The following is a 72,089-nucleotide window of genomic DNA, read 5'->3' as shown; positions in this document are numbered from 1 at the left end:
ACTAAATAAGTGACTCACCTACTGAGTGTTCTACTGTCAAGAGCTGCTCGCAAAATATATGGGTATAAATATTTTTTAGATCTGAGATCATCATAGTGACTTACAAGAAACTCACTGCACTTTGGTGCCGAACTACCTGAATTTTTAATGCAGTAACGGAAGGCTACTTAGTACAGTCAAGTACTTACGAAGTCTGTGTGTGGATCAAGATGAGATTGACCCCTCTGAAATATTGGAGTTGATGTATCATTGTATTTTAATTTAGTAAAACTTTGGTCAAGATAATCTATGAGATACATTTGAAAGATTGAAATATAATGTGGATGAAGCAATTTCGATTGATGGTTAACTTGAGACCATCCTAGAGCATTCAGGGTCAAAAGGATGAATTATATGATAACCATGAGTATGAATTTTGAAATATTTTTTTATGATAATTTGATCTATCTGGACATTGAGAACCATTACTAGATGGTATCTCAATTAGTGTAGAAATTGATTCCTATGCTACCGACTTAGTGTTTGAACCTATGGAGTCATGTACACAAGTCAGATAAAGTAGGAAGGAATTGACCTATGTTTATATGTCTAATCTGGAAGTACTTGACTTGATTGAATATATAAGCTAACTTGATTAAGAATTGAGTTATGGGTCAAACGGGATTAAAGAGTTGACTATGTCTGGCTAGCACTACACATGAGGTTCAGGTTTAATTCCGGGCATGAACAATTTTTATCTATGATCTATGAAACATATGAAAGATTGGATTTAAGTACTAATTAATTTTAGATTAGATCTAAATTAATTAGACTTAAATAGGTCCAAAATCTAAGTTAAACTTGGTACAAAAGTCTTAAAGAGTTTAGGATTGACAGTCTTTCAAAATTATTTCAAACCGACTTCGAATCGGATTCGAATCGAACTTGCTTTGAATGAGATATGAGTATTCCTACTTGCACTGAGAATATCCACTCATGAAGTATGATCAAAAATTAGTTTGGTGCTTATTTGGGGCATCTCAAGTGGGTGTGGGAGTGGGTGCAAAGTGGATGTCATAAGTGATGGCAATTATATCTCATATAGGAGTCCTTTCATGAGTATTAGATCAATTCAAATTAGATTTGAATAAAGAGTCTTTCTCTCATTGGGTCATAAGAATTATCTATAAATAGAGAGGGTCTCTACCTATGGATGAGAGAAGAGAATAGAATAGCAAACAAATCAAATTGAGAGAAGAGAAAAAGAGAGAGAGACAGGCATGTGAAGAGAGAGGTCCTTCATCTTCTACATCTCTCCCTTTGTTGCCGCCTCCTCTCCTTAGGTGTGGATCCTTCTTGGGCATTCTACCTACTAATGTGAGATGTCACATTATCACATCTCATACCTCGATTGATTGAGTTGCAAAGCCAATTGGATTAGAGTTTATCCTGCTTTCTTGCGGCGTCTGACGTGCATGCGAAGTAGAGGATTTGCATATCCAGGCCTCTGTGAAAGTTTATATTAGATAATTTGAGATTTAATTCTTGGTTCTACTATGATTCAAGTAAATATTTGATCCATAAATAAGTGGAATATTAGAAAAAAAATTTAGATGCAACCCAGGCATTCTGGAGGGAAACTGTTTCCTTCCCTTCAACTAGTATCAGAGCAAGCCTAAAATATATGCATGTAAAATAGAATTTTTTATAATTATTTATATAATATATAATTGATATTTTTTTTATGATATTAAATTTCATTTAAATCTATTTATATAAAATTTTTGATCTAATTTTGATTGGATTAGAGGTGCCTAATCAATGGTTGATTGAGGTTGTTATAAATCTGTTATAACAGAATTCTGCTTTTGCTGAATTTTTGATGAAAAATAATATGAATTAAAAATATATTTTAAATATATTTTAATATATTTTAATTTTTTAATTTTTTTATTTTTTTTATAAAGTGAAGATTATTTTAGATTTAAATTAGATACATTTCGATGGATATTTAGATCTGAATCCTATCGTAATTCAGCACTGTGTGAAAATAGATTTTATCAAAAATTAATTCTTTATGCATTCATATTTGTATCTAATTATTTTTCTATTTGATATCAAATTTAAAATTAATATTTTATAATTAGTATAAGATAAGTTTTAGATTTGATATGATGTATATGATACATCAAATCTCATTAGATTAAATGAGGAACATAATTGATGAGATCAAGGATATGTTCATGATATAAAATAGTTTTATCAATAATTACATATATATGTAATTATATATGAAATTAGATTTTAGATCTTAGTAGCCTAGTACTCAGATTGATGAGATCACTAGACCATCCGATACTAAGAGATTGAAGAGATTAATTTTTCTTTTGCCTATTCGATGGGTTCTCTTGTGACATGTAAGGGTGTCGTTGTGATCCAGTTTCATGAAGCAAAAAAGTAAATAGACTTTTATATATTATTTTGATCATAAATATATTTAGATTAGATCTAAAATGATTTATGATTCATTATAATAAGATAAAATTCAAATATAAAATTATTTTAGATCTGAATTACATGTTATATATGATGTAATTGGTATTGATCTAAAAGTTGTCATGATACATGAGATGTATGAATGAAGTTTAGATCATACCTATGTATGTTTAATTGTTAAATATATTATAAAAATTTATTTTCATATGTTGAAATATATGGTATGCTTTACTTGAAATCCTTGTAAAATAGTTCTACAAACTGAAACACACGTTTCACACACTTAATTTTGAATTAAGTTTGAATGATCTATAATTGAGAATTGAAGATCATTAAGACACCACATAATATGATGAGCAAAGGGTTAGCATGAATTAGGTCCTTTTAATGGGTTAGACCTAGGGTTAGGAACACATATGAACCAAGTAGAGAAATTAATTAAATCTAATCAAGTGTTAAATTAGATTAGGTCAGTATTTCTCTAAATCAATCTCAATAGTTGAAGTTTGATCAAGTCTATGTGTTTGACCCTAATAAATGGACCATAATCATGGCTCCGTGGTTGAGCCTGAATCTCCTGATGTGCCAAATCGAAACTAATTAACCAGTCGGTGTCTAAGGTAAGTTTGGCAGATTCGATCAAGTGATTTTTAATTAGAAGCTATTCATCTGGATACCTCTACGGTGAGTTAAGGGCAGATCCCTCCTGCTGATCTCACTTACCTGACCAACATAGTAGATTATGTTTTGATTAGGTACTAGTCGATTCGTGCAGACCCATGCCATTAAGGTGAATCAATGTGATTGATTAAGGTATCTTTAGATTAGTTTGTGTTTAATCCTTCACATGACTTGGTGAAGTCAGTGGAAGGATTTGCAGCTTGCAGGTCAACTTCTTCTCTTATTCTCAGATTAATAAAATCAAATTTTTTAAATTATTAGGACCATAAAGTGATAAAATTATGAGATAACTTGGTCATTGCCTCCCATTAAGGTGTGTGATAATGAGTCCAATATTTTAAATAGGCATTGGAAGCACCACGCGCCTGGTGTCTATTACATATTGGAATTATCATTCATCTTATGACCATCATGATGTACCTTCATATCAATGCTCAGATTGGTCGAGCCATACTCAGACCTAGACAACCGTTTGTTGGATGCACTTGATTTGTCATGTTAATGGTTGGACCTAACCAAGATTTTTAGTGGAGGCACCACACGCCTACTAAAGGAATGTCTGGGGCAAAATCCAATGCTAGAAGTTGTTTGGATAAATAATTGGTTATGAACCTATCCATGGATGCACTAGGGTTAGCTGAGCCACACTCGGGCCCGAATGCAGTCTGTGTGGATTCTAGTACCCACTAAGGAATTAATGTAATTTCTCAAGTTGGAGGTAGAGGCTACCAATTCATAAAAAATAATGGGAGGACCTTTAGACTAAAGTCCATGTCTTCAAGATTAAAAAAATAATTCATATACTAATAGGCTAATATTTTCTTCTTTTAGTTATGGCCAACACACTATCCCTCCATTCGTTGTTGGATAGCGATAAGCTCACAGGACCTAACTTCGATAGCTGATATCGAAAGTTGAAGATCATGTTAGAGCATGAGAGAATTTTGTAGGTTTTTATGGATCAGACACCTGAAGAACCTGCAGTCAATACTCCTCGTGCTGCGAGAGACACTTACATGAAGTGGCTCAATGATCGCATGACTGTTAGTTGCATGATGAGAGCAACTATGAACGATGAACTTTGTCATAAGTTTGAGAATGCATAGCCTGAGGAGATGATTCAAATATTGAATGAGTCCTTCGACACTCTTGAGGATGTGGAGAAATATAAAACCTCCTACGCAGTGTTCAATGCCCGTATGCGAGAGGAAGCTTCAGTCACTGATCATGTATTATACATGATTGAGCAGATTGAACGCCTTAGCAAACTTAGTTTTCCATTGCATGAACAGTTAGGTAAGGATGCTATCCTTAAATCGCTACCGAAATCTTACCTACCCTTTCTCAATCATTATAGAATGATGAAGCCTACAGTAAACTACCATGGTTTGTTAGGGTTACTACAACTTTTGAGAAGGATCATCAGCTCCAAAAGGAGCCAGTGAATTTAGTGGGAGGTTCATCTGCAAGACGTCGATCCTCTAAAAGAGAAAAGAAGAAAAATTACAAAAATCCCATGCCATCGATCCCTAGCAGAGCAAATCGTCAAAAGTTGACAAGAGCCAGGCAGAGTGCTTCTTCTGTAAGAAGCTGGGTCATTGGAAAAGGAATTGTCCTGCTTATATAGCCACCCTTAACCCAAACAGGCCTAAGAACAATAGAAAGAGGCAAGTGGTTGATTCACAAGGTATTTATATGATAGCACCTTGTAATTTCTCTATTTGTGATACTACTACCTGGGTATTGGATATCGAAAGTCTTATTAATATATGTAATTTATTGCAGAGATTGCAGGTAAGTAAAAAATTTTGAGAGGACGAGCGGTTCCTTAATGTTGGAGATGGAAGCCTTATTCCAGTTCTATCCTTGAAAACTTTGTAGCTTCTCTTCGAATCCAATAGTATCATGTTAGATGATTGTCATTATTGTCCCTCCTTTATGATGAATGTCATCTCTGTAGGCCTTTTGGCCAAACTTGGTTACAAATTTATAATAAAAGATGATTTTTGTGATATTATTATGAATGATACTACAATTATGCATGGATAATTAAAATATGACATATACATAATATCACGGTCTGTTAGTATAATGTACACACCTAGTAAATGCTCCAAAATAGATAATGTCAACGAATCCTACCTTTGGCATTGTAGGCTTGGTCATATGAATAAGAATAGGATTGATAGGTTAATCAAGAAATGTGTCCTTGAGATAGATGATTGTGAATCATTGTCTACCTGTAAATCTTGTCTACTTGGTAAGATGACTAAGTCACCTTTTAAAAAAAATGGTGAAAGAGTCAGTGATGTCCTAGGTCTAATACATACTGATGTATATGGGCCTATAAACATAAGTGCCAGAGGAGGATACTACTACTTCATATGTTCACAGATGACCTATCGATGTATGGGTATGTCTATCTTATAAAGCATAAGTCAGAATCATTTGAAATGTTCAAATGATTCTGTACTGAAGTAGAGAAACAAACTGAAAAGAGTATTAAGATCCTTCAGTCAGATCAAGGAGGTGAATACCTCACCAGTGAGTTTCTGACATATCTGGAAGAGAATGTGATTCTCTCACAATAGACCCCTCCTAGAACACCACAACATAATGGTGTGTCCGAGAGGAGGAATCGAACCTTGTTAGACATGGTCTGATCCATGATGGACTTTTCTAGTCTGCCAATATTCTTTTGGGGATATGCTCTAGAGACTGCCTGCTATATTTTGAATAAGATGCTCAGCAAGTCTATCGATAAAACTCCATATAAGATATGAACTGGGCGTAAGCCGATGCTCTCACATCTTAGGGTCTGGAGGTGTCCAGCCTATGTCAAGTGTTTAAAGATAGATAAGCTTGGATGAAGTCTGATAGATGCTTGCTTGTAGGGTACTTAAAAGAAACTAAAGAATACTACTTCTATCTCGCTGCAGAATAAAAGGTGTTTGTCAGCAGTCGGGCAGTCTTTTTGGAAAAGAAGTTTCTTAGTGAAGGAGCTAATACCTATAAAATTGAACTTGATGAAGTTCATGAGGTGGAAGGACTGAGACATACAGAATTGGGTTCGATTGGTGAATCGAATTCGAAGCCAGTAGAGGCACCACTAAGGAGATCCGGTAGAGTACCGCGTCAGTCGGACAGATACTATAATTTTTTGATCTGGAATGGTGATCCTATTGAACTTGATGAGAACAATGAAGATCCGATCACCTATATGGAGGCCATGCAAAGGCTCGACTCCCAAAAATGACTTGAGGCCATGAAGTCCGAGATGGAGTCCATGGAGATCAATAGTGTCTGGACACTAGTTGATCTGCCCGAAGGGATAAAACCCATAGGGTGTAAATAGATTTTCAAGAGAAAAAGAGGAGCAGACGGAAAGGTAGAGACCTATAAAGCCTGTCTAATTGCTAAGGGTTACCGTCACAATTATGGTATTGACTATGACGAGATGTTCTCTCTTGTGGTAATGCTTAAGTCCATCCGGATTATGCTTGCTATCACTGCACACTTAGATTATGAGATTTGACAGATGGATGTCAAAATCGCTTTTCTTAATGGAGAGCTGGAAGAAGAGATGTATATGATACAACCTGAAGGGTTCACATCCACAGACGAGTCAAAAGTGTGCAAGCTAAAAAGATCAATTTATGGACTTAAGCAGACATCGAGGAGTTGGAATATACATTTTGATAAAGTAATCAAAACATATGGCTTCATTAGGAATGAAGAAGAGCTTTGTCTCTACAAATAGGCCTGCGATTCTGTGGTCATTTTTCTTATAGTTATCATCACAGTTCTTCATGAAGAACTTGGGAGAAGCATCCTACATCCTAGGGATGAAGATCTATAGGGATAGATCTAGAAGGTTGCTTGGATTGTCCAAATCTATGTACATTGACACCTTGTTAAAGCAGTTCAACATGGATAATTTCAAGAAAGACTATCTTCTGATAGGCCATAGAATTATTCTTTCCAAGAAGGATTGTCCGACAACTCCTGAGGTGAGAGAGTGCATGAGTAGAATACCATATGCTTCGACAGTGGGATCTATCATGTACGATATGACATGTATGAGGCCTGATGTGGCCTATTCACTATGGGTAGTGAGTAGGTATCAGTCAGATTCGGATGAGAAGTATTGAAAGATTGCAAAAGTAATTCTTAAGTATTTGAGAAATACTAAAGACTAATGGCTTATCTATGGAGACTCTGATCTGAAACTTGTGGGATATACTGATTTCAATTTTCAGTCAGATTGTGATGATAGCAGAAGCATATCGGGCTATGTATTTATCTTGAATGGAGGAGCTATTTGCTGAAAAAATTTCAAGCAACATACTATGGCCGATTCTGTATATGAAGCGAAATACATTGCTGCATCGGATGCTACAAAGGAGGCAGCGTGATTGCGAAAGTTTATTATCGAGCTGAGAGTTGTACCTTCCATTGATGGTCTTATCCTTCTGTATTGTGATAGCTCTAGTGCCATAGCTCAGGCGAAAGAACCTAAGTCACACCATTGCACTAAATATATTCTGCATCGCTATCACCTAGTGCGAGAGATCGTGAATCGAGGTGACATCGAGCTTCAGAAGATCGACGGAAAGGAGAACCTAGCCGATCTCTTCACTAAAGCTCTCGAGATCAAAGAGTTCGATGACTTCAAATGGAAGATGGGTATAAGATACTACCTTGATTGGCTTTAATCTAAGTGGGAGTTGTTGGAAATTGTGTTCTAAAATCAATTGTGTGATGATTGAGTTCATCCTTGTATATGAATTATTGATTATTGAATAATAGTTATTCTGATATTTTTCATCACAAGGTGACATCTTCCTTGAACTCTTATACTGTGATGAAGTCTCTAGAACTATGCTAGTGTACGATAAAGAGAGGATTTATCATATAGTTCTTAAACAAGTTCACGACCAAATGATACGTCATTATGGGATGATGATATTTATCGAGTGAAGATTGTTGTGTGCCATATAGGTTGGTTGTCTTCTTAATCAAGGAGTGTGGTGACACTGGTATGGCATACAGATGAGATATAAGGGTACATCATCACTAAATAAGTGACTCACCTGCTAAACATTCTACTGTCAAGAGCTACTCGTGAAACATATGGGTATAAATATCTTTCAGACCTGAGATCACCATAGTGACTTACAAGCAACTCACTGTGCTTTGGTGCCGAACTACCTAGATTTTTAATGTAGTAACAGAAAGCTACTAGGTACAGTCAAGTACTTATGAAGTCTGTATGTGGATCAAGATAGAATTGACCCCTCCAGATTATTGGAGTTGATGTATCACTGTATTTCAATTTAGTAAAGCCTTGGCTAGCATAATCCATGAGATAGATTTGAAAGGTTAAAATACAATGTGGATGAATCAATCTTGATTGACAGTTAACTTGAGACCATCTTAGAGCATCCAGGGTCAAAAGGATGAATTATGTAGTAACCATGAGTATAGGTTCTGAAATATTTTTTTATAATAATTTGATCTATCTAAACATCAAAAACCATTGCTAGATAGTATCTTGATTAGTATAGAAATTAGTTCCTGTGCTACCAGCTTAGTGTTTGAACTTATGGAGTCACTCACATAAGTCAGACAAAGTAGGAAGGAATTGACCTATGTTTATATATCCAATATAGTAGTACATGACTTGATTGAACATATAAGCTAACTTAATTGAGAATTGAGTTATGGGTCAAACGAGATTGAAGAGTTGACTATGTCTAGCTAACACTACATATGAGGTTCAGGTTCAATCCCGGAGATGAACAATTTCTATCTATGATTCATGGAATATATGAAAGATTGGATTTAAGTACTATTTAATTTCAGATTAGATCTAAATTAATTAGACTTAAATAGATTCAAATTTAAGTTAGACTTGGTACAAAAATCCTAAAGAGTTTAGGATTGACAACCTTTCAAAATTATTTCGAACCGACTTCGAATCATATTCGAATCAGACCTATTTTGAATGAGATATGAGTATTCCTACTTGCATTGAGAATATCTACTCATGAAGTATGACCAAAAATTAGTTTGGTACTTATTTGCGGCATCCCAAGTAGGTGTGGGAGTGGGTGCAAAGTGGATGTCATAAGTGATGGCAATTATATCTTATGTAGGAGTCCTTCTTTTATGAGTATTGGACCAATTCAAATCAGATTTGAATAAAGAGTCCTCCTCTCATTGAGTCATGAGAATCATCTATAAATAGAGAGGATTTTTATCTATGGATGAGAGAAGAGAATAGAATAGCAAACAAATCAAATTGAGAGAAGAGAAAAAGAGAGAGAGATAGGCGTGTGAAGAGAGAGGTCCTTCATCTTCTACATCTCTCCCTTTGTTGCCACCTCCTCTCCTTGGGCATGGATCCTTCTTGGGTATCCTACCTACTATTGTGAGGTATTATATCATCATATCTCATCCCTCGATTGATTGAGTTGCGAAGCCAATTGGATTGGAGTTCATCCTGCTTTCCTGCGATGTCTGACGTGCATGCGAAGTAGAGGGTCTGCATATCCAGACCTCTGTGAAGATTTATATCAGATAATTTAAGATTTGATTTCTAGTTCTACTGCAATTTAGGTAAGCATTTGATCCATTAATAAGTAGAACATTAGAAAAAATTTTAGATGCAATCTGGGCATTCTGGAGGGAAACTATTTCCTTCCCTTCATTGGTAGCCTCTACCTCCAATCTGAGGAATTACTTTAGTTCCTTAGTGAGTGCTAGAATCCACAAAGACTACATTTAGGCCCAAGTGTGGCTCGACCAATTCTAGTACATCCATGGGTAGGTTAATAACCAATTGTTTCTCCAAACAATTTCTAGCAATCAGATTTTGCCCCAGACATCCTTTCAGCATGCATGTGGTGCCTCCACTGAAAATCCTGATTAGGTCCGACTATTAACATGACAACATCAAGTGCATCCAATAAAATAGATGTCTAGGTCTAAGTGTAGCTCAGCCAACCTGAGCGTTGGTCTGAAGGTACAATAAGATGGTCATATAATGAATGATAATTTCAATACGTAATAGACACCAGGTGTGTGGTGCCTTCAATGCCTATTTGGGATATTGGACTCATTATCACATACCTTAATAGGAGGCTATAATCTAGTTATCCCCATAACTAGCTCATTTTATAGACCAAATAATTTAGAAGATTTGGTTAATATATTTTAGAGGACACCAGTCAACTTATAAGTCATAATCCTCCCACTGACTTCATCAAGTTATGAGAAAGATTAATGACTAGTGGGTCCAACCAGCATGTCGTAGATCCTCCCACTGACTTTACCAAGTCATGAGAAGGATTAAAGACAAGTCAGTTTAGGATACCTAAATCAGTCATACTATTTAATCTTAACAACATGGGTCAACTCGAGTCACCTAGCGATCTAATCAGCCTAATGACTTAGGCTCAACCTTTAAGCCTAAATCAAGGTCTATTTGGTTTGATCAAAGATATGGACTCGATCAACTATAACTATTATTTTTGATCTAGAGTATCCTTGATCTAATCTAAATCAACTATTCGTTAAATTGGATCAACTACTCTTTTTAGTCCATTAATTCTTTGATTCTAACCTTAGGTCTAAACCAATTAAAAGGACCTGATTTGAGTTATCTCATGCCCCATATTTTATGCAATGTCATTAGATCTTTAATCACAATTCTAGATCTAAAATATATTTCTTAATTCTTAATTAAGTATAGCATCAATGTGGGGTAAGGTTATAAAATAATTTCTTATGTAAACCTTTTACATTAAATCATAAAATCTTTTAGATCAAATCTAAATTTTCATGATTTTCAATCAAAGCAATTTTGATGAATCAAGATTAGATGTAACTACTTTTTTCGCAACTTGTATCACATACAACAACACCTAAGGTTTCAAGATCTAGGGTTTTGCAAGAAAGTAAGTTTTCTGTTTTCACTTTCTTCTTCATGGGACCTCACAGTGGCACCCTTACACGCCTTGAAGAGCACCCCATTGAGTGAAAAGAGAGGGTCATGTAACCCTACTTGCTCCTACGATCGGACAGTCTGGTGATTACCCGATCCGAGTACTTTACTACTCAGAACATGTAATCTTATTCACATATCATCTATGCAAAAATTTTGATCAAATCTAAATTGTATTAGATCTGATTTTAAATTAGATCATACCTAAAATCAGATCATAACACATCTCATGCATTGCTAAATCTAGATTTCAACTCTACATGCATATATGTTTATGTCATAATGAACCTTCGCTCTGATACCATTTGAAGGGAAGCGTGGTTAGTGATATGCATGCATTTTTAAAAATTTTACAGTAGAATATACATAGATTAAATAATTTAATCTATAATGCATGCATAGATCAAATCTAAATCACCATACAGAATCTATGACATAAACTAATATGCATGTATACACATCTGAAATCTAAAATTCAGTAAATATAGGATATATCTGTTGGGAATAGTGCCCCAAAGCCAATCGTCAGCCTGTTGACAGTTGTGCTCCTTTTGTATTAGAACATGAATTATAAATAAATAAAAATTCTTTTAGTATTTTTTCATCACAAATATTTTATCTTCTAATGAACTCCTGTGTTGTGGTGAAGTCCTTAGGACTATTTAGACTCGACAAAGGAGGATTTGTCGCTTAGTCCTTAAACATGTTCGCGACCAAATGATACGTTGTTACCAAGGACGATAATGTTTATCGAGCATAGGTCGTTGTGTGCCATATGGGTTGTTGTCCTCATAATCAAAGAGTGTGGAGACACTGGTATGGCATACAGGTGAGATGTAATGGTACATCTGCACTGAACGTGACCAACTCCAGAGCTATTTCTGCTGTCAAGATTTGCTCCGATGGGATATGGGTATAAATGTCCCTCCGATCTGAGACCGCCACGGTGACTTGCAAGCAACTCACTGCACTTAGGCACTGGACTACCTGAATTTCTAATTCAATGACGGAAGGCTGTTGGGTGTAGTCAAGTACTTGACTTGTCGGTGCGTGTGTCAAGATGGGATTGACCACTGCAGTTTAGGAGCTGTGTACAGTCGTGTTTCAATTTAGCAAAATCTTGGCCAGGGTAGTCCTAGTGAGGAGTCACAGGACTAATTGAGTTGAGCACGATTCGGATAATATCATCAGGGTTGACAGTTTAACCCTGAGTCATCCTAAACACAGGGGTCAAAAGGGATGAATTATACGGTAATCATATTCACATAGGTTCTGAATGTTGCGATTGTGATTATTCGACCTATCCGATCGTTGGGTACCATTGCTAGATGGTCACTTCGATTAGTACAGGAATCGGTTCCTGTGCTACCGGCTTAGGTTCGAACCTGCGGGGTCACACACATTAGTGGTTCCTTTCTGATCAGATGGCTGATTATGAGTCTTATGTGTCTGGGACTCTATGATTGAGAATTAGGATTCTCTGATCATGAGTTCCACACATTTTGGATACCGGGGTCAAAATTTTGAATTTTAAATTTTAAATTTGAAATTTGAACTATTTGATCAGGGTTTCATATCGATGGTCTCTGATGCCTGATTGCCCATCAAATTTGGACTCAATATTTATGAGAGGTTTAATTAGTAATTTGATCATTAATTAACTCAATTTGATTGAGTAATTATTTTTGGATCAAGTCCAATTGAATTGGATTCAGTTTGGATTGACCCGATTAGGTTAAATGTTGACCTAATCGCTAAGGTGGTTTAGTCTCTGATTTGATCAGGGGTTAGGTTTAGTTAATTCTTGATTTGATTAGGATTTTATTGAGCTTAATTAAGCCTAATTAAGTTAGATTTAATTTATTCTAATTGTGCTTAACCTATTTAGATTAGGTTGGCTCAATTAGGTTCAAACCACCTTGACTTTTCTCCCTGCGCCACCTCACTTCTTCTGTGCATATTTAAATTCACGAGAAGCAACTTCTCATGAATTTTCTCCATGCAGAAGCCATCCCACGCCCACCCTTGTGCGCCAAATATCTAGATAAAAATTAGTTGGTTGGCCATTCAAATTCAAAAGAAAGTTTGAATTTGAATGAGCAACCAACTAATCCATGCGCCATGGTCTTATCTTGTGCGCCCCATATTTTACATGAAAAAATATTTCTCGTGTAAACTCTCCATGCACAAATCAACTCATGCCCCTTCTCTTCTCATGCACAAGTGGATAGGGATGAGTTGGTTTTGCATTTGAATTCAAATTTGATTTGAATTCAAATGTGCAACCACTTATCTTTATCCTCTCACGCGGATAAGACACGTTCGACATTGTTTTAAAAAGAGGAGAAAGGTGGGACGTGCGTAAAAATTTTAGGAGAGAAACTTTGGGGCATGAGGAAAGTTTGTGCATAAGGTGAAGGTCCAAAACCTTCCAAGAGAAAAAGAAAGAAAAGAAAGAAAATTGAGCGCAGGGTTTCTAGTGTGTACCCTAGGGTTTCTACCTAGGGTTTGGGAAGTGAGATTGGTGTGCCACGAGTGTCGTGAGTCTACCAAATTTTAGGGAGAGATCCATCAGCCTCTCAAGCAATCGTGCAAACGATCCGAAGCATCCGAGGAGTCGGCACACATTGATCAAAGGAGTTCGATCAACATCTGCCATCGAAAGGGTGAAATCACGAACTAGCATTCGTGAGGAGCTGATCAGACGGAAGCTTCATGTGGACGATCCGTAGAGGTCAGACATTTATGTGGCTACGACGTGATGATCAGAGCCCCCAGACGGTGATCAGATTGCGGTGATCGACTACCCGTAAAAGGTGATGTATTCTGAACACAGTACTGTAAAAGGTTTACTGATTCAAATTTGAATTTCAAATTTAAATGCATGCTGTTGTATCATATTTAGATCTTAGTGTAGGGTTAATTAATATTAATTAATGAGATTAATTAATAATTTTGCTGTAAAATAGTAATTTTGAAAAAGTTTTAAAATCACCATTTTGCCCCTGCACTAAATTTTCGTTACAAATGGTATCAGAGCATGGTTCTAGAATATGATATACATATGCATGCATAGATTAAGGTGTAATCTATAAGTTTAAATTTGAAATTCAAAATTTAAAATTCAAAATTCAAAAAAAATTTGAAATTTGAAATTTAAAATTTGAAATTTGTTAGAAGTTTCAAATTTGAAATTCAAAATTTGAAATTTGAAATTTGGTTGAAATCTCAAATTTGAAATTTGAAATTTAAAATTCGAAATTTGAAATTTAAAATTCAAAATTCAAAATTTAAAATTCAAAGATTGAAAATTCAAAATTCAAAATTTGGTTGAAATCTCAAATTTGAAATTAAAAATTTAAAATTTAAAATTTGAAATTTAAAATTTAAATTTTGAAATTGATATATTTAGATATACTTGATCCAAGTAGCAAGTAATCTAATTGGGTTGGTTGCCATGGCCGTCCGGTCATAGGAGAAAAGTAGGGTTTAAAGGCCCTCTCTTCCCATTCGATGGGGTCTCCTATGGTGGTAGGGGTGCCGATGCAATTATATCCCATGCCGATGAAGCAGTGAAAGGACTTAATTATAAAATTTATCATGAATGTGTTAGATTAGATCTAAAAAAAAATTTATGATTTATTTTGAGTTATTTTCTGTTATGAAATGAGCAATAGGATTGCTGTTTATGAATTGTGCTGACCCGTTTGTGAAATGAGTCAACACATTTGGTGAACAAAAAATAAAATCTTTTAAAATTTGAAAATTATTTTCGAAATGCCAAACCTTGACCCATCAGCCCAAGTACTTAATTAAAAGAATTAAGTGTTGTCTAGTAGGTCTAGAATTGTGAATTAAGACCTAAGACAATTGCATAAACTTGTGGGTCAATGGGTTAGATGAATTAGGTCCATAATTGGGTTAGACCTAAGGTTAGCTTAAAAAATAGACTAAATGGAGTAATTGGTCAAATCTAATCAAAAGTTGAATTAGATTAGGTCAAGGATACTCTAGACTCAACTTCAATAGTTGTAGTTGAATGGGTCTATGTCTTTAACTAGACCAAGATGGACTTAATTCATGGCTACGCGGTGGAGCCCTATTTACTAAGTTGATCAAAATTAAAACTAATGAACCGGTTGGTGTCTAAGGTAAGTTTGGCAGTTTTGACCAGTGGTTCTTAAGCGGGAGCTACTCGCATTGATTCGATCATTGACGAGTTAATGGCAAATCCCCACCACTGATCTCACTTACCTGGCCAATCTGGTAAGTTAGATTTTGATTAGATCACTTGATGATTAGAGCTCACCCATGTCATTAGGTAAATTAGTGTGACTGATTTAGGTGCTCCTAATGCCAGCTTTAATTAAATTCTTTTTTTAATCTGACTTGGTGAAGTCAGTGGGAGGATTGAAATTGGCTGGATGATTTCTTCTCTACTATTCTTTAATAAAATCTTCAAAATTATTAGGTCCCTAAAATGATTAAGTTATAATGATAACTAAGTCATAGTGTGATAGCCCAGTAGCCCAAACAAAAAAAAAAAAAAAAAATTTGATGAAGACTCCCACAGGGAGTCTTCTTCTCCCGACCGGCTCCTAATCGGAGTCGAAAACCTCACCGGAGAGGAGTCAAACTCCTCTCCTTTGGTTCTATTTAAAGGGGAGACCCTTCTCCCTTCTTCCTACCAAAGAATCCCGGGGCAAAATGGCGGCAATCGCCGGAAATTTTCTCACGGAGACCCATCCTTGTGCCATCCAATTTCTCGCCGGAAAAACCTCGCCGGCGTCGGAGGTAAGCTTCCTCCCCTTCCTCTCTCCTCCCCCTTCCTTCCCGTGCCGATGTGCACGCTCGCTGGCGACCGAAGTCGCCAGATTTTATTACGAAAAAATCTTTTTTTTTTGCCATTTTTCCATCGTCGGTGGTCATCGTCGACCACCGGTTTGGCCTCCTCTTACCGCGGATCGCCTCTCCTCCTGCCGACGGCCGTCTCACGCCGACCATGCCGCCGGCCGGCCACCCAATGAGGGGACCGTGAGGTCCCCTGTTTCAGCCCAAAATAAGTCCACGGGAGAAGAAGAAAAGAAGAAGAAGAAGAAGGAAAAGAAAAAGAAAAAGAAAAGAAGAAGGAAAAGAAAAGAAAAAGAAAAAGAAAAAAAAAGAAAAGAAAATGCAAAATAAAAAAATAAAAAAATAGAAAAAAAAAATAATAATAAGAAAAGAGAAAAATTCCCTCTTTTCCCTTTTTCTCCCTATTTCTCTCTCTCTATTGTCTCTCTCTAAAAAAAAGAAAAAGAAAAAGAAAAAGAAAAAGAAAAAAAAAAGAAAAGAAAAATATAATAATAAAAAAATACATGTGAGAAAAAGTTTTTCTCATCTCTCTCTTAAGTCTTTCTCTCTCTAGAATTAGACTTTCTCTCTCTACCTTCTCTCTATATTTTCTCTCTCTAGATTTTCTTCTTATTTTCTCTCTCTAGATCTTTCTCTCTCATTATGGATTTCATCTCCCTAGGGTCATTCTCTCTCTGATTGCATCACAGACCCTAGGATAAATTTAAGATGAAAATATGATGATCTGAGACTGCTCCGAAATTCGTGCAGTAGATTAGATCCTGATCCGATCTTTCTTCGAAATTGATAATATCAATCATGGTTAATCTATATTAAGTCACCTTGATATGACCTCTGATGATCTCAATCATGATTGCCACTTTTAAAGGATACGAAGATTCTCTCTCCACTTTCTCTCTCTACTTTCTCTCTCATGACCAACTTTCTCTCTTTAAAAAAAAAGTCTATGAATCCTGTATCGAGTCATGCCTTCATCTTTTAGAAGCTTATATTGACTCTAACAAGATCTGAAGTTGCTTTGATATCTGTGCTGTATGTCAACTTCATCTAATCGTATCAAAGATCTTTCAAATTTATTAAAGAACCCTATTGATTGATCTTGACTTTAATTCGATCTGTGCCTCACGATTTTCTGATCAAGTCACTTGAATCTGACCCTCAGATCAGAGATCTTGAATTGCCCTGGTATCTGGATGGTTCGACACATCCGGACAACAGTCCTCTTTCCTTATGATTTAATCTTGTTATATTCATGGAATAGAATTTGATAATGATTTGATATTTTAAATAGGATTAGCTGATTCTTCTAACGAAGTCTAAAGATCTAAGATGAAAGAGGTAAGTAATGTTTATTTTTACTGAATTTATCTGGTAAATTATGAATTAAATAAATTTATGCATGCTTGCGATTGTAATTATTTATTGAAATAATTGTTGAAAATTATTTATGATGAAAGTTAATTGTAGAAAATTATTTATGATTGAAGTTATTTGTGGAGCAATTATTATGATGATATATGATCTCAAAGAATGTTATAATTGATTTGACTCAAATATCAATTAATTTTATTATTTTTGAAAATAATATATGAATTGGAAGACAATATGAAATTGACAATCTGACTGTGTTGAGGACCCCGCCAATGGGGGCATATACGTTGGTAATTGACTGTCCTGAGGATTTATGTCGCCAGTGAGACCAGCGACATGTCGCCAGATAGACCAGTGACAAAACCGCCAGTTAGACCAGCGGTTCCAAAGGACTTGGCTGCCAGATGATTCGCAGCCCACCACAAGCAGATACGCGGTATTATGACCCTGCCACAGGGATAATGTGGTCATAGTCATGGTTGGTAAGAAGAATTTAAGAAATTGATGAATTTAAGAAGAAAAGTATAATTAGAAATTATGATGAATTAACTTTTATATATGATTGACAGTATGAATATGATTTCATGAAATTACATATTGATTTGTTATGCATAGTATTATTTGCCTGATTATTCAGTTAAAGGTATACACTGCTTACTGGGCTATTTAGCTCATGATAAGTTTTATGTTTTTCTTACAGATCCAGAAAATTAGCATGACGTGGGATTTCGGTTGGGAGAGCGATTAGAGATGGAGTTAACTCATTGATTTAGGATTTTTCTCAGAATTGATTCAAGACTTTTAGTTTTGTTTTAGTGGTGACTTTGTCAGACAGTTACTTTCTTTTGAACACTAAGTTTTGATTTGTTATTTGAATTAAGGTTTGATTATTGAATAAAAAAAAAAAAATTTTAACTGTTTGTGAAGATATCATGATGAGATGCCTTGCATGCTTATGAAAAAAGTATTCTATAAGTATGCGGCGGTTGCCATGACCCTCGATTCACAATCTCGGGTCGGGGGCGTGACAATTAAAGTGGTATCAGAGCATAAGTGGATGAATTATGAAACATAGAATTAGATATAGAATGGGTGTAAGTAGATAGACACCAGGGACATTATAGTGTAGATCTTTGATGATTGTAGTGGGAGAAATATTTAAAATTTTTGATTAAATATTGAGATTATGTATAAAAGGATCGCAAGAGATTATGACATATGGAGTTTGAAATATGATGGATAATCTATAGATCATGATATGATTAGTTAGATCTTGATCGAAAGTAATCACAAAAGGATTGACATAAAATTTTATTATGCATTGTGGTTATTAATTTGATCATTGGTTATTCAAGTGAATCGTAAGTTCAAATTCGATGTGAGAATAATACTATGATATTACTTTTAGTTGAGAAGTTGACTATTATTGGCAAGATAAAGATTTGATAATAAAATGTTGTTCCAGAATGGGCTAAGAAAGTTTTTTTTATGATGCTTGATTGGAATATTTATCGAAATTGAACTTGGTATGTGGATCATATATATAAAGTGGCATATTAGGATGAATGTATATTTGGAGATATTGCAAAGAAACCTATTTCTTATTGATGAAATCGATTATGAGGTTGTAGAATATTCATCATACTGGAATGTTTAATCATCATCCTTAGATCTAGATAATGGATCTTATTATGTCTTTTGGAGACTATATGATGTGTATGAAATTTTAATTTAAAGATTTCGTATCTAAGTTGATCAAGAGATTTTCTGATATTATTGTTGAGGTTGTTAATGAAAAAAATTGATATCTTTAGATTAAGATAAAAGATCTTATTTATATTTATTTCAGATTAAGGGATCCATGTGAATTTATAATTTAAAAAATTAGAATTTAGAAATTGATATGGAGTTTCTTTGCTTTTGTTAATGAGGTCCCTAATTGAATCTACTATTAAATGGAGATTTGATTTTTGAAGCTTGTATGATTGTTATGAAAGGATATTTGATAGATATTGAAGATTTTGATGATAGAAATTTTAGAAAAAAAAAATAATAACAATAATAATGATTTGAAATTCATATATATTCAGATTATGTCCAAATTTGATGGAGCATCGAAGAATTTTCTTGTTGATTTGACTTATAAAGATTTTTGGTTTGAAAATTATCGAATTGAATTGATATGAGAATTGAGATTTGATTCATATTGATTATAGTAAATCTATATGATGGTTTAAATATGATATTGGACTCAAGGGTTAATCAAGATTATTGTACACCAGTAAAAGTATGAATGAGAATCGAAAGTTAATCTTTGACTTCAATTGAAATTTAAAATTTTAGATCTTTTCTATTGATAAGATAAAGAAATAATTTGATCAAAATTTTTTTTGGTGAACCTAAAAAAATTTTGATTGTTAGATCAGAGTGCGCAGCGGAAGCATGGTAATCTGGATTACTTTGAGTAAGTCAGGAATGTTGATTCTTTGAGTCAAAGAATTATGATAGATGATATGGTTTGATACAAGAAAATTTATTGACATTAGAAAGAATAATATTTTAAAATTTTGAATTATTTTAGATATCCTAATGTGATTTTTAAAAGTAGAGCTTCCATCTACTATGCTACAAAAATAATTAGCATCCTAATTCTAGGATGAGTGGATCTTTGATTTTAGATTTAGAATATTTAGAGATAAATTTTTTTCTATCCTAGAATTAAATTTTATAATTCTCTAATTACTAGGAAGAACTTGAGATTGTTTATCGAATGATGATTTTGATCTTAGATTATTATACTCAAATATTTATCTCCAGGGTATAATAAAATTTGAAGTTAGAATTCTTTTGATCATTATTATTTCTCTGACTGAATGAAAAAGATTGAGGTTATCTATTGATATTGATGATTGCTCTACAAAAGATGGATTAGAGTTATTTATAATTTAATTTGATAATGAATCGATTAATTAAGAGTTGCTAATGTTTAGATAAAGAAAATTGATATACTTACTTAGAATAGAGACATTGATTTTGATTATAAGAAAAATATAGTTTTGATTTAGATCAATTTTTGAGTTATTGATTTTTATTATGGAATGACTTAATGATAAAATTTGCTTCAAAAATTAGAATATTTAAGAGTTTGAGAGTTTGAGTAAGAAAATTTCGATGACTAAAAATAGTGATATTGATTCAATCAACAATGGTGATATTGATCTTTATGAAATAACTTAATGATGAAGTTGTATCGAGAATTAAAATATCAAAAGCTCGAGAATGAGATTGAAATGATAAATCTTCAACCTTTGAAAGTATGAATAAGAAAAAATATTTTTGAATTTTGATTGATTGGGATGTCATCATATGATTCATAGAAGTATGTTTTCCTATCTTATGATGGGTTGAAATTAAGAGTGGTTAATATTTTAAAATAAATAAATAAATAAATGAATGATGACGAATGAAGTTCTTATGCAAAAATAGAGATATTGATTTTCTTCTACCTACAAGAGATAGATTTGATTTTAATTTGAGTCATGAGATATTGAACATTAATTTTTACAGGAAATGAGATCATAATTTCGAAATCTTGAAACATTGAAAATCTTTGAGACATGGATCTTGATAAATAAGAAAATGAAGATTCCGTTTCAGATAGATATTTGATGTACCAATTTTTTTTCTTATGAAATGATTTAAGAATGAATTTATATCAAGAATTAGAATATTTGTGGATGAGATTCAAGTAAGAAACTATGAAGACTCAGGCAAGAAAAAATTTCGAGGACGAAATTTCTTTTAGAGGGGAAGAATGTGATAGCCCAGTAGCCCAAACAAAAAAAAAAAAATTTGATGAAGACTCCCACAGGGAGTCTTCTTCTCCCGACCGGCTCCTAATCGGAGTCGGAAACCTCACCGGAGAGGAGTTAAACTCCTCTCCTTTGGTTCTATTTAAAGGGGAGACCCTTCTCCCTTCTTCCTACCAAAGAATCCCGGGGCAAAACAGCGGCAATCGTCGGAAATTTCCTCATGGAGACAGGTCCTTGTGCCATCCAATTTCTCGCCGGAAAAACCTCGCCGGCATCGGAGGTAAGCTTCCTCCCCTTCCTCTCTCCTCCCCCTTCCTTCCCGTGCCGATGTGCACGCTCGCCGGCGACCGAAGTCGCCGGATTTTATTGCGGAAAAATCTTTTTTTTTTGCCATTTTTCCATCGCCGATGGTCACCGTCGACCACCGGTTTGGCCTCCTCTTACCGCGGATCGCCTCTCCTCCTGTCGATGGCCGTCTCACGCCGACCACGCCGCCGACCGGCCACCCAACGAGGGGACCGTGAGGTCCCCTGTTTCAGCCCAAAATAAGTCCACGGGAGAAGAAGAAAAGAAGAAGAAGAAGAAGAAGAAGGAAAAGAAAAAGAAAAGAAGAAGGAAAAGAAAAGAAAAAGAAAAAGAAAAGAAAATGCAAAATAATAAAATAATAAAATAAAAAAAAAAATAATAATAAGAAAAGAGAAAAATTCCCTCTTTTCCCTCTTTCTCCCTATTTCTCTCTCTCTATTGTCTCTCTCTAAAAAAAGAAAAAGAAAAAGAAAAAGAAAAAGAAAAAGAAAAAAAAGAAAAGAAAAATATAATAATAAAAAAAATACATTTGAGAAAAAGTTTTTCTCATCTCTCTCTTAAGTCTTTCTCTCTCTAAAATTAGACTTTCTCTCTCTACTTTCTCTCTATATTTTCTCTCTCTAGATTTTCTTCTTATTTTCTCTCTCTAGATCTTTCTCTCTCATTATGGATTTCATCTCCCTAGGGTCATTCTCTCTCTGATTGCATCACAGACCCTAGGATAAATTTAAGATGAAAATATGATGATCTGAGACTGCTCCGAAATTCGTGCAGTAGATTAGATCCTGATCCGATCTTTCTTCGAAATTGATAATATCAATCATGGTTAATCTATATTAAGTCACCTTGATATGACCTCTGATGATCTCAATCATGATTGCCACTTTTAAAGGATACGAAGATTCTCTCTCCACTTTCTCTCTCTACTTTCTCTCTCATGACCAACTTTCTCTCTTTAAAAAAAAAAAGTCTATGAATCCTGTATCGAGTCATGCCTTCATCTTTTAGAAGCTTATATTGACTCTAACAAGATCTGAAGTTGCTTTGATATCTGTGCTGTATGTCAACTTCATCTGATCGTATCAAAGATCTTTCAAATTTATTAAAGAACCCTATTGATTGATCTTGACTTTAATTTGATCTGTGCCTCACAATTTCCTGATCAAGTCACTTGAATCTGACCCTCAGATCAGAGATCCTGAATTGCCCTGGTATCTGGATGGTTCGACACATCTGGACAACAGTCCTCTTTCCTTATGATTTAATCTTGTTATATTTATGGAATAAAATTTGATAATGATTTGATATTTTAAATAGGATTAGCTGATTCTTCTAACGAAGTCTAAAGATCTAAGATGAAAGAGGTAAGTAATGTTTATTTTTACTGAATTTATCTGGTAAATTATGAATTAAATAAATTTATGCATGCTTGCGATTGTAATTATTTATTGAAATAATTGTTGAAAATTATTTATGATGAAAGTTAATTGTAGAAAATTATTTATGATTGAAGTTATTTGTGGAGCAATTATTATGATGATATATGATCTCAAAGAATGTTATAATTGATTTGACTCGAATATCAATTAATTTTATTATTCTTGAAAATAATATATGAATTGGAAGACAATATGAAATTGACAATCTGACTGTGTTGAGGACCCCGCCAATGGGGGCATATACGTTGGCAATTGACTGTCCTGAAGATTTATGTCGCCAGTGAGACCAGCGACATGTCGCCAGATAGACCAGCGACAAAACCGCCAGTTAGACCAGCGGTTCCAAAGGATTTGGCTGCCAGATGATTCGCAGCCCACCGCAAGCAGATACGCGGTATTATGACCCTGCCACAGGGATAATGTGGTCATAGTCATGGTTGGTAAGAAGAATTTAAGAAATTGATGAATTTAAGAAGAAAAGTATAATTAGAAATTATGATGAATTAACTTTTATATATGATTGACAGTATGAATATAATTTCATGAAATTACATATTGATTTGTTATGCATAGTATTATTTGCCTGATTATTCAGTTAAAGGTATACACTGCTTACTGGGCTATTTAGCTCATGATAAGTTTTATGTTTTTCTTACAGATCCAGAAAATTAGCATGACGTGGGATTTCGGTTGGGAGAGCGATTAGAGATGGGGTTAACTCATTGATTTAGGATTTTTCTCAGAATTGATTCATGACTTTTAGTTTTGTTTTAGTGTTGACTTTGTCAGACAGTTACTTTCTTTTGAACACTAAGTTTTATTTGTTATTTGAATTAAGGTTTGATTATTGAATAAAAAAAAAAAATTTAACTGTTTGTGAAGATATCATGATGAGATGCCTTGCATGCTTATGGAAAAAGTATTCTATAAGTATGCGGCGGTTGCCATGACCCTCGATTCACAATCTCGGGTCGGGGGCATGACACATAGCCTCCCATTAAGTGAGTGATAATGAGTCCATTAGTTCAATGATCATTGGAGGCCCAAAGGCCTAGTGCTCATTGGCTAATGGAATTATTATTCATAATATGATAATTTGATTGAGTCTTTCTGATGGTGGTTAGGTTGGCCGGCCAAAGTCGGGCCTGATCATTTATTGGTCCGATTCACTAAATTAAGTCATGTTAATGGTTGGACCTAACCAGATCTTTTCAGTGGAGGCCAAAGCCTACTGATTAGGTTCTGGGGCAAAATCAATTACTAGAAGTTGTTTAGAGAAACAACTGGTTAAGAACCTACCCATAGATGCACATGGGTTGACCAACCAAAGTTGGGCTCGTGTGTAGTCTGTGTGGATTCTAGTACCCGTTAAGGAATTAAAGTATTTCCTCGAATTGGAAGATGAGGCTACCAGTTCATAAAAATATTAGAAAAAACTTTAGACTAAAGTCCAAGTCTTTAGTATTAATTTATGTACTAATAGAGGTCTCGTTTTCCTTTATGCAGCTATGGCCACTACCCTGTCGCTTCGGTCATTATTAGATAATGACAAGCTCATGGGACCCAATTTCGATAGCTGGTATCGAAAATTGAAAATCGTCCTTGAGCATGAGTGGATCCTTTATGTAGTAACGGATCCAGCACCTGAGGAGCCAGCTCCGAACGCTAGTAAGGCGATCCGAGACACTTACTTGAAGTGGCTCAATGACCACACCATCGTTCGATATATTATGCTGGCAGCAATGAATGACGAGTTCAGTCGAAGGTTTGAGAACACCCGCCACAGGAGATGCTTCAAATGTTGAACGACTCCTTTGACACGCCTGACGACGTTGAAAGGCACAAAACTAGTTATGCCATTTTCAATGCTCGGATGAGGGATGGGGCCTCAGTCACTGATCATGTACTGTACATGATCGAGATGATTGAGCGCCTAAGCAAATTGGGCTTTCCTCTGCACGAGCAGCTCGGTAAGGATGCGATCCTTAATTCCTTGCCCAAGTCCTTCCTCCCATTCCTTACTCATTTTCGAATGACAAAGCCTACAGTAAACTACCATGGATTGTTGGGGTTGCTGCAGAACTTTGAGAAGGATCACCAACTCCATAAGGAGTCGGTGAATGTAGTGGGAGGGTCTTCTTCTTGTCGTCAACCCTTTGGGAAGGGGAAGAAGAACAAGAAGAAGAAAAATAAGAAGGTGCAATCTCATGCTGGGATAGTAGCACAGGGTCAGACCAAGAAGCGCAAGCACGACCAGAGCCAGGCGGAGTGCTTCTTTTGCAAGAAGCACGGGCATTGAAAGAGGAACTGTCCTCAATACATTGCCTCCCTGGATCCGAACAGGCCAAAGAAGAAGCAAGGTAATTATATGATAACTCCTTGCAACTTTTCGATTTGTGATACTATTGCCTGGGTATTGGATATCGGAAGCCCTTATCATATTTATAATTCGATGCAGGGTCTGCAGGTCAGTAGGAGATTTGATGAAGGTGAGAGGTTCCTGAACGTTGGAGATGGAAGCAAAGTTTCAGTTCTAGCTTTAGGAATTATGAGTCTTGTAATCAATTCTCGTAATGTAATTCTGAGTGAATGTCACTATTGTCCAAGTTTTTTATTAAATATTATTTCTGTAGGCTTTTTGGCCATGTACGGTTATGATTTTTTAATAAAAGAAAATATTTACAATATCATTTTGAATGATGTTACAATATTTGTTGGATAATTAAATAATAGAATTTACTTACTATCATAGCCTGTTAATGTGGTTCAAAACTTCGGTAAACACTCTAGAATAGATAATGTGTCAGAAGTCTACCTTTGGCACTGTAGGCTAGGTCATATCAATAAGAACAGGATAAACAGGTTGGCTCAAGAAGGAATTCTTGAAGTTAGTGATTGTGAATCACTTCCAACCTGTGAGTCCTGTCTTCTTGGGAAGATGACCAAGTCACCTTTTACTGGAAAAGGTGAGTGAGCTAGTGAACTCTTAGGTCTGGTACATTCTGATGTATGTGGACCCATGAGCTCAAGTGCAAGAGGTAGATTTTTCTACTTCATAACCTTCACAGATGACCTATCTAGGTATGGGTATGTCTATTTAATGAAGCATAAGTCGGAATCATTTGAAATGTTCAAACTATTCCGAAATGAGGTAGAAAAACAAACTGGGAAGTGTATTAAAACTCTTTGATCTGATCGAGGAGGTGAATACCTTTCCAATGAGTTTCTGACGTATCTAGGAGAGAATGGGATTCTCTCTCAGTGGACTCCTCTTGAAACACCACAGCATAATGGTGTGTCTGAAAGGAGGAATCAGACCCTGTTAGACATGGTTCGATCCATGATGGGGTTTGCTGGTCTGCCGATCTCCCTCTGGGATATGCGCTCGAATCGGCTTGTTACCTTCTAAATAGAGTTCCGAGTAAGTCTGTAGCCAAAACGCCATATGAGATATGGATAGGACGTAAGCCAGTACTCTCATACCTTAGGGTTTGGGGGTGTCCGACTTATGTTAAACGTTTAATTACAGACAAGCTTGGACCTAGGTCTGACAAGTGTAATTTTATAGGGTATCCAAAAGAGACCAAAGGGTATTATTTCTACCTTGCTGATAAGCAAAAGGTGTTTGTCAGCCTTAAGATAATTTTTTTAGAAAAGGAGTTCCTTAGTGAAAAAATTATTGCCTCTAAGGTCGAACTTGACGAAGTTCGACAGGTGAAAAAACCGACACATGTTACTGAACCTGAACCGGATTTGATTAGATCAGATCCGGAGCCCATTGATTATGCACCCTTAAGGCGGTCTGGTAGAGTACCACATCAACCGAATAGATACTATGATTTCTTGGTTCGGGATGGTGATCCTGTCAAACTTGATGAAAATGATGAAGATCCGATCACCTACATGGATGCAATGCAGAGACCTGACTCTGAGAAATGGCTAGAGGCCATGAAATCCGAAATGGAGTCCATGAAGGTCAACGATGTGTGGACATTGGTTGACCCACCCGAAGGAGTAAAACCCATAGGGTGTAAGTGGATCTTCAAAAGGAAGAGGGGCGCAAATGGAAAGGTGGAGACCTATAAAGCCCATCTGGTTGCCAAGGGATATCGTCAACATTACGGTATAGACTATGACAAGACGTTTTCTCCTGTGATAATGCTCAAATCCATTCAGATTATGCTTGCGATAGCTGCCCATCTGGACTATGAAATCTGACAGATGGATGTGAAGACAGCTTTCCTAAACGGAGAGCTGGACGAAGAGGTGTATATGATCCAACTTGAAGGGTTCACATCCACAGATGAGTCTAAGGTGTGCAAGCTACAGAGGTCCATTTATGGACTTAAGCTGGCATCTCGGAGTTGGAACATACATTTTGATAGGACGATCAAAACGTATGGCTTCATTAAGAACGGAGAAGAGCCCTACATTTATAAGTGGGCTAATGGTCCAGTAGTAGTATTTCTTGTATTGTATGTGGATGACATTCTCTTAATCGGAAATGATGTCCCTGCATTACAGAGAATAAAGATTTGGCTATCGTCACAGTTCTCCATGAAGAATCTGGGAGAAGCTTCCTACATCCTAGGGATGAGGATCTATAGGGATAGATCTAAAAAGTTGCTTGGCTTATCCCAGTCCACGTACATTGATACTATGCTGAAAATGTTCAGCATGAAAAATTCCATGAAAGGCTATCTACCGATAAGCCATGGAATTTCTCTCTCGAAGAGGGATTGTCCGACAACACCTCAAGAGAGAGAGCGTATGGGTAGGATTCCATATGCTTCGACAGTGGGATCTATCATGTACGCCATGACATGTACACAACCAGATGTGGCATACTCACTAGGGGTAGTGAGTAGATACCAATCTGATCCAGGAGAGAATCACTGGAAGGTTGTTAAAACCATCCTGAAGTATTTAAGAAATACTAAGGACCAGTGGCTTATATATGATGAATCGGACTTGAGACTTATAGGGTTTACAGACTCTAGTTTCCAGTCTGATCGCGATGATAGCAAGAGTGTGTCAGGATTTATTTTTACCCTTAATGGTGGGGCTGTCTGCTGGAAGAGTTCCAAGCAGCACACTGTGGCTGATTCAGTATGCGAGGTGGAGTATATTGCTGCATCAGATGCTGCCAAAGAAGCGGTGTGGCTGAGAAAATTCATCACCGAGCTCGGAGTAGCACCCTCCCTTGTTGGTCCAGTTCTGCTCTACTGTGACAGCTCTGGAGCCATTGCTCAGGTGAAGGAACCAAAGGCACACCAGCGGATGAAGCATATTATGCGTCGCTACCATCTCATCTGAGAGATCGTGGATCGAGGTGACATCGACCTTCAGAAGATCGACGGGAAGGAGAACCTGGCCGACCCATTCACTAAAGCCATTGCGATGAAGGAGTTTAATGACTACAAGTGGATGATGGGTATTAGATACTGCACCGATAGGCTTTAGGCCAAGTGGGAGATTGTTGGGAATAGTGTCCCAAAGCCAATCGTCAGCCTGTTGACGGTTGTACTCCTTTTGTATTAGTACATGAATTATAAATAAATAAAAGTTATTTTAGTATTTTTTCATCACAAATGTTTCATCTTCTAATGAACTCCTGTGTTGTGGTAAGTCCTTAGGACTATTTAGACTCGATAAAGGAGGATTTGTCGCTTAGTCCTTAAACATGTTCGCGACCAAATGATACGTTGTTACCAAGGATGACAATGTTTATCGAGCATAGGTCGTTGTGTGCCATATGGGTTGGTTGTCCTCATAACCAAAGAGTGTGGAGACACTGGTATGGCATACAGGTGAGATGTAATGGTACATCTGCACTGAACGTGACCAACTCCGGAGCTATTTCTGCTGTCAAGATTTGCTCTGATGGGATATGGGTATAAATGTCCCTCCGACCTGAGACCGCCACGGTGACTTGCAAGCAACTCACTGCACTTAGGCACTGGACTACCTGAATTTCTAATTCAATGACGGAAGGCTGCTGGGTGTAGTAAAGTACTTGACTTGTCGGTGCGTGTGTCAAGATGGGATTGACCACTCCAGTTTAGGAGCTGTGTACAGTCGTGTTTCGATTTAGCAAAACCTTGGCCAGGGTAGTCCTAGTGAGGAGTCACAGGACTAATTGAGTTGAGCACGATTCGGATGATATCATCAGGGTTGACAGTTTAACCCTGAGTCGTCCTAAACACAGGGGTCAAAAGGGATGAATTATATAGTAACCATATTCACATAGGTTCTGAATGTTGCGATTGCGATTATTTGACCTATCCGATCGTCGGGTACCATTGCTAGATGGTCACTTCGATTAGTACAGAAATTGGTTTCTGTGCTACCGGCTTAGGTTCGAACCTGTGGGGTCACACACATTAGTGGTTCCTTTCTGATCAGATGGTTGATTATGAGTCTTATGTATCTGGGACTCTATGATTGAGAATTAGGATTCTCTGATCTTGAGTTCCACACATTTTGGGTACTGGGGTCAAAATTTTGAATTTTAAATTTTGAATTTGAAATTTGAACTATTTGATCAGGGTTTCATATCGATGGTCTCTGATGCCTGATTGCCCATCGGATTTGGACTTAATATTTATGAGAGGTTTAATTAGTGATTTGATCACTAATTAACTCAATTTGATTGAGTAATTATTTTTGGATCAAGTCCAATTGAATTGGATTCAGTTTGGATTGACCCGATTAGGTTAAATGTTGACCTAATCGCTAAGGTGGTTTAGTCCCTGATTTGATCAGGGGTTAGGTTTAGTTAATTTCTGATTTGATTAGAATTTTGTTGAGCCTAATTAAGCCTAATTAAGTTGGATTTAATTTATTCTAATTGTGCTCAACCTATTTAGATTAGGTTGGCTTAATTAGGTTCAAACCACCTTGACTTTTCTCCTTTCACCACCTCACTTCTTCTATGCATATTTAAATTCATGAGAAGCAACTTCTCATGAATTTTCTCCATGCAGAAGCCATCCCATGCCCACCCTTGTGTGCCAAATATCTGGATAAAAATTCGTTGGTTGGCCATTCAAATTCAAAAGAAAGTTTGAATTTGAATGAGCAACCAACTAATCCATGCGCCATGGTCTTATCTTGCGCGCCCCATATTTTACATGAGAAAATATTTCTCGTGTAAACTCTCCATGCACAAATCAACTCACGCCCCTTCTCTTCTCATGCACAAGTGGATAGGGATGAGTTGGTTTTGCATTTGAATTCAAATTTGATTTGAATTCAAATGTGCAACCACTTATCTTTATCCTCTCACGCGGATAAGACACGTTCGATGTTGTTTTAAAAAGAGGAGAAAAGTGGGACGTGCGTAGAAATTTTAGGAGAGAAACTTTGGGGTGTGAGGAAAGTTTGTGTGCAAGGTGAAGGTCCAAAACCTTCCGAGAGAAAAAGAAAGAAAAGAAAGAAAATTGAGTGCAGGGTTTCTAGTGTGTACCCTAGGGTTTCTACCTAGGGTTTGGGAAGTGAGATTGGTGTGTCACGAGTGCTGTGAGTCTACTAAATTTTAGAGAGAGATCCATCAACCTCTCAAGCAACCATGCAAATAATTCAGAGCATCCGAGGAGTCGGCACATATTGATCGAAGGAGTTCGATCAACATCTGCCATCAAAAGGGTGAAATCACAAACTAGCATTCGTGAGGAGCTAATCAGACGGGAGCTTCGTGTGGATGATCCACAGAGGTCAGACATTTGTGTGGTTGTGACATGACGATCAGAGCCCCCTGACGGTGATCAGATTGTGGTGATCGACTACCCGTAAAAGGTGATGTGTTCTGAACACAGTACTGTAAAAGATTTACTGATTCAAATTTGAATTTCAAATTTAAATGCATGCTGTTATATCATATTTAGATCATAGTGTAGGGTTAATTAGTATTAATTAATGAGATTAATTAATAATTCTGCTATAAAATAGTAATTTTGAAAAAGTTTTAAAATTACCATTTTGCCCCTGCACTAAATTTTTGCTACAATATCTAAGTATAATTAGATCATATCTAATTCATATTTAGATTATATCTAAAAATTAATTGAGATCAAAATCTCATACCTGAGTGTGGGTAGTAGATCACCACATCCAAAATCCATAGTAGTTGATTCTTGATGATGCTTAGTAGCCACACACACGTTCGGCCTTTACAGGTATCCACACGAAGTCTTCATGCTGATCGATCTCTCCGAGAGTGCTAGCTTGTAAGGATACTATTTTTTGGCTAATCTAAGAGGAACATGATAAAATTAAAGAATAAGGAGATCCTCTCTTTTTTTTCTGAATTCATGCATCTGATCTCTAAAATAGAGATCAAGAGAAGAACCCTTTCTTCTTAATTTTTATACATAAGAGAGAACCTTTCTCTCTTCCTTTCATGCCTTTAAAAAGAACTTTTTTTTTTAATTTTTTATGATAAAATTAGATATAATTTGATTTCTAATATAAAAAATCATATAGAATCCTAAGTTCTTGAAAAATCCAAAAGAGAGATCCAAGAGAAGAACCATTTTTCTCTCTTCTTCTTCCTTTTCTTCATTGATCTAGAACTCTAGAAAGCCCCAAGCACCCAACCAAATTTTTTAATATTTTTTTTTAAATTTTTATATTAAAATTAGATCTAATCTAATTTTTATTTTGAAAAAAAATAAAAAAAAAATCTAAAAGAAGAACTCCTTCTTCTTCAAGGCTGCACAGAAGAAAGAAGATCCATCTTCTTTCTTGATCTAAAACTTTAAGAAGCCCCAAATGCCCAACCAAATTATTTTGATATTTTTCTCTCTAAATTTTTATATTAAAACTTAGATCTAATCTAATTTTTATCTTAGAAAAAAATAAAAAAAAATCTGGAAGAAGAACTCCTTCTTCTTCAAGGATGCACACAAGAAAGAAGACCCATCTTCTTTCTTGTCTTTCTCTCATTGAAAAAAAATTTTCTTCTCTATTTTTTTACTGTATAATTAGCAAATAATTCTCTTTTTGATGTCCCAAAAATAGTAAAAAATGATCTAAAAAATATACCAAGATGGGAAGGAGAGGAGGGGTTGGCGTGTGGATATTGGGGCGTCCAACTCTTGGACAACTCCTCCTTGTTTTGGCGACAAGAAAAGAAGGAGAGATGCCCTTCTTTGTCATGAAAGAAATAAGGAGGCACACATCTCTTTTGGGGCATGGGATCTCATGTTAAAAGGATTTGAGGTGTGGAGAATTAATAGCACATGGGTTGGTTTCAAGTTGGTTAAATCCTATTCCAAATAGGATTCAAGATCTTGATCAAATTCTAACTAATTCTTGGATCCAATCCTAACTAACTTAGGAATTAGTTATAACAAACTAACTAATTAGGTTCTAACTTAATTATGAATCCAATTAGGCCCCAATTCAATTAAAAATTAGTTAGATTAAAACCCTATTGATCCAGAGAATGATTCTTGATTACGATAGAGAAGCTATTTGATAATAGAGCTTGATCCAATCAAACCTATTATCAAATGGCATTTGATCAAATCAAAGCTTATTATCCAATAGGGTTAGATCCAATCCAAGCTTATATAAAAATAATTTTATATTTATGCATCTCTGAAATCAATCGGAATAAGTCCTGTTATTCAATAAGGCTGCATCCAATTAATCCAAATCCAATCTAATTGAATACAAATCAATTAGATCTAATCCAATCTCCATTGCTTAATCAAATTGAGCCAATTAATAATCATATTATTAATTAATTATTCTTCTAATTTGTTGACCATTAGTAAATATTTATTGCAACATTTGCATAGGATTAATCATCAATCAAATTGATAATTAAACCCTTTAACGATTCTGTTGGGTATAAAATACCCGCGGCCGAAATTCCCATCAGCGCAGCTCCGCCCGGACTCCTACGGGAGCCGGGCTCCACTGCCATCAGCAAGTGCAGCTCCGCCCGGACTCCTATGGGAGCCGGGCTCCACCACCATCAGCAAGCGCTGCTCCGCCCGGACTCCTACGGGAGCCGGGCTCCGCCGCCAACATCAAAACAGCTCCGCCCGGACTCCTACGAGAGCCGGGCTCCGCTCTCAATATCAATCGCTGGTAAGCTCAATCCGGACTCCTATCAGAGCCGGACTTCACCCTTGACTTTGTTTGCAGTAGCACCTCCCGGACTCCTACGGGAGCTGGGCTCCACCTCCGACACCAGAACGGCTCCGCCCGGACTCCTACGGGAGCCGGGCTCCACCTCCGACATCAGAACAGCTCCGCCCGAACTCCTACGGGAGCCGGGCTCCACCTCCGACACCAGAACGGCTCCGCCTGGACTCCTACGGGAGCCGGGCTCCACCTCCGACATCAAAACGGCTCCGCCCGGACTCCTACGGGAGCCGGGCTCCACCTCCGACATCAGAACGGCTCCGCCCGGACTCCTACGGGAGCCGGGCTCCACCTCCGACATCAGAACGGCTCCGCCCGGACTCCTACAGGAGCCGGGCTCCACCTCCGACATCAGAACGGCTCCGCCCGAACTCCTACGGGAGCCGGGCTCCACCTCCGACACCAGAACGGCTCCACCCGGACTCCTACGAGAGCCGGGCTCCACCTCCGACATCAGAACGGCTCCGCCCGGACTCCTACGGGAGCCGGGCTCCACCTCCGACATCAGAGCGGTTCCACCCGGGCTCCTACGGAGGCCGGACTCCAACCGCGGCCGAACCTCAAGCGACAGATCCGCACAGCGGATTCTATGCGGCTCCAGCAACGGACCCATTACTCCCTGACAGGCTATAGCAAACGGCCACGATTCTGTCCCACTCCCTGCGGCAGGTGCTGCATGATCCCACTACTCACTGACAGCTAGCGGCAACGGACGCCGCCCCACTATCCGCAACAGGCCATACGTGGCAGACTATGACAACAGCCACGAGTCTACCCCACCACTCTCCACAATTAATTTCTCTGACCGTGGGCGGCCCACTACCAGACGGTTACACACGTCGCCATCAGTCCGCTGCCTCCCCCGCCTATAAAAAAGGGGGACTCAGATACGTTATTTTTTTTTAAGCTCATTTCTCTTATCTCAAAACTCTGCTAAATTCTCCGTTCGAGCACTCCATTCTTGTTGAGGCAGAGAACTGACTTGAGCGTCGGAGGGTCTTGCCGGAGCAACCCCACCTCCGGTTTAGACTTCCCTTGCAGGTCCCGGCGGCGACCGCGGCCTCCTCAACTCCAGCTTCTCCGGCGCAGGCGGATTTTTGCACCAACAGGATTGGCGCTAGAGGAAGGGGGCGAATCTTCGCAGCACCCTTGTTCTTAAAGGAGCGCTCAACGGATCCGCTTCCGGTCATCCTTTCCGGCACCCAAGCCTCCTTTCCCTATCCGATGCCTTCTCACGGGGTTTCTACACAACTACCTCTGGCTATGACCGCCGATAAAAGGTGGTCGGGCGACCAGTCTCCGCGGGATTTCATTAATGTCATCTCGGGGGAATCCCAGCAAGAGGCGATCGGCGAATCAGCTGCACCCCCCAAGCGGCAAAAAGTCGAGGAACCCATAGCCTTCACTGAAGAAGACGCCCAGGGAGTCCAATTCCCTCACAACGACACGGTCGTAGTTTCCTTGAACATAGCAAATTATGATGTCCGTCGCGTTCTCGTCGACAACGGAAGTTCGGCTGACATCTTGTTCTACAACGCCTTTTCAAGAATGACCACTCTTGGCGGTCATCTAAGGCCGATGTACTCCCCCTTGATAGGGTTTACTGGTGACGCCGTTCCTACGGAAGGAACGATAGCTCTAACTGTGACCGCGGGTCAGCATCCAAAGCAGTCCAGGGCTCTGGTGAATTTCCTGGTGGTAAAGGCGCCATCTGCCTACAATGCAATTCTTGGCCATCCCGGCCTCAATGCCCTCAAAGCCGTTGTTTCAACCTATCATTTGAAGTTGAAGTTCCCCACTGACAAGGGGATTGGAGAAGTTCGGGGAGACCAGGCGCTGGCCAGGCACTGCTACAATATTGCCCTGCAAAGAAGCGATCAAGCGGATCTTTGTCCAGTCGACGGGTTGGATGCGCGCGACGACCTCACTGAAGAGAGGGGCGGCCCGATCGAGGACCTGATACCAATTCCTTTGAATGATGGGAACGCGGAGCACGTGGTGTTGATTGGCTCCAACCTGGAGGAGGAGGTGCGGACGCATCTCGTGGACTTTCTCCGAAGAAATGCGGACGTTTTCGCATGGGTCCCGGCGGACATGCCGGGGATCGAAACAGAGGTCATGGAACATCATCTGGCGGTCGACCCTAAACATCGGCCAACAAAGGAAAAAATTCGGAGTCATGCCCCAGAGAGGCAGAAGGCGATAGCCGAGGAAGTGGATAAACTTCTCAAGGCCGGATTCATCAAGGAGGTCAATTATCCAGAGTGGATCTCCAATGTTGTCTTGGTCAAGAAAGCAAACGGCAAGTAGAGGATGTGTATCGACTTCAAAAAGCTGAATAAAGCTTAACCAAAGGACAGCTACCCCCTGCCCAGGATCGACCAACTGGTGGACGCTACCTCGGGCCACGAGCTTCTCACTTTTATGGACGCATTCTCCGGCTATAACCAGATTAGGATGGCATCGAAAGATGAAGAAAAGACTGCTTTTATCACTAGTCGCGGCCTTTACTGCTACAGGGTTATGCCGTTCGGCCTCAAGAACGCAGGCGCAACCTATCAGCGGTTGGTAAACAAAATCTTCAAAGAACAAATCGGCCGAAACATGGAGGTGTACGTGGACGATATGCTCGTGAAAAGTAGATCTTCCAGAAATCATGTTGCCGACCTCGAGGAAGCTTTTGGCGCTCTTCGAAAATACAGAATGAAGCTGAACCCGACCAAATGTGCTTTTGGGGTAACCTCAGGAAAGTTCCTGGGCTTCATGGTGTCGGGGCGTGGGATTGAGGCCAATTCGGAGAAAATTTGCGCCATCCAGGAGATGGCCGCCCTGCGGTCGATCAAGGAGGTTCAGTGCCTCACTGGGAGGATCGCAGCTCTTAATCGCTTTGTCGCGAGATCGGCTGAGCGATGTTTGCCCTTCTTCCAAACCCTCAAACAACCGAAGAACTTATGTTGGACCCCTGAATGTCAACAGGCATTCGAGGAATTAAAGAGCTACCTTAGCTCACCTCCACTACTGGCAAAGCCCGAACCTGGGGAGGAGTTATTTTTGTACCTGGCAGTCTCTCCCACATCCCTCGCGGCAGTCCTTGTCAAGGAAGAAATAAAAATACAGCGGCCGATCTACTACATTAGCCGCGTGCTAAGGGACGTCGAGACCAGGTACACTAAATTAGAGAAACTGACCTATGCTTTGTTGATTGCAGCTCGGAGACTCCGACCTTACTTTCAAGGGCACACGGTGACGTTGCTCACCGACCAACCGATCAAAGCAATTTTGCACCGAGCTGATATTTCTGGGAGAATGGCGAAATGGGCAATCGAGCTCACAGAATTCGACATCAACTACCAGCCTAGGCCGGCAATAAAGGCCCAGGTATTGGCGGATTTCATAGTAGAATGCACTGTCCCTGAGGAGGCCGAACCTGAGCAAAGCAAAATTGACGACCTGAAGACTCAACCGGACCCCTCCGACGAAGAAGCCAGTTCCTTCGATGGCTTTTGGACCCTCCACGTGGACGGATCTTCCAACATGGCGGGCGCTGGTGCAGGCCTAATCTTGACCAGCCCGGAGGGAGTCGTCGCGGAGTACGCTCTGCGTTTCGGATTCCCCGCAACAAACAATGGAGCAGAATATGAAGCTCTAATCGCAGGATTGAGGGTCGCTAAGGAGCTTGGAATAAACCAGCTCCGGGTGCACAGCGATTCCCAACTTATAGTGGGACAAGTCAGCGGGAGCTTTGAAGCGCGGGAGGACAGTATGGCCAAATATCTTGAGAAGGTGAAGGAATTCACCCCCGCCTTCAACAATTTCGACATCAAGCAAATTCCAAGATCGGAGAATGCCAGAGCCGATTTTCTCTCCAAGCTAGCAACATCGGCTCCGGCCGAATTACCCAAAGGCGTCCTCTTTGAAGTTTTAAAGCACCCAAGTACGGAAGAACCGCAGCTCGTAATGGATATTGACCACGAGCCCAGCTGGGTCGACCCGCTGATAACCTATCTTAGAGATGGGATTCTCCCCCAAGATGCGAAAGAGGCCCGGAAACTCCGAAATCAGGCATCCCGGTACATCCTCTATGAGGGCAAATTGTACAAGAGATCGTACTCCTTGCCTCTCTTAAGATGTCTCCGACCCTCAGAAGCCGACTACGCTTTATGGGAAGTGCACGAGGGAGCTTGCGGAAGCCATTTGGGTGCCAGATCTCTATCCCACAAACTACTCCGCCAAGGGTTCTACTGGCCCACAATGCATCATGATTCAATCGAATATGTCAAAAAATGCGATCGATGCCAAAGGTACGCCAACGTCCAGAGACAACCTGCTACCGAGCTCACACCCCTGAGTGTCCCATGGCCTTTTGCGCAATGGGGGATGGATATTCTTGGCCCCTTTCCCATGGCGTCCGGTCAAAGGAAATTCCTCCTTGTGGCAATCGACTACTTCACCAAATGGGTCGAGGCCGAACCACTAGCCAAAATCACAGAAGCGAAAGTGCAGGATTTCGTCTGGAAATCAATAGTGTGCAGGTTCGGTTTACCTCGAACACTGATCACTGATAATGGACGGTAATTCGTGGGAGCCAGATTTGCTGAATTCTGTGAAGACTTAAACATCTCCCACAAGTTCACATCAGTGGCCCATCCCCAGGCAAACGGTGAAGCCGAGGTAACGAACAGAACCCTTTTGCAGGGAATCAAGACAAGGCTTGAAAAAGCGAAAGGAACTTGGGCGGACGAGCTTTACCATGTGCTATGGGCGTACCGAACTACCCGGAGGTTGCCTACGGGAGAGACTCCCTTTGCTCTAGCCTTTGGTACAGAAGCCGTCATCCCGATCGAACTTAAACTCCCATCGGCACGAGTCGTAGCGTTCGACGAACCCCAGAATGCACAAGATCTCAGGGCCAACCTCGACCTACTGGAAGAAAGGCGGGAGATCGCTCAGGTCCGAGTGGCGGCCTACAGACAGAAGGTTGCCCGATATTATAACGCCCGAGTCAAGAATAGGACATTTAAAGCGGGGGATCTTGTACTCCGACGAGCTGCTGTTTCACAGCCGCAGGCCCAGGGGAAGCTAGCCCCAAATTGGGAAGGACCTTATGAGATCAAAGAAGTAGTCCGACCTGGGACTTATTATCTTAAGGAGCTCGGAGGGGCCGACCTCCCGCGACCATGGAACTCAGAAAACTTACGGATATACTACCAGTGATTTCATCCTAATCGAAAAATGTGTGCCCACTTGTCTAGGGACAATTCAAGCAGACGGTATCAAAAACGAGAACGCAATCTTACAAAAGTCGAAGGCCCGGTTCCTTTAGACCGGATGGGGGGAGAGGCCTCACAACGCCCATATGTATCCCCACAGCCCTGTTAGGGACAGGAGGAGAACCTCGCCCTAACTTGAGCAAAGTCGAAGGCCCGGTTCCTTTAGACCGGATGGGGGGAGAGGCCTCACAACGCCCATATGTGCCCCCACAGCCCTGTTAGGGACAGGAGGAGAACCTCGCCCTAACTTGAGCAAAGTCGAAGGCCCGGTTCCTTTAGACCGGATGGGGGGAGAGGCCTCACAACGCCCATATGTGCCCCCACAGCCCTGTTAGGGACAGGAGGAGAACCTCGCCCTAACTTGAGCAAAGTCGAAGGCCCGGTTCCTTTAGACCGGATGGGGGGAGAGGCCTCACAATGCCCATATGTGCCCCCACAGCCCTGTTAGGGACAGGAGGAGAACCTCGCCCTAACTTGAGCAAAGTCGAAGGCCCGGTTCCTTTAGACCAGACGGGGGGAGAGGCCTCGCAGCGCCCATACGTGCCCCCGCAGCCCTGTCAGGAACAGGAGGAGAACCTCATCCTGACATGAGCGGAGAGTAAGGCCCAGACTCCTACGGGAGCCGGGTTCCGCCACCAAAAGGTTTCGCCCGGACTCCTACGGGAGCCGGGTTCCGCCACCAAAAGGTTTCGCCCGGACTCCTACGGGAGCCGGGTCCCGTCACCAAAAGGCTCCGCCCGGACTTCTACGGAAGCTAGATTTTACTTATGACTTTGATTACAGAAAAACTTTGCCCTACTTCTTCTGAAAACTATGCTGCTTCAACTTCCAGGAGCTTCTTCGAACCTAGCCCCAACTCCAGCGGAGAAAGATCCCAGCAAACCCGACAAGTGGACATCTCCCAACAGCAGGAAAAACCGAAAAGAAGCCCGGCGAAAGACGACCCCACATAAACTAAAAAGGTCGCCGACGGTCTTGGAACGGCATGACACAGGCAAAGAGAAGGAAAGAAGTTCGGCAGACAATTATTTGACATGAGAGGTAAACAAGGTACTGAAATCACTATTTTACTTGATAGAAGCACACGTTACAGGACCCGGCGGGTCAGGAAAGAGAGAAAAAGAAAATACATGTCTCGCAAAGCATGGTTCAGGCAGGATGAACCGGAGGCCGATCCAAGCTGCAAATTCCTCTTCCCGTCTCTGTTCTTCTCAGTCGCATTCTCCAGTGCGTGTAACATCTCTCGCCCCATCTCTCTTCATTCTGTCCCCAAAGTTCCGACCTTAGCGAGAAAGGGGTGGGATTGATCTTCGAAGGCGGCGGGGGTAACAACGGCAGTAACGAAGACCTGTTTCAAGAAGAGCCGTAGCCATGACGGCCGCCACCTGAGACGCTCCGACAAGGTCGGTATGCGCTACTTCCACCATCTCCGCAACAAGTTCTACCGCCCCACCGTCGACCGTCTCTGGTCCCTTGGCCCCGACGGCGTCAAGGATCCCGTCATGACTTGTGACGTCTATTCTGCCCTCTTGACCGGTATTGCCCCGCCTTACTGCTCCGAAATTTGCGGGCAGAATAGCTTCTACAACAGCCCCCGATATTAAACCCCTGTTGTTGAAGGAATTCTTCCTTGGGCCCCCTCTGAGATGACAGAGATTCTCACCAACCGTCGTCCTCCTCCTCACCTTCCTCCAAGCCCTAACAATCCCCTCAAGAACAGCCTCCAGAGTTGAGGACATGGCGTGAAAACCCTACGAGAAGGATCGATGGGCAAAAGGCGGCGAGAATTGGCACGAGGGGAGCAAGACTTTCAGGGGAAAAGAAGAACGCCGGGATGAGACCGTGAATGGATCGAAGGGTTTAAATAGCCGGCGGATCCTGGCGCAGTTATGACGGCGAGAATTCCTGGGCCAGATGGTGTGTGCCGCGTGTCGCGCTTATCCGCTTCGTTGCTATCGAGGGTTGACCGCTCACAGATTCCCACAGGGCGACGCCTGGGATCGCGTTTCAGTGGGGGTTTCGAAAAGACTTTTCAAGTCGCCTTTGCCAAAAAATGGATTCTGACACGCGCACATTAAGTGGGGGCAGCCGCGCACAGGGATCGAGGAGGCAATTTCGGCTGTGCATCTCTCTCTGTGTACTTCCTTCGCTTGAAATTCAAACTTGGAAGTAGGGGGACTGGTGTTGGGTATAAAATACCCGCGGCCGAAATTCCCATCAGCGCAGCTCCGCCCGGACTCCTACGGGAGCCGGGCTCCACCGCCATCAGCAAGTGCAGCTCCGCCCGGACTCCTATGGGAGCCGGGCTCCACCGCCATCAGCAAGCGCTGCTCCGCCCGGACTCCTACGGGAGCCGAGCTCCGCCGCCAACATCAAAACAGCTCCGCCCGGACTCCTACGAGAGCCGGGCTCCGCTCTCAATATCAATCGCTGGTAAGCTCAATCCGGACTCCTATCAGAGCCGGACTTCACCCTTGACTTTGTTTGCAGCAGCACCTCCCGGACTCCTACGGGAGCCGGGCTCCACCTCCGACACCAGAACGGCTCCGCCCGGACTCCTACGGGAGCCGGGCTCTACCTCCGACATCAGAACGGCTCCGCCCGAACTCCTACGGGAGCCGGGCTCCACCTCCGACACCAGAACGGCTCCGCCCGGACTCCTACGGGAGCCGGGCTCCACCTCCGACATCAGAACGGCTCCGCCCTGACTCCTACGGGAGCCGGGCTCCACCTCCGACATCAGAACGGCTCCGCCCGGACTCCTACGGGAGCCAGGCTCCACCTCCGACATCAGAGCAGCTCCGCCCGGACTCCTACGGGAGCCGGGCTCCACCTCCGACATCAGAACGGCTCCGCCCGGACTCCTACGGGAGCCGGGCTCCACCTCCGACATCAGAACGGCTCCGCCCGAACTCCTACGGGAGCCGGGCTCCACCTCCGACACCAGAACGGCTCCGCCCGGACTCCTACGGGAGCCGGGCTCCACCTCCGACATCAGAACGGCTCCGCCCGGACTCCTACGGGAGCCGGACTCCACCTCCGACATCAGAGCGGTTCTACCCGGGCTCCTACGGAGGCCGGACTCCAACCGCGACCGAACCTCAATCGACAGATCCGCACAGCGGATTCTACGTGGCTCCAGCAACGGACCCATTACTCCCTGACAGGCTGTAGCAAACGGCCACGATTCTGTCCCACTCCCTGCAGCAGGTGCTGCACGATCCCACTACTCACTGACAGCTAGCGGCAACGGACGCTGCCCCACTATCCGCAACAGGCCATACGTGGCAGACTATGACAACAGCCACGAGTCTACCCCACCACTCTCCATAATTAATTTCTCTGACCGTGGGCGGCCCACTACCAGACGGTTACACACGTCGCCATCAGTCCGCTGCCTCCCCCGCCTATAAAAAGGGGGGACTCAGATACGTTATTTTTTTTTAAGCTCATTTCTCTTATCTCAAAACTCTGCTAAATTCTCCGTTCGAGCACTCCATTCTTGTTGAGGCAGAGAACTGACTTGAGCGTCGGAGGGTCTTGCCGGAGCAACCCCACCTCTGGTTTAGACTTCCCTTGCAGGTCCCGGCGGCGACCGCGGCCTCCTCAACTCCAGCTTCTCCGGCGCAGGCGGATTTTTGCACCAACAGATTCATAATCGTCGATCAGCCATTTGATCAGACAGGTACTTCTATGTGTGTGACCCCATAGATTCAAACCTAAGTTGGTAGCATAAGAATAATTCTTATACTAATCGATGTAACCATCTAACAATGAGACCCGACATCCAGATAGGCCGAGTGCATACCTAGCAACACTCTAGAACCCATATGGATATAGTTACTGTATATAATTCATCTCTTTGACACTTGATGCTCAAGGATGATTTTGGGTTAAACTATCAAACCAAGAAGAGTGGTCCACATTGTGTCTCAACCTCAAAAATCCTGTGACTCCTCACTGGATTATTTTGGCCAAAGTTTTGCTGAATTGAAACACAATGATGTATCATCTCCAATTTTACTTGGAGCAGTCAATCCCATCTTGACTCGTACTCGACTTCACAAGTACTTGACTGTATCCAAAAATCTTTTCTCATCGAATTAAAAATTCAGATAGTCCAGCACCAAAGCATAGTGAGTTGCTTGTAAGTCACTGAAACAGCCTCAGGTTCGAGGGACACATATACCCATATCCCATCAGAGCAACCCTGACAGCAGAGTGCTCCAGAAATGGTCATGCTTAATGAAATGTACTCCTACATATCACCCGTATGCCATATTCATGTCACCACACATCTTGGTTAAGAGAACAACCAACTAATATGGCATACAATGACCTATACTCGATACAATTATCATCTTTATGATAATTGTATCATTTAGTCATGAGCAAGATTTAAGAACCACATGATAAATTCTCTTTTATCATTTTGAAAGTAGTTCTAAGGACTTCATCATAACATATGAGTTCTATTTTAGAAGATATATTTCTTATGATGAATCTATCAGATAACATTTATCATTTTATAATTCATATACTTATATGGAGCACAATCATCTATAACCTCGATGATTGGCTTTAGGATACATTTTCCAACATTACTTGCCCATGGGTCATGGCATACAACTTTCTAAGAAGATGTCTCTTAAGACACCTGAAGAGAGAAATAGAATAGGTTCTATTCTTTATGCTTCAACTGTAGGATCAATAATGTATGCTATGTTATGTATCAGGCCTAATGTGGCTTATACTTTGGACATTGTAAGCAGATTTCAGGCTGATCTTAGAGAAAATCATTAGAAAGCTATGAAAAATATACTCATGTGCTTAAGAAGGACTAGAGATATTTTTTTCATATATGATGGATCTAATTTAAAACTGAAAGGTTATACTGATTTTAATTTTCAATCTAATTCGGATGATAGCAAATCCATATCTGGTATGTGTTCATCCTATATGATGGAGCAATAAGTTGGAAGAGTTCCAAATAGCAAACTGTTGCTGACTCAATTACTAAGGCTAAATACATTACTGCTAGTGAGGCTGCTAAGGAGGCTATTTGGATGAAGAAGTTTATCTCAGAATTGGATGTAGCTTCAAAAATTGAACAACTAGTGCCTCTCTATTGTGATAATACTGAGATAGTTGCTCAAGCCAAGGAATCGAGGTCTCATTATAAATTCAAGCACATCCTAAAATGATTCTACCTCATTTGGGAGATAGTCGAAAGATGCGATGTGAGCATGGAGCGAGTTGATACTAAGAATAATATAGCAGATCCATTCATTAAGGCCTTATCATTGCAGCAGTTTGACCACCACCTTGATTGCATGAGCATCAAGTATAAAGTCGATTGACTTTAATGTAAGTGGGAGATTGAAAGAATAATACCCTACAAGTCAATCGCATATGGGATGCGATCGGATGTTTTCTATAGTTTATCTTCCAAACTTATATAATTGACATTGATATTTAATAAAATAGGCATCTCAATTCATTATATGCGACACATTATTATTATTTTCAAGATTATAATGAACCTCATAGGTCTGGGTAATAGTTTTAGGACCGTGATGAGATCACACCAGTGAGACCTAAATCTTTGATAGCCATGATCTAAAATATTCTCAGTCATTGATTTATTGAGTCAGAGATCAATGATATCAATAAGACTGACATATCCTATGTATGCTCAGTGATGAGGGTGGTGATCTCACAACCACTTATGTGGTGACACTAATACAAGGATGTGGGTGCTCAATAGAGAATGAGTTTGCTGAATAGACTTATGAAAGAATATCTGATGGAGTCTTATTTACATGTAAACTGATGATTCTCTAGTGGGAGTTGCGTAAGTGATCATTTGACCAAAGGTCACCATGGTATCTTGTGTACATGAATTCACATTTTGGTTCACTTCCTAACTTGATTCTCTGATCCTTATGTGGGGTGTTCTGGATGTGGTTAATTATGCATGAAGTTTGTGAGTGACCAATAAAGGATTAGTCACTCCTAATAAGGGGAGCGAACATCCTATGTGATCTCATAGGTCGATGATTTTGAAAGTCTTTGGTCAAAGCAGGATGATAATTAGAAAGGAGTTTCAATATATCATCAACTAAATCATCATCTTCTAATCAAGATACATATAGATAAGCAATTGGATTTGAGAAATCCTTAGTATTTGAGAAATACTAAGGATCAGTGGCTTATCTATGGACAATCCGACTTAAAACTTATGGGGTTTGCAGACTTCAGTTTTCAATCAAATCACGATGACAGCAAGAGCATGTTGGGATATATTTATATCCTAAATGATGGAGTAATCTGCTAGAACAGTTTCAAGCAACACACTATCACCGACTCTACTTTGAGGTGGAATATATATAATCTTTAGTATTTCTTAATTGTTGGAAATTATGTCCAGAGCCAATCGTCAGTCTGTTGATGGTTGAGCTTATTATTGTAATTGTATATAAATTATTAAATTAATAAATATTATTTAATTTTCTTATCACTGTGTATAACTTATATTAAACTCTTATTGTGTGATGAAGTCCTTAGGACTATTTGATTCGATATAGGAGGATATATCGTTTAGTCCTTAAATTTTAAGTTCATAACCAAATAATATACTATTATTAGGATGATAGCTATATCAAGTATAGATCGTTGTATGCCATGTATATTGGTTATCCTCTAAACCAAAGAGTGTGGAGACACTGGCATGTTATGCAAGTGAGATGTAGGAGTACATCTCACTGAATGTGATCAACTGCTAAGCACTCTGCTGCCAAGAGTAGCTCATGAAGGATATGGGTATAAGTATCCCTTCGATCTAAGATCACCAAGGTGACTTGTAAGTAACTCACTGTGCTTTGATGTCGGACTACTAGAACTTTTAATTCAGCAATGAAAGATTTTTGGACACAGTTAAGTACTTGAGAAGTTGGTGCATGAGTCAAGATGGAATTGACCCTTCCGAATAAGTAGGAGTTAATATATCAGTGTGTTTCAATTCAGTAAAACCTTGGCTGGGGTAATCCATATGATTGATTTTAAAAATTAAAATATAATATGAATGACCATATCTAGGTTGATAGTTGTTGGGTATAAAATACCCCCAATCGAAGTTTGTAGAAGACCGACCCTTCCAGGACTTTTTCGGCTTCCGACCTTATGTGGCATCTCTCTGAATCCCCTCGACCGTCTGGACTTCTCCGACAATAAGCTTCTACATTCATCTACCGGGCCACTCCACAGGCTCTCTGGGCCTCACTATCAGCCGACCTTCTACAGTAATCAACTATTCTCTGAATCCCTTTCGGACTTCTTCCAGCCATGGACGACCCTACTCTGAACTTCTTCCAGACTTTATCAATATCCGAGCTTCTCTAACAATGAGATTTCTACAGTAACCAGGCTCCATCCAAGTTTCTACGGTGGTCGACCGCCTTTCGGATTCCAATCGAGCTCTTGTGAGAGCCGAACTCCCACTACAGGTGGTCTACTCTGGATATCTACTGTAAGCAAATTTTATTCGAGCCTCTATTGTAAACGAATTTCTTCTGAACTTCTATTATAGGTAGACTTCAGCCGAGCTTCTCCATAGCGGATGGATTTCGGATGAGTTTCTACAACGGGACAGGCTCCACCAGCCAGGACACTACTCTGAGCTTTCACGATAATTGATCCTCATCCAAGCTTCTGTAATAAGCGGCCTCCTTTCAGCCTTCAGTAAGAACCGAACTCCATTTGAACTTCCATAGCGGATGGATTCCGGACGAGCTTCTATAACAGATGAGCTCCAGCAACTGGATTTCTACAACGGTCGATCACCTCCGGATCCCCCAGACTCCTCCAGCAGATGAGCCTCCCCAACAGCATCCGAAGTCCACCACCGGCCGACCCTCCGCCAGATTCTTCATGAAACCAGACTTCTCCGATGGATAATCTTCAGATGAGCTTCCCCATCAGGCAAATCTCAGATGGACTTCTCTAGCAATCGGACTCTTACCGAACTTCGCTAATAGAAAGTCTTCATCTGAGCCTCTACAGCAGATGGCTCCCTCTTGTAGCATCAGTGCCCAAGGCATCCGACAACAGTAGACTCGTCAGCAACCTCGAAAACATCCGAGCTTCTTCTAGATCGACGAAATAGAGAGCCATTCCACTCCATCAGACATCCCAGTCGAGCTCCAGCCGATAGATCCGAACTCTCTAGCAAGCCACGACAAGGGCCACTACCTTACTCCACTCCCTGGCAAGTCGCGACAACGGATACCACTCCACTCTCCGTAACAAACTCCACATGGCCCTGAACGGCCCCTGACGCCACTACTCTCCGTAACAAACTCCGTGCAGCTCTGAACGGCCCACTATCAGGCGGTTACAGAATTCGCTGTCAATCAGTTACGCTCTCCTTCTATAAAATGGGATTCTCAGATACATTTTTCTCTAAGCTCTAAACTCTATCTCAAAACTCTACTAAAATTTTTACTCGAGCACTCCATTTCTGTTGAAGCAGAGTACTGACTTGAGCATCGGAAGGTCTTGCCGGAGCACCCCCAACTCTGATTTAGAATTTCCTTACAGGTCTCGACGGCGGCTGCGGTCATCCCAGCTCCAGCTTCTCCGACTTCGGCAGAATTCTGCACCAACAGAATTGGCGCTAGAGGAAGGGGCTGTGTCTTCGCAGTACCCTTGTTCTTAAAGGAGTGCTCAATGGGACTGCCTCCAATCATCTTCTCCGACATCCTCTTCTCCTTCTCCTACTAGATCTTTACCTGATGCCTCCCCGATAGGCATCCACCAGGTGATCCACGGCCTCTGCGGCCAGATCTCAGGCTCTGACCTCGCCTCCAGTTTTCCAGGCCCCTCCTCCTCCTCCGGCAATGACAGTCGGCATGGAGCAGTTCGACCTGCTGGTTCAACAGGTCAGAGGCCTCACCGAAGCAGTGCAGGCCATGCAGCAGCAGCAGCAACAGCCGCAGGCATCAGTGCGATTGGAAAGAGCATCGTCGGAGTTCCAAAATCTGACAGTAGGGCAGGCCACTTGGACCAATCACCCTGTCTTCCCCGGAAAGGAGAATCCGAGGGTGGAGAGCCCTTAGTCTGATCATGATTCCACTCTCGGAGGATCCCTACCTCCATTCTGCCAGATGACCCTCGAGATGCACAGTCGAGAGGACCTCCTGGATCAAAGGCTCCAAGAGATGAACTGATGGATCGAAGAGCTCCACCACGCTCCCCCTGCTATGGTGAGGATATCTATACTGGCCCTCCTTTCTCTCAAATGATCATGCAGGAACTGATCCCGCCAAACTTCAAGCTCTCCTAATTCGAAAGCTATGATGGGACCTCAGATCCGATTGACCACCTGGAGGCCTTCCGGACAATGATGCTGCTCCATGGCATGCCAGACGCCATCCTGTGCCGAGCTTTCCCATCCACTCTGAAGGGAGTAGCAAGGAACTGGTACTCAGCGCTGAAGCTGGGTACTATCTTTTCTTTTGATCAGATGAGCCACTAGTTTGTGGCTCATTTTGTTAGTAGCCGACGTCCTCGGAGAGGTTCAGAGTCTCTTATCAACATCAAGCAGAAGGAGGAAGAATCCATCCGAGCTTACATCAAGCATTTTAACGTTGCTACGTTCGAGGTCTGAAACTTGGACCAATCGATTGCAATGGCCGCCCTGAAGGGCGGTCTCCAAAAGAACGATCTTCTAATTTTCCTAAAAAAAATTATCCCAGGGACTTTGCTGATTTGCTGGCTCGGGCCGAAGGATATGCCTGAGCAGAAGAAGCCTTCAAGATGAAGGATGAGGAGGCCGCGAAGGAACGACAGGCAGGAGACTCCAGCAAGCCCGTAGTTGAAAAAGAGCCGAGTGAAGCTCGGTCGTGTTCTCGAACTCCTCCCAACACAGGCATGTCCGGACTCCTCCCCGAGGTCGTAAGCAGAGAAACCCGGACCACAGAGTTCGGCGGAGCTCTCCCCCGAAAAGATTCCACAGCTACACCCCTCTCAACACATCGAAAACTCAAGTGCTGATGGAGGTTAGAGAGCAGCAGCCAAGGCCAGAAAGGATGTACACACACCCCGAAAAGTGCAATCCTAACAAGTTCTGCCTCTATCATCGTGACCACGGCCATGACATGGAGGAGTGTATTCAGCTCCGAGATGAGATCGAAGAGCTCATCAGATGAGGTCGGCTCGACAGATTCATTCGACACCGACCTAAAGGTAGGGAAGATCGGCCTAGGACCCTGCCACAGCCGAAGCTGCCAAGGAGGGAGGAGCAGCCTGAAGATTGACCTCCGATTGGGATTATCAACTCCATCTCAGGAGGACCCCAATGAGGAGTAGACCTTCCACGGCTACAGGATTCAAAAAATCTACGGATGTATTACCAATAACTCTGCCTTAAATAAAAGTTTCATATTTGCATATTTTTCTTTTAGCACGGGCTTATAACGACAGGAAGTAACTCCCTCATTCAATCAAAATTAAGCGTGTTAGGAACAGGAGGAAAACCTCATCCTAATATGAACAAAGTCGAAGGCCTGATTACTTAAAGATCGGATGGGGGGAGAGGCCCTCGCAACAGCCCTTATGTGCCCCCACATCCTTGTTAGGAACAGGAGGAGAACCTCATCCTAACATGAGCAACGTCGAAGGCCCAATTACTTAAAGATCGGATGGGGGGAGAGGCCCTTGCAATGGCCCATATGTGCCTCCACAATCTTGTTAGGAACAGGAGGAGAACCTCGTCCTAATATGAGCAAAGTCGAAGGCCCGATTACTTAAAGATCGGATGGGGGGAGAGGCCCTCGCAACGGCCCATATGTGCCCCCACAGCCTTGTTAGGAATAGGAGGAGAACCTCATCCTAACATGAGCAAAGTCGAAGGCCCGGTTACTTAAAGATCGGATAGGGGGAGAGGCCCTCGCAACGGTCCATATGTGCCCCCACAGCCTTGTTAAGAATAGGAGGAGAACCTCATCCTAACACGAGCAAAGTTGAAGACCTGGTTACTTAAAGATCGGATGGGGGGAGAGGCTCTTGCAGTGGCCCTTACATACCCCTACAGCCCTGTTAGGAACATAAGGAGAACCTCATCCTAACATGAGCTGAAATTGACTGTCGGAAATAAGAGGAGAACCTCATCCTGACACAAACAAAGACCCAATCGATCAAGATCGGACGGGGAGGAAAGCCTCCTCAACGGCTCCTTTACACTCTCATGACCTCGTTAAGAGCAGAGGGAAAACCCTCACTCGAACACAAAAAAAAGGGGGGAGATGAAAAGAAAAAGCGACGAACTACACCAGCGATAAATGAAAAATAAACTACATCAAAGACACAAGGGACCTCGTCTCAACGAGGAAGGATACTCCTATCAAAAACCCTCAGTCGCTAAGAGGAAACTTGACACAGGCCGAAGAGAAATCGACTTCTTCAAAAGTAATGAGAAGTTTGGGTCCCCAAGCTCGAGCACTAGGAGGAAGCGTCGAACTCAAATGGCCTCAAAAAGACCTACGGTCATGAACAAAAAATACAAATCAACACGACGATGATCGTGAACCTTCAAACAACATTGGCATCGAATAAGACAACAGATACAAGAAATTTGGTAAACAACGACTCAAAGCAAGAATAGACAAGGAATTACAAACAACACCGATGCCAATCAAGATGGAAGACAAAAGAAGTTCGGTAAACAACCACTTAATACAAGAGTGGACAAGATAATGAAATTTTTTTTTTTCATTTCATTAGTGAAGTGTACATTACAAAGCCTTGAAGGTCAAAAAAGAGAAACGACAAGAAAAGAAAAAGAATACATGGAAGGATAAAAGATAAAAAGAGAAAAAAAAGGGGAGTTCTAAGGAAGCCCAGCTTCTTCTGATTTCGAGCTCTCAGTTCCGGTCCCTATTAGGGATTGCTTTAAGTTTTTGACTTCTTCCTCTAGTTTCATCTTTCTCAGCAGCATATCTCGGTACATCTGGTGGAACCACCGGCTCTTGCCCTCCGACTCTTGAAGCCTCTTCCTCAGAACCTCAGACTCCGCCTCAACATCTTTGACCGCCTGCTGCTCATGGACCAACTGAATCTTCAGCCGTTACAGTTCGGCCTCCTCCTGCCCAAGGGCCACAGACAGTTCTGCCATGGTCCCCCTCAAGGAGTGAAGCTTGTCGGAGCCTTGTGTGGAGGCAGGCTGGACTCTCTCAGATAATTATCTCTGAAGGTGGGCAACTTCGTCGGTCGCCGTCTGGAGCCTCCTTCGGTAGTCCTCTACTTGTCTGCTCCAGCCGACTCGGTAGGCGTTGTAGTTCGCCTCGACATTCTGCAGCTGCTTTTGAAGGTCGGAGAACTTCTTCGACCAGTCTCGATTGCTGTCGGCCTGGATTGTGAGCTAGGATGAGCTCTCTTCCAGCTGGCCAATCTTCTCCCGCACGGTCGCCAGCTCGACTTCAAGGGAGCTGATCTTGGAAGCCTGAGTCTAAGATCGATCGCTGGCATATTTTTGGAGTTCCTCAAGCTCCATCATGAAGTCGACTTTCCTTCGGGTGTATTCCATGAAGCCTTTCTTGTGGAGGTCCCAAAAGCGAGTAGCCTCCGCAGTGGCCTCTGAATGGCTCTCCCTTAGCCAGTGAAGTTCATCTTCCAGCTTCTTGGATTTTCTCATCAACTGACGAACTTTCCTATGGAGGTCTCGAATCATCGACTTCAGAGGAATCCCCTCCGACAGGGGAAGAGCTTTGGTAGGGCACTGTCGTTGGAAGACAAGAGCGCCATGACTCAAATTAATGCAAGAAGACAAAAAAGAAGGAAAAGAATACAGAAAAAAAAAGGGGCCCCTCTATAAAGAAGAATCCAATTTCATTGATTAAATAATTTTCAAGTACAAAAGAACGAAGAAAAGTCACCATAAAGGAAAAATACAAAGCTAGAGGTTCCAGACCTCTGGAGCAGAAGTGGAGGGGCTCGGCATCCTCGAAAGATCGACAGCGGTGACTGCAGCAGTCGACGAGGTCCCAGTTGGAGGAGGACCGGCAGCGGCTTCGGATGGTCCGGCTTCATCATCCGATGCCTCGTTCAGGAAGCTGAGGTCTAGTTCGAGAAACCTTCCAGCCACCTTCTCTTGGTAGAGTTCGAAACCCTTGATGAAGGCATCCTGGCCGAACTGGACCTTTAGATCCTCCATCTCGGAGGAGGCTTTGAACTCCTCCACTGCTCGGGCCCCTGCCTCCGAGACCAAGGATGGGATCTGCGCTTTCAGCTCAGAAACATGCGCCTTCAGCTCGAAAACCTGCACCTTTAGTTCGGAGACCTCGACCTCAGCCTTCTTTCTCTCCTCCTCCAAGGCAGTCCTCAGATCAGATGAGGTTTGTCCCTCTTTTTCTAACGCCTCCTGAAGACTTAGGACCTCGATGATCTTCTCCTCGAGGCGGGCAGCCTCAGCCAGGCGACCTTCCTCCACCCGAGCTGCCTCCCCCTTGACGATCTTCACTGCCTCGACGTTGGCAACAAGCTGGTGTCCCATCTGCAAGAGAGGTCGGAGAGTCAATATAAAGGCTAAGGAGTATATTGTAGGAACCAGATCTTGGGTTTTAGGGTTAGATCTTGAAACTTTTTCAAGATAATACAGCAGAAGACTAAAATAAATCAAAATTTATTATTTAAAATCAGAGAATCCCTAGATCTAAGATCCTATTACATGATTATTACATAGCATTAAATCAAAAATTAAAATATATAAATATAGCATGAACTACATGTTGATCACATCAACATGTTTCTATACTACATCTAATGTATGTATTAAACAATAGATCAGATCTATTACCTTGCAGGTTAGACATTCTAACCTCGCTGATCTGGGCTTGAGGATGATGTTGCAAGCCGCACATGCGTCTGGCCTCTAGGAGTCATCCACACGAGCCCACGAATCTCGATCAGAAGTCCTACTTCAGGAAATCAGCACAGTATGCTAGTACTGCACTGATCCTTCTTTGATGGTTGATCAGGTGCCTCCTTCTTCTTGATTTGGACTCTTCCAAAGATGGAAAGTAAAAGGAGGAGTTTCAAATCTGAGATGCTCTCAGAAAACTCAAGATGGAGGGAGGAAAGATATGAAAACAAAAAACCCTAGAAGAAGACCCTCTTCTTCTTCACGTTTTTCTCTCTAGACACCCTAACTTGAGTCTTTTATATCTCCACGACCCAAAGGTCTTTCTCTCTAATTTTTGGATGACACAAAGGTCTCTCAAATCTATATCTTGTTCAAAAACTTCATGAAGAAACTCATTTTATACAGAGAGATATGATAGAGTCCTTGTCTAGGTCAAATACCTAGTCAAGGCTTATCCAAACATGGCAAGTTAAGGGGCGCCCAACTCTTGAGCACCTCCTCCATATTTTCATGCATGGATCACTAGAAAAGGGTGCACAATGTATATCCTAAAAGCCACAAAAATTCCAAAAAAAAATTTGGATAAATTTGGTGCAAAATAGAAAGAGTTTTGGATTTCTAAAACTCTATCTCATAGAATTCGAAATCCAAACTTATTCCTTTTTGATTTGATCCAAACCACCTTCCATGTAAGAAAGAAGAGAGGAAACCTTTTGTGAACGTGGGAGAGACCTGGGAGAGGGCTTTTGTCACACAAAATAAGTAGAGATTGGCGTTGAATAAGAGAGAGGGCGTGGGGAAGGCTTATGTGGCGCAAGGTGGAATCCTAGTCTTACTAGGATTCTATCTTATGACTTATTTTAATTTGGTTTCCCAAACTAAATCAAACAAAAATTAGATCAACCTAATTAAAATAGGTCTTAACCTAATTAAGAGCCTAATCTAATCAGATTAAATTAGATTTAAATCTGATTTAATTTTCGAATCAAATTAGAAATTAGATTGACCCAAGTCCTAGTTGAACTAGGACTAGTTTTTCCTTGCACTTGGCTTATCCAATAAACCAATTGGACTTGATCCAATCAAGCCCAAAATAAATCTAACTAAATCATATTTAATTAGACTTAATCTCAGCCCATTGGCTTAATCAAATTAAACCAATTAGCAATCGAATTGCTAATCGATCCTCCTGCAATACTTGCACTGGGTTAAATGTCAATCGTATTGATCATTTAACCCTAGAATGATTCTTAATCATTGATCAACCATCCGATCGGATCATGAACTCTAATGTGTGTGACCTCATAGGTCCAAACCTAAGCCAGTAGCATAGAAATAAATTTCTGTACCAATCAAAGTGACCATCTAGCAATGGTACCCGACGATCGGATAGGTCGAATGTGTAGAACAACATCCTTATAACCCATGCAGATATAGTTTTCATATAATTCATCCCCTTGACCAAATTGATCATAGGACACCCCAGAGTTCGACTGTCAACTCTGATCAGGTTGTCCACATTGTATTTCAAAATATCAAATCCATCTGATGGATTACCCTGGCCAAGGTTTTGCTAAATTGAAATACAGCGACTCATTCTTCTCCAACTCTTGGAGTGGTCAATCCCATCTCGATCACATTCTGACTTCGCAAGTACTTGACTATGCCCAGAAGTCTTCCATCCCTAAATTAGAAATTCAGTTAGTCTAGTACCAAAGCACAGTGAGTTGCTTGCAAGTCACTGAGGCGATCTCAAGTCTAAGGGACCCTTATACCTATATCCCATCAGAGACATTCTCGACAGCAGAATACTCTGGAGTTGGTCATGTTCAATGATGATGTACCCTTACATCTCATCTGTATGCCATACCAGTGTCTCCACACTCCTTGGTTAAGAAGACAACCAACCCATATGGCCTACAGCGACCTATGCTCGATAGATGCTGTCGTCCTTATTAACAGCTTATCATTTGGTCTTGAACAGTTTTAAGGACTAATCGATAAATCCTCTCTTTATCGAACTTAAATAGTCCTAAGGACTTCATCATAACAACGGAGTTCATTAGAAGATGAAAGCTTATGATGAAGATGCCAAATATATTTTATTTATTAACAAATCAATTACAATACTTGGTTGCTCAACCGTCAACAGCTTGACGATTGGCTTTTTGGGACACATTTCCCAACAACTCCCACTTGTCCTAAAGCCACTCGGCATAGTATCTAATACCCATCTTCGACCTGTGGTTATCGAACTCCTTTATCGTCAGGGCTTTAGTGAAGGGGTCGGCCAGGTTTTTCTTTCCGTCGATCTTCTGAAGGTCGACATCACCTCGATCCACGATCTCTCAGACCAGGTGGAAGTGGCGCAAGATGTGCTTTGTCCGCTGATGTGCTTTGGGTTCCTTCGCCTGAGCTATGGCACCAGTGCTGTCGCAGTAGAGTAGGACCGGACCATCGAGGGAGGGTGCTACTCCGAGCTCAGTGATGGATTTCCTCAGCCACACAGCTTCCTTCACGGCATCCGATGCTGCGATATACTCCGCTTCACAAACAGAGTCTGCCACAGTATGCTGCTTGAAATTCTTCCAGTAGATGGCTCCACCATTCAGAGTAAAGATATAACCCGACACGCTCCTACTGTCATCATGGTCAGATTGGAAGTTGGAGTCTGTGAACACCATAAGTTTCAGATCTGACTCGCCATAAACCAACCATTGGTCCTTAGTATTTCTCAAATACTTAAGGATGGATTTAACCACTTTTTAGTGGTTTTCTCCAGGATCAGATTGGTATCTACTCACTACTCCTAGTGAGTATGCCACATCTGGTCTTGTACATGTCATGGCGTACATGATAGATCCCACGACTGAAGCATATGGGACTCTACTCATACGCTCTCTCTCTTCAGGAGTTGTCGGATAATCTTTCTTAGAGAGAGAAATTCCTTGGCCTATAAAGAAGAGAGAAAACCTTTTGTGAATGTGGGAGAGACCTGGGAGAGGGCTTTTGTCACACAAAATAAGTGGAGATTGGCATTGAATAAGAGATAGGGCGTGGGGAAGGCTTATGTGGCGCAAAGTGGAATCCTAGTCTTACTAGGATTCTATCTTATGACTTGTTTTAATTTGGTTTTCCAAACCAAATCAAACCAAAATTAGATCAACCTAATTAAAATATGTCTTAACCCAATTAAGAATCTAATCTAATCAGATTAAATTAGATTTAAATCTGATTTAATTTTCTAATCAAATTAGAAATTAGATTGACCCAAGTCCTAGTTGAACTAGGACTAGTTTTTCCTTGCACTTGGCTTATCCAATAAACCAATTGGACTTGATCCAATCAAGCCCAAAATAAATCTAATTAAATCATATTTAATTAGACTTAATCTCAGCCCATTGACTTAATCAAATTAAACCAATTAGCAATCGAATTGCTAATCGATCCTCCTGCAATACTTGCACTGGGTTAAATGTCAATCGTATTGATCATTTAACCCTAGAATGATTCTTAATCATTGATCAACCATCCGATCGGATCATGAACACTAATGTGTGTGACCTCATAGGTCCGAACCTAAGCCAGTAGCATAGAAATAAATTTTTGTACCAATCGAAGTGACCATCTAGCAATGGTACCCGACGATCGGATAGGTCGAATGTGTAGAACAACATCCTTAGAACCCATGCGGATATAGTTTTCATATAATTCATCCCCTTGACCAAATTGATCATAGGACACCCCAGAGTTCGACTGTCAACTCTGATCAGGTTGTCCACATTGTATTTCAAAATATCAAATCCATCTGATGGATTACCCTGGCCAAGGTTTTGCTAAATTGAAATACAGCGACTCATTCTTCTCCAACTCTTGGAGTGGTCAATCCCATCTCGATCACATTCTGACTTCGCAAGTACTTGACTATGCCCAGAAGTCTTCCATCCCTGAATTAGAAATTCAGTTAGTCTAGTACCAAAGCACAGTGAGTTGCTTGCAAGTCACTGAGGCGATCTCAAGTCTAAGGGACCCTTATACCTATATCCCATCAGAGACATTCTCGACAGCAGAATACTCTAGAGTTGGTCATGTTCAATGATGATGTACCCTTACATCTCATCTGTATGCCATACCAGTGTCTCCACACTCCTTGGTTAAGAAGACAACCAACCCATATGGCCTACAGCGACCTATGCTCGATAGATGCTGTCGTCCTTATTAACAGCTTATCATTTGGTCGTGAACAGTTTTAAGGACTAATCGATAAATCCTCTCTTTATCGAACTTAAATAGTCCTAAGGACTTCATCATAACAACGGAGTTCATTAGAAGATGAAAGCTTATGATGAAGATGCCAAATATATTTTATTTATTAACAAATCAATTACAATACTTGGTTGCTCAACCGTCAACAGCTTGACGATTGGCTTTTTGGGATACATTTTCCAACAACTCCCACTTGTCCTAAAGCCACTCGGCATAGTATCTAATACCCATCTTCGACTTGTGGTTGTTGAACTCCTTTATCGCCAGGGCTTTAGTGAAGGGGTCGGCCAGATTCTCCTTTCCATCGATCTTCTGAAGGTCGACATCACCTTGATCCATGATCTCTCAGACCAGGTGGAAGTGGCGCAAGATGTGCTTCGTCCGCTGATATGCTTTGGGTTCCTTCACCTGAGCTATGGCACCAGTGCTGTCGCAGTAGAGCAGGACCGGACCATCGAGGGAGGGTGCTACTCCGAGCTCAGTGATAGATTTCCTCAGCCACACAGCTTCCTTCGCGGCATCCGATGCTGTGATGTACTCCGCTTCACAAACAGAGTCTGCCACAGTATGTTGCTTGAAATTCTTCCAATAGATGGCTTCACCATTCAGAGTAAAGATATAACCCGACACGCTCCTGCTGTCATCATGGTCAGATTGGAAGCTAGAGTCTGTGAACCCCACAAGTTTCAGATCTGACTCGCCATAAACCAACCATTGGTCCTTAGTATTTCTCAAATACTTAAGGATGGCTTTAACCACTTTTCAGTGATTTTCTTCAGGATCAGATTGGCATCTACTCACTACTCCTAGTGAGTATGCCACATCTGGTCTCGTACATGTCATGGCATACATGATAGATCCCACAGCTGAAGCATATGGGACTCTACTCATACGCTCTCTCTCTTCAGGAGTTGTCGGACAATCCTTCTTAGAGAGAGAAATTTCTTGGCCTATCGGTAGATAGCCCTTCTTGGAATTCTCCATGCTGAACCTCTTCAGCACAGTGTCTATGTACGTGGACTGGGATAACCCAAGTATCCTTTTAGATCATCCCTATAGATCTTCATCCCTAGGATGTAGGATGCTTTACCCAAGTCCTTCATGGAGAACTGTGATGACAACCAAACTTTTATTTTCTGTAGTGCGGGGATGTCATTCCCGATTAAGAGAATGTCATCCACGTACAAGACAAGAAATACCACAACTGGACCATTTGCCCATTTATAGATGCAGGGCTCTTCTCCATTCTTAATGAAGCCATACGTTTTGATCACCTTATCAAAATGCATGTTCCAACTTCGAGAAGCTTGCTTTAGTCCATAAATGGATCTCTGAAGCTTGCACACCTTGGACTCATCTGTGGATGTAAACCCCTCAGGTTGTATCATATACACCTCTTCGGTCAGCTCTCCATTCAGGAAAGCTATCTTTACATCCATCTGCCAGATCTCATAATCCAGATGGGCAGCTATTGCAAGCATTATCCGAATGGATTTGAGCATTGCCACAGAAAAAAATATCTCGTCATAGTCAATACCATAACGTTGACGATACCCTTTGGCGACCAGACGGGCTTTATAGGTCTCCACCTTTCCGTCTGCGTCCCTCTTCCTTTTGAAGACCCATTTACACCCAATGGGTTTAACCCCTTCAGGTGGGTCAACCAATGTCCATACATCGTTGACCTTCATAGACTCCATTTCAGATTTCATGGCTTCAAGCCATTTCTCGAAATCAGATCTCTGCATTGCATCCATATAGGTGATCGGATCCTCATTATTCTCATCAAGTTCGATGGGATCACCATCTCAGATCAAGAAATCGTAGTATCTGTCTGGCTGACGCGGTACTCTATCGGATCACCTTAATGGTGCAGGTACATTGGGCTCCGAATCTGATCTAGTCATATACGACTCAGGTTCAGCTATTGGTGTCGGTCCTTCTACCTGTTGAACTTCATCAAGTTCAACCTTAGAGGCAACGGTTCCTTCACCAAGGAACTCCTTTTCTAAAAAGATTGCCTTAAGGCTGACGAACACCTTTTGTTCATCAGCATGGTAGAAAAAATATTCTTTTGTCTCTTTGGGGTACCCTTTGAATGAGTATTTGTCAGATCTAGGTCCAAGTTTGTCTGTGACTAATCGTTTGACATAGGCCGGGCACCCCCAGACCCTAAGGTGTGAAAGTGCTGGCTTACGTCCCGTCCATATCTCATATGGAGTCTTAATTATAGACTTACTTAGAATCCTATTTAACAGATAACAGACTGATTCGAGTGCATATCTCCAGAAAGATATCGGCAAGCTAGCAAAACCCATCATGGATTGGATCATGTCTAATAGAGTCCGATTCCTCCTTTCAGACACACCATTATGCTGTGGTTTCCTGGAGGAGTTCATTGGGAGAGAATCCCATTCTCTCTTAGATATGTGAGAAACTCACTAGAAAGGTATTCTCCTCCTCGATCAGATCGAAGAGTTTTAATACTCTTTCCAGTTTGTTTTTCTACTTCACTTCGGAATCGTTTGAAAATTCAAATGAATCCGACTTATGTTTCATCAGATAGACATCCATATCGGGATAGGTCATCCGTAAAAATTATGAAGTAGAAATATCCACCTCTAGCACTGGTGCTCATGGGCCCGCATACATCAGTATGTACTAGGCCCAAGAGCTTAGTAGCTCTCTTACCTTTTTCAGTAAAAGGTGACTTGATCATTTTACCAAGAAGACAGGACTCACAGGTTGGAAGTGATTCACAATCACTGACTTCGAAGATTTCCTCTTGAGTCAACCTGTTCATTCTGTTCTTGTTTATATGACCTAGCCTTTAATGCCATAAGTAGATATCTAACACACTATCTAATCTAGGGTGCTTGCCAGTAGAATAGACTCTTATCAGGCTTGATCTTTTTGGTCCGGCTCTGCACTGATATCCCAACCTAAACTTGCACCTTCTTCACTTTCTTCTTCTTGTTCTTCTTCCCTTTCTTAAAAGGTCGAGAACCAGAAGACGAACCTCCCACTAAGTTCACCGACTCCTTGTAAAGTTGGTGATCCTTCCCAAAGTTCTGAAGCAACCCCAGTATACCGTGGTAGTTCTCTTCAGGCTTTGTCATTCTATAATGAGTGAGGAATGGGAGATAAGACTTGGGCAGCGAGTTCAGTATTGCATCTTTCCCAAGCTGCTCATGCAAGGAAAAGCCGAGCTTGCTCAATCATTCCATCAGCTCGATCATGTACAGTACATGATCAGTAATAGAGGCACCATCCCGCATTTTGGCATTGAAGATGGCACAACTAGTCTTGTGTCTCTCTACGTCATCGGGTGTGCCAAAGGCATCCTCCAACACTTGAAGCATGTCCTTTGGCTGAGCCGTCTCGAATCTGCGACTGAACTCGTCGCTCATGACAGCCAGCATGATACAGCGCACCATGGTCCGGTCACTGAACCACTTCTGGTAAGTGTCTCTGACTGTTCCACGTGCATTGGCAGCTGGCTCCTCAGGTGCAGGATCCATTATCACATATAGGATCCATTCATGCTCCAGGACTATCTTCAACTTTCGGTACCAGCTACCGAAGTTGGATCCCACCAACTTATCATTGTCCAACAATGATCGGAGCGATAGGGAAGTGGCCATATTTGCACAAAGGAGAACCATAACCTAATTAGTAATTGATTCATTAAACCTAAAGATTTGGACTTTAATCAAAAGGTTTCTCCTACTATTTTATTCGAATTGGTAGCCTCTACCTCCAATTCGAGGAATTACCCTAATTCCTTAGTGGGTACTAGAATCCACTTAGACTACACACAAGCCCAACTTTGGTTGGCCAACCCATGTACATCTAAGGGTAGGTTCATAACCAATTGTTTCTCTAAACAATTTTTAGTAATTTTAATTTTGCCCCAGAAACCTAATCAGTAGGCTTTGGCCTCTACTGTAAGGATCCGGTTAGGTCCAACCATTAACATGATCATACTTGGTGTATCTAACCAACGAATGATTAAGCCCAACTTTGGTTGGCTCACCTAATCACCATTAGAGAGACACTTCCAAGTCATCATATGATGAGTGATAATTTCATTAGTCAACAAGCACCAGGCCTTTGGGTCTGCAATGATTATTGAGTTAATGGACTCATTATCAAACACCTTAATGGGAGGCTATGACTCAGTTATCTCCATAACTTTATCATTTTAAGGACCTAATAATTTTAGAAGATTTAAATAATTTAGAGGATGAGGTCAGATGAACCAGCTTATCATGATCCTCCCACTGGCTTCACCAAGTCAGCTTAAGGGAGACCATTAAAAGGGCTGGTCTAGGAGCACCTAAATCAGTCACACTGATTTACCTAGCTGACATGGGTCAGCTCGAATAGTCAAGTGATCCAATCAAAACATAATTTCACCAAGAGGCCAGGTAAGTTCGATCAGTGGGAGGGTCTGCCAAAGCTTGCCTTAGGTGAACCATCAGAAATGGCTAGGTAAGCGGGCTCCCAATTAAAAACCACCGGTCTGATTTACCTTAGACACCAACTGGTTTAATTAGTTTCGATTAGATCAACCTAACAGTTCATGATAGACCGCTTAGCCAAGAATCAAGTCCATTTGGTTCTCGTTAAAGACATGGACTTGACCAACTACAACTATTGTAATTGACTAGAGAATCCTTGACCTAATCTAAGATAATAATTGATTAGATTTAGTCAATTCTCTAATTAAGTCCATCTTTAATCTAACCATCGGTCTAACCTAATTAATGGACCTAATTCCCACTAACCCATTAACCCAATGTGTTATGATTTGTGTCTTAGGTTCTTCAATTCACAATCCTAGAACCTAATCAAACAACTTCTTAATTCTTAATTAAGTTTTGGGCTGAGGGTTGGGTTCGGCTTTTCAAAAAATAATTTTCATATTGGTAAAATAATTTTACAATATGATTCTACCAACCATATTGCATGTTTGATTCATAATCAAGATATAAGTGAAATAAACATGAAACTACTTTAGATCTAATCTAAACAGGTTCATGTAATTGAAATAATTTCAACTTTAAACAATTTCTTTGCACAAAAATTATTAACAAAGATATTTTATTTCAGATTTAAATATCTTTTAAATTTAATAAATCATAAATTTAATCTAGATCATATCTAACAAATTTATGATTAAAGATAGATCTACACAAACTAGGACAACCTTTGCATTGTAAGGGGTAAACCTTACAGCAGGACAACCTTGCAGTTTGTGATTGATCTAAAATTTTAATTTTAGATTTAATAATCAGATTATAAATTAGATCTAATCTAAAAAATAATCTAAGCATGTATAAATAATCATGTAATAAAGAACCTAGGCTCTGATACCAATTGTAGGAACCAGATCTTGGGTTTCAGGGTTAGATCTTGAAACTTTTTCAAGATCATACAGCAGAAGACTAAAATAAATCAAAATTTATTTTCTAAAACTAGAGAATCTCTAGATCTAAGATCCTATTACATGATTATTATATAGTATTAAATCAAAAATTAAAATATATAAATATAACATGACCTACATGTTGATCATATCAACATGTTTCTATACTACATCTAATGTATGTATTAAACAATAGATCAGATCTATTACCTTGCAGGTTAGACGTTCTAACCTCACTGATCTGGGCTTGAGGATGATGTTGCAAGCCACACATGCGTCCGGCCTCTAGGAGTCATCCACACGAGCCCACGAATCTCGATCAGAAGTCCTGCTTCAGGAAATCAGCACAGTATGCTAGTACTGCACTGATCCTTCTTTGATGGTTGATCAGGTACCTCCTTCTTCTTGATTTGGACTCTTCCAAAGATGAAAAGTAAAAGAAGGAGTTTCAGATCTGAGACACTCTCAGGAAACTCAAGATGGAGGGAGGAAAGATATGAAAACAAAAAACCCTAGAAGAAGACCCTCTTCTTCTTCACGTTTTTCTCTCTAGACACCCTAACTTGAGTCTTTTATATCTCCATGAAAAAAAGGTTTTTCTCTCTAATTTCTGGATGGCACAAAGGTCTCTCAAATATCTATCTTCTCCAAAACTTTCATGAATAAACTCATTTTATACAGAGAGATATGATAGAGTCCTTGTCTAGGTCAAATACCTAGTCAAGGCTTATCCAAACATGGCAAGTTAAGGGGCGCCCAACTCTTGAGCACCTCCTCCATATTTTCGTGCATGGATCACCAGAAAAGGGTGCACAATATATACCCTAAAAGCCACAAAAATTCCAAAAAAAAATTTGGATAAATTTGGTGCAAAATTGAAAGAGTTTTGGATTTCTAAAACTCTATCTCATAGAATTCGAAATCCAAACTTATTCCTTTTTTATTTGATCCAAACCACCTTCCATGTAAGAAAGAAGAGAGGAAACCTTTTATGAACGTGGGAGAGACCTGGGAGAGGGCTTTTGTCACACAAAATAAGTGGAGATTGGTGTTAAATAAGAGAGAGGGCGTGGGGAAGGCTTATGTGGCGCAAGGTGGAATCCTAGTCTTACTAGGATTCTATCTTATGACTTGTTTTAATTTGGTTTTCCAAACCAAATGAAACCAAAATTATATCAACCTAATTAAAATATGTCTTAACCAAATTAAGAACCTAATCTAATCAGATTAAATTAGATTTAAATCTGATTTAATTTTTTAATCAAATTAGAAATTAGATTGACCCAAGTCCTAGTTGAACTAGGACTAGTCTTTTCTTGCACTTGGCTTATCCAATAAACCAATTGGACTTGATCCAATCAAGCCCAAAATAAATCTAATTAAATCATATTTAATTAGACTTAATCTCAGCCCATTGGCTTAATCAAATTAAACCAATTAGCAATCAAATTGCTAATCGATCCTCCTGCAATACTTGCACTGGGTTAAATGTCAATCGTATTGATCATTCAACCCTAGAACGATTCTTAATCGTTGATCAACCATTCGATCGGATCATGAACTCTAATGTGTGTGACCTCATAGGTCTAAACCTAAGCCAGTAGCACAAGAATAAATTTCTGTACCAATCGAAGTGACCATTTAGCAATGGTACCCGACGACCGGATAGGTCGAATGTGTAGAACAACATCCTTAGAACCCATGTGGATATAGTTTTCATATAATTCATCCCCTTGACCAAAATGATCATAGGACACCCCAGAGTTCAACTGTCAACTCTGATCAGGTTGTCCACATTGTATTTTAAAATATCAAATCCATCTGATGGATTACCCTGGTCAAGATTTTGCTAAATTGAAATACAGCGACTCATTCTTCTCCAACTCTTGGAGTGGTCAATCCCATCTCGATCACACTCTGACTTTGCAAGTACTTGACTATGCCCAGAAGCCTTCCATCCCTGAATTAGAAATTCAGTTAGTCCAGTACCAAAGCACAGTGAGTTGCTTGCAAGTCACTGAGGCGGTCTCAAGTCTAAGGGACACTTATATCTATATCCCATCAGAGACATTCTCGACAGCAGAATACTCTGGAGTTGGTCATGTTCAATGATGATGTACCCTTACATCTCACCTGTATGCCATACCAGTGTCTCCACACTCCTTGGTTAAGAGGACAACCAACCCATATGGCCTACAGCGACCTATGCTCGATAAAAGCTGTCGTCCTTATTAACAGCTTATCATTTGGTCGTGAATAGTTTTAAGGACTAATCGATAAATCTTCTCTTTATCGAACTTAAATAGTCCTAAGGACTTCATCATAACAATGGAGTTCATTAGAAGATGAAAGCTTATGATGAAGATGCCAAATATATTTTATTTATTAACAAATCAATTACAATACTTGGTTGCTCAACCGTCAACAGCTTGATGATTGGCTTTTTGGGACACATTTCCCAACATATATTATGTAAAGAAGCAAGAAGGAGAAAAAAGTAAATTAACCTACTTCGAGAAAAGATCCCAGAGAGTCCCAGACCCGTAGCTCTAGATCCGCAAGGACGATCCTCTGGACTACCTCGAGTAGAATGCACCATTTGACCAGCCTCTTTATTAAATCTCTGTTATTGATGAGATTTTCCTCCAGGTCTTCCTCGGAGCCGCCGGCCCCCTCGATGGCCACCTTGCGGCTGTGGCTCTTGCGAGCCAGGGTCTTCTTTCTCCTTCTCCCTTCGACCCCGGGTGCCCCCGGGGGACGAGCCTCTGTAACGTGATCCTCGGCCAGGGGGCTCCATGAGGGGGCTCGGGGGACTTCGGGTTCGACATCAGAAAGGACGTCGACGGCCACGACCACCTGCGCAGGCATGGCTGAGCTTGTCTCTCCCGTCCTGGCTCTCTTCACCGACCCTGAAGTTGAGGCACCTTTTCTCTTGTGGGTCTTGAGACCCTGAGCTAACCTCCGAGCCACGCCTGCATCCATGTTTGCAATAAAAGAAGACCCATACAGTTCAGAGATAGAATAAGAAAAAAGGGAAGTAGCAAAAAAAAATAAAAAAATAAAAAAATAAATAAAAAATAATGATGGCATCGACAGGGTTAAGAGGACTCAGACCGATATTGAACAAAAGTTATTCCTTTAGAAGTTCGGAGAGGAGGGGGGCTTGATAGGCCGTGAAGCTTTTGCAGGCTTCGAGGTCGTCCCTTTCCAGGCTAGAAGCCCGACGGACAGAATCCCTCAGAGAGCCCCAAGGGGGTAATCCTAGCTCCAAGGTCGGGCATCGGACATAGAAGAACCTCTCCTTCCAGTTGTGGATAGAAGAGGGGGCGCCTTTCAGCAACCCCTTTCTACCGAACTGGAGAGAGAAGTACTACCAATCCTTTGTCGAGGGATGGTGCTTGAAGGTGTAGAAACTCCTAAACAAGGAAAGAGTCGGCCAAACTTCAGCTAAGCTACAAAGAGAAAGAAATCCTATTAGAAACCTAAAGGAGTTCGGCATGATGGAAACTAGAGAAATATTCAGAAAATGAAAGAGAGCAATGACAAAAGGCGATAGTGGAAGTCGAAGTCCGGCACGGAAGGCCTCCTGGTACAGACAGAAGCGGTCGGGAGGAGGGGCGCTAGGCCGGTCAGTTAGCCCGGGAAGCTCCAGCTCATACTCCGAAGGAACTTCATACTAAATCCTTATCAGTGAGAGTTCATCCGAAGTCAAGGAGCTGGGGATGGTGTCCGGTGCAAAGGCCAGATGAGGTTCGGTCCTAGCTATGGGTTCATCTACGGTACAAAGACTTTGGGAAACTGGGGCTGACAAACTCCTAGAACCGCTAGAAGAGGAGATATCGAAAGACATTTTGGATCAAATGGAAGCCACAAAAATTTTGAAAAAATCAAGAAAATTAGCAAACAAGCCCTCGAGGAAGCTAAACGAATGGAATATAAAGAAGAAAGAACAGAAAAATGACAAGAAGTTTCGAAACTAACCTAGGTTGGTCCAAGGAGAGCAGGAAGATGGCAAGGACGATGGAAGTCGACCCGGAGGATGCCTAAGGCCGAGAAGGATGCTAGAGGAAGCTGGAGCTCTCAAGGAAGAGAAGGGGAACCGAGGGATTCTCTTAGGCAAAGTGAAACCCCTGAAGGAGGAGGACGTGTTTAAATAGACCCCGGGGTCCGATGCAATAATGATTGCGGATCTTCTCTGGCCGACCTGCACTTGCCGCATGTCCCACTCACCATGACAGGCTGCTGAAAATGACTGGCAGCTGACAAAGTCATTATTGTGCCGTACCTAGAGCCACGCTCTGACGGGAATTCCAGAAAGAAAAAATCCTTTTCGAAAAGGCTCCAGTACCAGCGTGTCGAACGCCAAAATATCTGGCAACCACCGAGTGCGGAAATCGAAGAGGGGCAACTTCGGCTGTGAGAATTTCTCTGTACTTCCTTTATTCAGAATCCGAACTCGAAAGTAGGGAGACTGGTGTTGGGTATAAAATACCCCCAGTCGAAGTTTGTAGAAGACCGACCCTTCTAGGACTTTTTCGGCTTCTGACCTTGTGTGGCGTCTCTCTGAACCCCCTCGATCGTCCGGACTTCTCCGAAATGAGCTTCTGCATTCATCTACCGGGCCACTCCAAAGGCTCTCTGAGCCTCACTATCAGCCGACCTTCTACAGTAATCAACTATTCTCCGAATCCCTTCCAGACTTCTTTCGACTGCGAACGACCCTACTTCGAACTTCTTCCAGACTTTGTCAATATCCGAGCTTCTTCGACAATGAGATTTCTACAGTAACCAGGCTCCATCCAAGTTTCTACGGTGGTCGATCACCTTTCGAATTCCAACCGAGCTCCTGCGAGAGCCGAACTCCCACTATAGGTGGTCTACTCTGGATATCTACTGTAAGCGAATTTCATTCGAGCCTCTACTATAAATGAATTTCTTCCGAACTTCTATTACAGGTAGACTTCAGTCGAGCTTCTCCATAGCGGATGGATTCTGGACGAGCTTCTACAACGGGATAGGCTCCATCAGCCAGGACACTACTCTGAGCTTCCACGACAACTGATCCTCATCCGAGCTTCTGCAATAAGCGGCCTCCTTTCAGCCTTCAGCAAGAACCAGACTCCGTCCAAACTTCCATAGCGGATGGATTCCGGATGAGCTTCTATAATAGACGGGCTCCAGCAGCTGGATTTCTACAACGGCCAATCGCCTCTGGATTTCCCAGACTCCTCCAGTGGACGAGCCTCCCCTACGCCATCCGACGTCCACCACCGGCCGTCCCTCCGCCAGATTCTTCATGAAATCAAACTTCTCCGATGGATAATCTTCAAACAAGCTTCTCCATCAGGCAAATTTCAGATGAACTTCTCTAGCAATTGGACTCCTACTAGACTTCGCCAACAGAAAGTCTTCATTCGAGCCTCTACAGCAGATGGCTCCCGCCTGTAGCATCAGTGCCCAAGGCATACGACAACAGTAGACTCATCAACAACCTCGAAAATATCCAAGCTTCTCCTAGATTGATGAAATAGAGAGCCATTCCGCTCCATCAGACATCCCAGTCGAGCTCCAGCTGACAGTTGCGAACTCTCTGGCAAGCCACGACAAGAGCCACTACCTTACTCCACTCCCTAGCAAGTCTCGACAATGGACACCACTCCACTCTTCGTAATAAACTCCACGTGGCCCTGAACGGCCCCTAATGCCACTACTCTCCGTAACAAACTCCACACAGCTCTGAACGGCCCACTACCAGGCGGTTACAGACTCGCTGTCAATCAGTTACGCTCTCCGTCTATAAAAAGGGACCCTCAGATACGTTCTTCTCTAAGCTCTAAACTCTATCTTGAAACTCTGCTAAATTTTTTACTCGAGCACTCTATTTCTGTTGAAGCAGAGTACTGACTTGAACATTGGAGGATCTTACCGGAGCACCCCTAACTCTGGTTTAGACTTCCCTTGCAGGTCCCGGCGGCGGCCGCGATCATCCCAGCTCCAGCTTCTCCGGCTTCGACAGAATTCTGCACCAACAATAGTTAAACCCTAGGTCATCTTGAGCATTTGGATCAAAGAGATAAATTATATGGTAACCATATGCCAATGGTTCTTGAATGATGCTTCGCAATCTTTCGACCTATCCGGACGTCAGGTATCATTGCTAGATGGTCACTTTGATTAGTATAAAAAAATTATTCCTATACTACTGGCTTAGGTTTTAACCTATGGAGTCACACTCAAAAGAAGTTTCTGACTAATCATATGGCTGATCGATGATTAAGAATCATTTTAGGGTAAAACAATCAATTCGATTGATGATTGACCCTTGCTAAAGTTGCAATAAATCAATTTGCTAATTATTGATGAATTGTAGAAGGATTGATTAGTAATTAGATTATTAATTAGCTTAATTTGATTGAGTATTGAGGTTTGATCAAATCTAATTGAATTGGATTCAATTTGATTTGATCTGATTAGGTTATGAGATGATCTAATCGCTAAGGGTGTTCGATTCCTTATTTGATCAGGACTTGAGCTCGATTAATTTTTGATTAAAATTTAATTGAGATTATTTACTATCTAATTATATTTGATTTAGTGGTTCAATTGGGTCTAACCTAATTTAGTTGGGTTAAGAATCTAATTGGATGAGAAAATAATTCGAATTCAAATCTCTTGCACCTCCTTTCTCTACGCCCTCTTATTCTTCACATGAGAAAAAAAATTTTATATAAATTTTTCTTATATCTAAAAGCTTTTCTATATCTATATCTGATATTTTTTGAATTAGAAATTGGTTGGTTTAAATTTGAGTTCAAATAGGTATGAATTTAAATGAAAATCTAAAGCCCAAATTGAGTTGGACTCTTCTCTTCATGCCATCACCTTTCTTCTTGCATAAAGTATTTTTGCATGAGATTTTTTGCACCAATCTGATGTTGGTTGACCCCTCTCTAAGTTAATAAGATGAAAATAAATTTTAGTTCAAAATTTAATTAAAATTTAATTTGAATTGGTGATAAGGATCAACTACTATTTGAAATTAAATCGAAACTATCTCTTCCTTATCTTTATCTTCAATGGGATGCCACCCTTAAAAAGGGATCAGTTTGTGTGAGATTAGAAGTGATTTTTGATATGACAAATTTGAGAGTTGGGGCATGAAAAGTTGAGAGTGGGTTGGGCTTCCATGTGTGAGAAACAGAGGAAGTGTTCTTCCTATCGGGCATGAGGTGTAGGGTCCAGAATTTCAACTCTAGATTTTGTGAGAAGAAAAATATAAGAGTGAGTATTGTTTAATCTCCCACACCATCATCTCCTTGTAAAGCTTCATCTTCTAATCTAGAAGAGTTTAGGAGATCTGAAAAAAGAAGCTTGGATCAGCCATCAAGAGCCTTCAATGCGAGCTAACACTCCCATGAAGGAAGATTCGATCAGGGCTTCGAGTGGATGATTTATAGAGGTCGGATGACCTGTGTGATTGTTCGACATCAGTGAGAGTTTCATACCATATCTATCAGTAGTAGAGATCATCAACTCATAAAAAAGTGATGAGTTCTGAACTCAACCAATGTGATCTAAAGGTTAGATCAAATTCAGGATATCGATGTGATCGATGCAGTTTTTTATTTTATATCAGATTTTATATGTAAATATTTTATATCATAAATTTTTAATTGGTAGTTTAGATCTAATCCAAGATATATTTATAAGATTAAAATATTTATTCTTTTATTTTATACTATAAAATTTTAAAAATACATACTTTGAACTACCCGTTTTCCCTTCAATTGGTATTAGAGCAGGTCTGAAATACATGCATACATAACTGAATGTTTTAGAATTAATTACATAAGATATAATTTAATTTTTTTATAAAATATTAAATCTAATTTATATCTATTTATATAAATATTTTGATATAATTTTGATTGGATTAGATGAGCCTAATCAATGGTTATTTAAGGTTGTTATAAGTTTATTATAATAGAATTCTACTGTTGCTGAATTTTTGATGGAATAATAATATGAATTAAAATTTATTTTAATTTTTTTAATAAAATAAAATTTTAATATTATTATTTTTATTATAAAGTGAGATTTATTTCAAATTTGAATTAGATCCATTTCGATGGATATTTAGATCTGAATCCTATTAAAATTCAGCACTGCACAAAAATAGATTTTACTAGAAATTTATTCCTTATGCATTCATATTTATATCTAATTAATTTTTTATATGATATTAAATCTAAAATTGATATTTTATAATCAATATAAGATGTGTTTCAGATCAGATATGATGTATATGATGCATCAAATCTAATTAGATTAGATGAAGAATATTGAGAGGATCTTTAGACTAAAGTTCATATCTTTAAAATTAAAAGTAATTCATATACTAATAGGCTAATATTTTTTCTTTCAGTTATGACCAACACACTATCCCTCCATACACTGTTGGACAGCGACAAGCTCACCAGATCAAACATTGATAGCTAGTATCAAAAGTTAAAGATCATCTTAGAGCATGAGAGAATTTTGTATGTTCTTAAGGATGAAAGGAATATGCCCTACAAGCCAATCAAAATTTGTATTTTGATGGATTTTTCTTGTAATCTTTCAGACTCATATGTTGACTCTTTAAATAATAAAAGATATTTTTTATCATATACTGTAACTTACTTTTGTAATGATTATGATGAACATCATAAATCAGGGTAATGGGTTTAGGATTATGATGAGACCATACCTATGAGATCTAAAATCTTAAAAATTCTGATTTAAAATATTGCTAATGATAGGAGCATTGACAAGGGGATCAATATTCCAGATAGACTAGCACTTCCTATGTATGTTCGATGGAGAGGGTGGCTGATCTCAGATGCCACTTGTGTGAGATACTAATACAAAAAAGTGGGTGCTCATTAGAGAATGAGTTCACTGAATTGATCTGATTTAAGAAACATCTTATGAAATTTACTTACCTGTCAAAAGATATTTTTTTATAGTGGGAGTTGTGCATATAATCCTTTGACCTGAGACTATCATATAACCTTATATATATGAATCCATATTTTTTTGGTTCATACTCATTCATGACTTAGTCATGTACGGAGTGTTCTGGATATGATAGAATATGTATGGAGATTGTGAGTAGGTCAATATGGAATCGATCACTCGTGGTAAAAGGAGATCGCATCCTACTTGCTCTGATCGATTGATGATTCAGGAAGCCTTTGATCAAAGTAGAATAAAAATAAGAAAGAGTTTTTAATATTTCATTAATTAAATCATCATATAAGATTGAGAGAAATATGAGTATAATATTGGATTTCAAATCATTCCATATCCGGAGTCATATTCGGGAAGCAGGGAGATCACAGTATCAAATTGCATGGTAACTTTCTACTGAAAGATATTTTTGATATTTTTACTAAAATTTTATATCTTCTAGGTAGACATGATACATTGCTAGATGTCAATTTTATCTTGTAGGTTTGATCGAATTAAAGAGTTTAATTCATCACCAATTAGAAAAAGTTCTAATTATTGAAATCGGATTAGTTCGATTGGATCTAGATCAGTTAGATTAAATTCTGATCAAATCAAATTGACTTGTACTTGAATCTATTGCTAGCTAGATGTAGAACCCAATGGGATGTAGTTTTTGTGCATGGGTGCAGTTTTTGTGTGCAGAAATAGCTTTCGCATCCCATGAGATGGGATACCTCATCCTTGAGCTTATCCTATGTTCTATGATGAAATAAATTTTTGAATGATTTCTAACTTTATATTGAGCATAAAAAATTTTTTTGAAGTTAAAATTCCTTCTGGTTTAATCATGAAAATTTGTTGAAGTTGGAAATCTTGTCAGTCTTATCCATGTGCCTGACCAAGAGTCCAACTTGAGAAGGACTCTAACCCATTTATCATGCCACTTCTTAATCTGAGATTTTTTCCACACTATTTCAATGTTAGTGCCTTCATTTTTGACCATTGGATGGATAAAATTACAATGATGGGTGGTGGAGAAAAATTATGCCATAGGAAGTTGCGCGATGCATCGGAGAATCATCGAGAAAAATATTTTGAAGAGTCCTTCT

This window comes from Elaeis guineensis, chromosome 5, assembly GCF_000442705.2.
Source record: "Elaeis guineensis isolate ETL-2024a chromosome 5, EG11, whole genome shotgun sequence".
Classification (NCBI taxonomy): domain Eukaryota; kingdom Viridiplantae; phylum Streptophyta; class Magnoliopsida; order Arecales; family Arecaceae; genus Elaeis; species Elaeis guineensis.
Note: the sequence above shows the minus strand (reverse complement) of the source record.